Source organism: Schistosoma mansoni, chromosome 5, assembly GCF_000237925.1.
Source record: "Schistosoma mansoni strain Puerto Rico chromosome 5, complete genome".
Taxonomy (NCBI): Eukaryota; Metazoa; Platyhelminthes; class Trematoda; order Strigeidida; family Schistosomatidae; genus Schistosoma; species Schistosoma mansoni.
In genome coordinates this window covers 4,542,008-4,614,096 of record NC_031499.1, presented here as the reverse complement: position 1 = coordinate 4,614,096, position 72,089 = coordinate 4,542,008, and the positions used below count along the sequence as shown (strand labels likewise).

The 72,089-nt window shown below is 34.7% G+C and overlaps 1 protein-coding gene across 1 annotated transcript; it reads right to left on the bottom strand.

Annotated features, from left to right (window-relative positions):
* Positions 1 to 14,881: 14,881 nt before the first annotated feature.
* Smp_145680 (hypothetical protein) lies at positions 14,882 to 63,317 on the bottom strand (the record flags this gene model as incomplete). The annotated part of the gene is made up of 15 exons (XM_018797695.1): positions 14,882 to 15,178; positions 17,953 to 18,088; positions 19,557 to 19,858; positions 20,950 to 21,419; positions 22,267 to 22,630; positions 24,791 to 25,206; positions 25,318 to 25,683; positions 27,326 to 27,700; positions 29,235 to 30,171; positions 31,153 to 31,368; positions 32,126 to 32,462; positions 46,141 to 46,288; positions 48,925 to 49,427; positions 59,648 to 59,990; positions 63,302 to 63,317. 15 exons carry the CDS (start codon positions 63,315 to 63,317, stop codon positions 14,882 to 14,884), a joined length of 5,226 nt encoding a protein of 1,741 aa, XP_018652712.1.
* Between the last annotated feature and the right edge of the window lie 8,772 nt (positions 63,318 to 72,089).

Sequence of the window (72,089 nt, the reverse complement as noted above, 5' to 3'; positions counted from 1 at the left end):
CATAACAAGACTATAAAACATTTTCATTGATAACTGGACCGTTTATATTTGTTTTATTCGATAGAAATTGTTTTGTTTTTCTTGTTTTTTTTTAAACAAGACTATATACTGTGACATATATGATTCATATCTATTATTAAAAATTGTATTTTTTTTATATATACTTGAAATCATGAGTCAGTTGAAGCTAGGCCACCATGGAAAACCTGGAAGCACTGGACGGCCGTTTCGTCCTAGTATGGGACTCCTCAGAAGTGCGCATCCACGATCCCGCCTCGCGAGATTCGAACCCAGGATCTATCAGCCTCGCGCGCGAGCACTTAACCGATAGACCACTGAGCCGGCATCCGACGGTGTTAATGTCTGACTTTAACCAATCCACGAAATCGAGCAACCATTCATCAATGTCTTCAGTGAGTGGATATCTCCCAACAGACCTGGTTGAACTCTATTAGTCACTGCTTCTCACTAGAACTGCAGGAAATACCTCATGGAGCCAGTCACTAGTGAACATATGATCATTATCAGAAGGGGATTTTCGTGAAGATTTCAGTAATTTTATATAGTTGAGATAATGAGTCAATTGAAGCTAGACCACCATAGAAAATCTGAAAGCACTGGATGGCGTCTAAATACTGTGAAACTATTCGCTTAAATTTAGACGAAAGTTTTTATACAAGACTAAATCATTTTATAGTTTAGAATAAATTTCTCTTGTTTATCCCATTCATTTAACCACACACACTATTAATACTTTGTTAGAATATAAAGTATTATTTGTATTGCCTAAGGTTATTTATTCGTCTAATAAGCCAGTTAACAACAAAATTATATATTCATATATAGATATTCAATTATAAAACAGATTTAGTAATGTATATTATTATTATTATTACTATTATTATTATTATTATTATTCAATTTCATTTATCACCTCCACCTTTCTGTTACCATCCATTTCGTTACCAAGTATATGATTACCGTAAAAGTCGATGAATTCCTGAACATTCCTTTTTTCTCAATTTAATATACTATAATGTAATTGAATAATTTTTTATTTTGTTATTATTATATAATATTTCTTTTCTTTTCTTTTTTTTCCTACATTTTATTTTTCAATCAAAAAATGAACTATTATTTATAAGCAAAGACGTATAGTGACTAGCAGTGGAATCCAGGATGCGCTTTTCGTCCCATTTGGGACTCGTCTGCTGGAATTACCTAAATCTCAGAGTTGATGTTCACTCTGGGACTCGAACCCAGTAACTTCCGCTTCAAACGCCATCGCGTTATCCACTCAGCTACTGAGTCCTCACAGCCACTTGCTTGTGCAATGGGGTGAGGTTTAAGTTCACTTAGTATTGTTTGTTTGAATCTTCCTATTGATGTTTGTGATGCTTGTGAATTTAGGCTATATCGAGGCAGCAATACGCACAGTATGCACATATGCCAATTAGAGACTGACCAATTGCAGCCCTAAACATCAATGGGAAGATTCAAACAAACAATACTAAGTGAATTTAAACTATTATTTATATTTAATGATAGTGAGATCAATTGAATGACTGTAAAAATGTATCTACCTGATAATTATTCTATATAGTTGAGACCATTAATCAATTGAAGCTAAACCATCATGGAAAACCTGCAAGCACTGGATGTCCCTGTCGTCCTATTGTGGGACTCCTCAGCAGTGCGTATCCACGATCTCGCCTCACGAGATTCGAACCCAGGACCTATCAGTCTCCACAAAACCCCCTTCTGATAATGATAATTATTCCTTAAAAAACTTTGACAAATAACGTGTGGAGAGGGAAGGGAATATATTCAAATATTTCCTATATTACGTGTATCAATCTCTCTGATAACTATTATTGTGGTAATGCCCAACAGTGCATAATTTTCAGAAGGTAATATAAAGTAGAGATAAATATTTATTTCACCATAGTCTAAAGCAAACGATCACCAAGATTACGATTTGGCCGATAAGCTTATAGTTGGCGTCGAGTAGCTATTGACTAGGATCATCACTACAGGAAGATTACGTGCCAGATATTGGGTTCGATCCCTTCGTAAGCCAAAAACCAGAAGGCAGTTGACGGATGCGATAAGATATATTTGTTAGTAATCTCATAGTATTGAAAGAATAGTGAGATCGTACCAAAGTTTCCAAGCGGAAGTACCGAGCTTATGCTAGTTCACGTAAGGTCGAAGACAACGGAAGAATGTGTGTGTTTTGTACACTTCAACAAACAGGTACAGTAAAACAATCAGTAGTACAATTGGTTATAATAATATTTGTTTCCATTATACCAATCGTATTCTCGTCATAAAAGTACGTCACTACAAGATGACGAATTATTTAACTACCAAGAGAATGAGTTAACTGATTTTAACAAGCACGTATATACAGACACGTAAATAAGACATCAAGCGCTTTGAGCAACTAATATTCAAGTCAATAAGAAAGGTATATACATGTGCTTTAACATGTGACCGATAGAATATATTCTTACAAGCAAAGGATTCATAAGCGTAAAGTTATCGGCAAATAACTACTACTTGTTAAATAAACTAATTGAAGGCCTTAGTAAACTTAAACATATGCAAACTCAAGTAGAGATAAGAATGCTACAAACACTTTATGTATTACAAATCTACTCCAACTGAAACATTACTTGAAGGATGAGTTTACTTTACTTTACGAAAGACCTTGATTAAGTAATTTTACTTCTTAAACCATCAGGATAGATATGATATAAGAGGTTAGGGTTAGAATCAAGAGTTTGAGGTGAATATATACCGTAGGGATGACTTTGAGCAACTTACCAGATAATCAGGAAAAATATCAAGTTGGCATATTAAGAATTGGGTTAATATTATGAATCAAAGTTATAAACTTATAAGGTTTTCTTCACCAACTTTCATCAGCTATAACACAGAAACATTAGCGTTAGGTAATAGGAGTCAAACTACAGTCATGTGTTAAGATCACAAATTCAGTTTAGAGTACCCATCGAGAGCTGATATCAACTGTAATGCAATAATGCTTTGCCATCCTTCTGTTTACAAACTTAAAAGTGTTTAAAGCTTAGATTTAGAATGAGAGAATAATGTCCACCCACACCATTGACTATGCACTGAATCACATCCAATCAAAATATTAAATTTCATATGGTCATTTTAACATTTGCATCCGTTCATTCCTAATTTCTGTTCTCTCCATGTTTACCAAATTTTAAACGTATTACTTACGCCTGTTACCCTTCGTGGATCAGAGGATGTCGGTCAAGAATCTCCAACCAACTCTGTCCTGCACTTCTTTCCTGAAGTTCCCAAGTACTATTCATTATTTTGATGTCTGCCTCCGAATACCAGTCGATTGCACCTTTATTATTCTTGCACTTGTTGATTATGTATGCTTGAGCATTGCTTACTGCCTACGCATATATTCATTCTGCTAGCCTTACTATTAGTTGCTTTATTGATTCGATGATTAATTCATTTCCATATGTATACATGTACATTTTAATCCTGTTCACTTACTCGTTGACTCGCTGACTCGCACACTCGTTCATTGACTCGATCACTCGCTTGCTTTTCGGCACTACTCTTTCATGCTTGCTTAACGTGCCTGTGATTTTGGATATCAGTGCGTGGTTCAATAATAAACGCAATCAACACTTCATATTCACCTTCTGATTTATACACCGTTGAGGCGTTATCTAGTAATGGTTATCAGGACGAACAATATAAGAAGTTTAAGGATGATATCGAACGTTATAAAAGATAAATATCTTGTGAACTAGATGAGAAAGGGGATATTTCAACTGATTCTTCCCACTTTCTTCCATATTTTTTTCTCTACAGAGACAATTGCATAGTAGTTTTCAGCCTACGTTTTCCTGAGGAACCCAAGTACTACAGATCTTACGTATATAGTAACATAAAAAGTGAACTCAGCTATGAAAGTTGCTCAACTGATTATCTGAATAAGATCTTCACCAGCACTTATATAATCAAATATAATTTATGACTAAATACGTAGGTATTTACAATGTATTTACTATGGATTGATAACAAATGGAGTACCATTGAAAACCAAGGAAGATGAGACATTTTTATCAACCTAGTATCGAACTCCTCAGTAATGCAAACTTACGATACCTTCATGTATCAAAACCAGGATATTCATATCTCAAGGCAAACAGTGAAATATGGGAATCGGTGTGTCGGTGTTCACAAGGTATAATGCTTGAAACAATACAATCTATTCAGGATATAGCACGGGCAAACAATCACTTCCAGTAGTGTTAATTGTTAAACTTCTGAAATCTCTTCTTAATTCAACACGTAATCCCTGACATAGGAAGAGAACAAATTTTAGGAAGAAATTAATATTCAAGCTGAACAGCTTGAAATAGTACAATTCAATACATATAATACCGAAGATATAACCTTCAAGTATACAGAAAACTAGCGAATGGAAACTAATGATAACTAATCAGTAGAAAGGCAAAAGTTTCGAGAATAATTGAATATGAGAAAAGCAGTCGTGGTTGCCATCCTTAGTAAGATCTTAGTATTATTAACAAAAACTAAGTAATTCCCTGATTGCTTTAGTAACTATTCTGTAGTTCTTCAAATATGACGAGTACAACCTACAAATTAAACAAATTTCCACAAAACTCTGCCAACCAAACATAAGGCTGTATTCAATAATTAAGTTAGACTCAAGAATTCATTCCATCTGGTATATTTCAATTGGGTACATATAATAATTACCAATTCACACACTACTGACTATAGATTCAGTAGTAGGATGAATAGAGATTTGAACTATCTAGTAATAATTGGATACAAGTCTAGTTAAAATAACACTAAAAGTTCAGTTCTCATAAGATATATGAAATTGACAAATTTCATTATTATCTCCAACTTATCGGAAGAAAAAAACGTCAACTAAATCAATTTTAAATTCACTTGGTGTTATTTACTTGTATCTTCCCATTATAGTGACTATCGAGACTCAAACGCTGAGTGTATAACGTGATGACGTTTGAAATGAACTGTACTGGGTTCGAGTCTGGAAGTGAACATCAACACTGAGATGCAAGTACGTCCAGCTGACGAGTCCCAAAATAGGACGAAACGCGCATCCTGGATTTCACTGTTAGCCACTATCCATCTTTGCTTATTAACTAATTTTTCATTTGTTGTATGTTTTTTTTTTACTTCCAAATGGAAATTTTTTACAAACCGTAAACTCATCTTATCAGGTAGAAATCATTCATTCCTAACGATGATATTGATAGAAAAAAATTAGGTGAAATACACGCGCACGAACTTACACACACGCACATACAAGTACATTAACCCTCGTGCAGGTAATAAAATCATCGGCCTCAGGCGACAAGTTTTATTTCTAGTAAATGATAAGAGAGACATTTTTTTAAACTGGAATAAGTTCATTTCTTGCGTCAATCTTTGTTTTTCGTCTATTCTTAAATGTTTGTTTATCATGATCGCGATGTTTTGAATGAAGAATGATATTTTTGACCAGTTTGTTGAAAGGAGATATCAGTCTTTTTTCTTTTTACCGATATAATAATCTTCTATAACCTATAATGAAATAGTCTTATTAATAACAAAAATAAATTTTGATTAAATTTTATTTCATATGTAAATTATACTACTTATATTAAACATTAGAGTAGTTAGTCATTACTGACTTTATAACTGATTAATAATTGATTATTATTAGAAGGGGTTTTTGTGGAGATTTAGGTATTTTCATAGTTGAAATCATGAGTCAATTGAAGCTAGACCACCATGGAAAACCTGGAAGTACTGGATGACCTTTTCGTCCCACTGTGGGACTCCTCAGAAGTGCGCAACCATGATCCCGCTTCGCGGGATTCTAACCCAGGATCTACCAGTCCCGAGCCAGAGCACTTAACCGATAGACCACCAAGCCGGCATCCAACGGTGCTAATGCCTAACTTCAACCAATTGATTATTCATATTTACTAATATTTTTGTTCAATTCAAAAACGTTGTAAATTATGTAACATTCCCATAGAAACTAAAAATTCCGTATCTTCTTATGAAATATACAATTCGTTTACATGAGCAGTTTAACAGGCAGTTTGGTTCATTGTTTATGACTGATTATGGTCGCTTTTCTAAAAACAAATATAAACCTTCAAAATATATAATTAAGGTTTGTATAGTTCTATAGACAAAACACAGAATAACATATATAAACGAACAATATTGTTTTCGATTAGATACACATAGAAGTGGCATAACCAGGCAACTTATCCTTTAGTTGAGGAATCACCATAGATCGGGTCGAGTACGAAAGACAGAGGTCGTCTACATTAAACGTTCTCTTCACTGCTCTAGTCAGTCTATCCCGTAGTACATCATCAGCTAAATCGCCGTTGAATTGTACTTTCAGGAAGAGAGGTTTCTCAGCAACTGTTGATATCTTTATTTTCTTATTTGTTACATGTAAGTGTTTCTTCAGGAAACCTTGTGGATAACCCCTTTCAATCAACATATTATGTATGACCTCTAACTCATTGTTAATTAAAACGACTGAACATATCTTCCTAGCTCAATTTGCCAGACATTTGACTAAGTTTCTTTTATAGTGGAGAGAATCATTCGTATAGTAGTATTTTCTCATCAGTTACATTGTAAGTGTTTTGATTACGTAGTCATATGAAACGACAAATAAACTTACTAAATTTCAATAACATTTAGCCATTTAAATTATGTTTTAAGTTTCATCTCAGTGAGACATGAACAAAAATTGATTTTGATAGTCGAAACAAATAAAATAATCTTGCGTGCAGGATTATGGGTGCTCACTGTTGAGGAGTCCCATACCAAAACGAAACAGTCGTCAAATGAATTCAGGTTTTCAGTGGTTACCTAACATTGATCAATTCATAATCTCAATGAAAACTATACAATCTTTACAACCTTATATTGAAAAATAATAATACACATATTCTCTGAAGAAGCGGTTCACGCTAAATCACGAAACGTTGGAAAGGTAATTTTCTACTCATTAAGACCTTATAAATATATTACTTGTATGATTACCAATTTATCTAATCCTCAATTTATTCAAAATTAACCAGTCCAACTGTGGTGATGACACTTACAAACTATTTTGACCTTATAACACATAATTAATCATAACTCATGACCTCCTTATTGTATATGAGTAATTGAATAATAATTAGTTAACCATTCTAGCACATTAGAGTACCCCGAGACTAGATATACTTTCTAAAAAATTGCTCCATTCAATTAAGTCAGCGAAGTTCAACAATTTCACGGAGAGATTAACCTACCCTTTTACACTGTATTAACATCAATATTGTTTTATCTATAGCTTCACTATACACTTACTTACTTACGCCTGTTATCCCTGTTATCCCACCAGCACTCTGCATCCAACACTGTCCTGGACAATCCTTTCTAGTTCTTTCTAGTTGCTATTCATGCTTTTCATGTCTGTTTCCAATTCGCGACGTAATGTGTTCTTTGACCTTCCACTTTTCCGTTTCCCTTCAGGATTCCAAGTTAGAGCTTGCCTTGTGATGTAATGTGGCGATTGCCGTAATGTATGTCTAATCCTTACTATACACTATTTATGATCAAAAGACTAACATAATTAACCTTTAAATTTAGAGGTAATTTTTCAAAACTGCAAAACAAGACAAAATGATCTTCTATGCAGTATAGTTGGTTTCAGACATTAATACTAACTGGTAATAAACTACTGAATTCTAATTTTCTATTAAGTCTAAAGTTATTAAGTAGTTTCATATTTTGTATTTAACTTATAGGTAACGAAAATGGATTTGAAGAGATGAAATCCGAACGTTTTACCATCAATCATACTTTTAGAAGATTTTATAGCATTTAATAACTTTACTTAACCACTACTAATGAATTCAGGCAAGCCCTCACATGGAATCCTGAAGGCCAAAGGAGAAGAGGAAGACCAAAGAACACATTACGCCGAGAAATGGAGACAGACATGAGAGTGAACAAAAAATTGGATAGAATTAGAAAGGAAGGCCCAGGACAGAGTGGGTTGGAGAATACTGGTCGGCGGCCTATGCTCTATTAGGAGTAACAGGCGTAAGTAGTAAGTAAGCAAGTAAGTAACTTGATGAATTCAATAAAATAATTTTACTAATATGAGAAGTTTGTGCTGATTATTCCATTTGATAGTTTGTGTCACTAATTAATTTTATTAAGACAGCCACCAAAACAAGGAAACTTTAGATAGCTGTTTTGTTGCAGTATGACACTTTCCAATAGTACATATCTAGAACCTCACAAGAGGGGGGGGGGCGAGAATCAATGACCCACAGATCTCTCAGTTGTTGTTTCATCTAACTAGTGTCATTTCATTTTCAATGATTATTTAACTATAATCACTCGGTGATGTAAACTGTCTAATAATTTGAATATAGAATGACATACATAATATCCTAACTACCTTTTCGTTGTATCCCGTGGAGAATTATGAATGGTAACTCTTGAGAACTATTTATGGACTAATGTGATATGTATATTTCCTATTGTAGATAGTTGTTAAGTAACTTAACTATTCATTTTCACGTTCCTTTTATTATGAGCTTTATTTTGACCTATAGGCTATTATTATACGATTTACCATTCCTAAGTTATCCGCGGTCTAATAATTACAATCTCCCACATTCACAGCCACATTTGGCTAATTCTTATACACTTTCTATTTTATGGTACGATGTCGTCAGTTTGTTTGGTATATAAACTCAATATGTTTGAGAATAATGATTCATATTGTAGAGGCTGTTATTGGTGTCCTGGACTCAACTGGCTGGGCTAGGCAGATAGCAGGACTGATACACAATCAAGACTGCTCATACCGTTTTCGTGTATTATTGATCCGATCAATAGATCGCTGCTTCCCAATAGGTAGTCTTATCACGTTCACATATATAAAAGAGGGCACACACTCAATCGATATAACACTTTTAAATTTTCGATTTATTATCTCTTCATTTCATTGTTATTCATTTGATTAAAACTTTTTTAATTGTCTCACCATTTCAAAACATTATTCAATATGTTCAATAGATTGAATTGACCGCGCCAAAATAGAAAATTTAAATCAAAAATTGAAAAAAAAGAAAAAAATATTAAGTTTCATTATCCTTATTCATATTTCTTTCTTAAATATAAAACAGGAAGATTCATGAAAAGAACAATGGGATTAATGATAACCAATACAGTATTTATAAAAACTGTATAATGAATAAAGCTCTACTTGGTAAAACAGTTTGTTCAAACAAAAACAAAAAAAAGTTTTTTTTTGGATCAAAATAATCATGAAAAAAATCATATCAGAAAATCAATTAGGTTTTTCTTTTCTTCCTTTTTTGGAAACAGTAAGAAACAGTATGAAAATCTGTTATTTATTTAAATCAGAAGGGGGTTTCGTGGAGAATTTAGTATTTTCATAAGTTGAAAGCGTGAGTTAATTGAAGCTAGACTACAAGGGGAAACCTGGAAGCACTGGACGGCTCTGTCGTCCTATTGTGGGACTCCTCAGTAATGCTCATGCACGACCTCGCCTAGGTTCCGGGTTCAAATCCTGCCAGGTTTTCCCTGGTGGTCTAGCTCCAATTGACTCACGCTTTCAACTATTTATTTAAATGATTGGTGATTGTATCATGAATGTTAAGATAAAGAACCTTAGCAACAACAGAAAAAACAATAAATATAAACCAATATCCCAATATTTCACTTCTGTAATGAAAACTGAATATTTTCAATGAATTAAAGTATTCACATGAAAACTTTCTTATAGAATAAAAAAATAATAAAAAGTAGGGAAAGGAAGTGTGTTTTTTAGAATGAGACAGGTTTCAACTGATGGAATTAGATATTGATCATTTTATGATTGAGAAAGATTCAACATGACAATCATTATGATAACATTTAGAGATAGTAAGTGTAATATAAATCATGAATAGATCAAATTTAGACAACTATTGAAAATCTGGAAGTACTGGACGGCCATTTATCTTAGTATGAGATTCCTCAGCAGTGTAAGTTCTCAACGAACGAACCTAGGATCTTCTTTGGACGCGCTAAACAGTAGAATTCAATTGTATTGGGCGTGAGGAAGCTACCCACTGAAAACAGTGGAAGATAGTTTGCTAATATCGTGAATTGATTAAAGTACATCGTTGGACTCCAACTCAAAGGTGTAGGGGTTAAGAGATTACATGAGAGGCTGGTGGTTCTCGGTTTGATTCCTAGTTGCGGGACCATGGATTTACACTGCTGGATAGCCACTTACCAATATGAAATGACAGTCCAGTAATTCCCGGTTTATAATGATTCTCTAACTCAAATCAATTCATTATTTCAGTGAAGTTGAACTATTTTCACAACCTCAAACTGAAGATTATGGTCTGAACAGCTCAATGGTAACGTCACAAACTGTGAGGTTAGGTGAAATAGGATCGCATAGCAGATGGAATATCATTTCCTTCAAGATTACATACATACCTTCCTAATGAACGCGAACCAATACGAAACATACTCCCAGGATCCTCTTTGGACTAATTCCAACTGTCTAACATGTAAAATCAGGGAACGGATTCAGCCTATAATTACATGGAAAAAAGTTGTCTATCAAGTCAACAACAGAGTAAATAATTCATCTTCCAATAACAAATGACAGAAATCTATCCAAACGGAAGTTTTAGTGCCTATGTCATATACAGCGTATTTTATTACCAATTATGATCCACTTTTAACCTCTAATTAAAAAATAATTTAATTTTAAAAACCTAGTCCCCTACCTTAGAATGAAACAATTTACTATCGTTCCCTTAATTAATTCATCTAAACATGTAAACGTTCATCATAACGAAACATCCTATGCTTCAGTTTTTAAAACTAGTTGAAAAACTTCTGCCCATATTTTATGGGTCATTGAAATTATCATTAAATATATCACTTTAAAAGGAAATATATGTTGATGGTAAGATTGAAGATAACCGGACATGTACTATAACAATCAGGTATTAACAAATCGTGCATACTCCTTTTATGTAGTGCTTAATTAAAAGTTAATCACGGTAAACAGTTCTTAAAATCTACAAACCAATGAAGCATAATGATACAAAATTTTGGGTCACAGTACACATATTTACAATTCACAAAACGGAAGTTACTAAAATGAATATAAAACTTTTTAACTACTTAAACATTATTCAGTAGCTAAACATTTCACCTTAAAAGTTGTCGGCACAGAAAGTTATTTTTCAGAGAAAGTCATTGGCTTGATACAATGTGGTCTGTGAGAAGAATGTCAATAGTGATCACTGCAATTTGTATTGTCATTTATCACATGTATAAAATGCAGCCGGATTGTCTCGTCAGATTTGCATTATCAGAAATTCTACGTTTCTCCTACAATTGAACATCTCAGTTCACCTCCGTCCCATAAGAAAAACAAACAAAAGTCAGATATTTTATTAGCTACCGATATCAGTAATCCGTATCTAGTCGAAAACATGTTTTTTAACGAAACTCACAGACGTATGGTTAGACGACATGGTTGAAGTCATTGAAAAGTAGGTTGCTAATGTGTTTGTAGCCATTGAAATTACATTGAACTGATTTTCTATCACATCCAATACATAGTTGTATGAATTCCTTAATGTGTTGCATTCAGAAAGTTCTTAAGAACAATATATGATGTACAGTTTCTCACTGTGCATTTATTCACAACAAGTTTCATTAAATACATGGCTGCAATTATAAGAGTATCGTAATTCTAGCCAAAATAAACCAACGAATATAACTCATGTACAACAAACCAAATTCCAGAGATTAGTTTGAAGTGTGGGATATTATGAGTGTCAGATGAATCTATATCTTCCCAGCTTGCCAATGTTTACTTATTCCAAAAATATATCTGAAAGACTACCATTTTCATTTTCTAACAGTATATGTCCAACTATGTATAAATATATGTGTTCTGCCCTACGATGAATCCTTTTTTCAACCATACATACAATGTGGTATTATTTATTATCAGTCCTCGAAAATTGTCGAAAACGTTTCTCGAAGCCAATAAAATAGTGGAAGTGTTTCATCTAATTACTGATCAATCGAACTTACCAAAGAGTTCTACGGAAACGATGGACAATGTGTAATACGATGAGTAGATGATTACCGACCTATATTCATCATAAATAAGGTGAGATGTAAACTGAAATTTTATGGATAATTTACACTCATCTTCTATATAATATGAACACAGTAACTGCTGCAAAAATGTATTTATTTTGAAATAATGTATTACATTTGGTGGGTACATACAATTTTTATTTATTTATTTAAACACATAAATATTGGTACAAGGAAGCACCAGATATATATGCACCACACAATTCATTTATTTCTGTGAGAGCTATGATACTGCCCGGGTGCCAAATCCGAAGTAGGTGGTTTTCTTAGAGGGCTACACCCAGAGCCTTTGACCTAAAGATCTGATCCACAAGGCAGTGCAGCATCGTAAGGTGATGCAGTCCCATGGTAGCCGGTGACCAACAACAGGTTCATACGCCATTTGTTCCTTCAGGATACTGGAACCCATGTGCACCAATGGTTTGGAATCAGGGTTTTCCAACTCCCCTAGGTGAACTTTCCGTGTCCACTAACCCGGTTAAAGCTCCGGACATTCGCTTTTCGTCCTCTCAATTTCGTAAACAACAGTAGGGCCACGAGAAGGTAGTGAGTAGGACTTCTATGGTAGAGGTTATATACGCATGGCAATGTGAGAGCATTTCGAGAGGGAGAGCGGAATCTCCCCACTCTCGGACGTACCAGGGCATTTGGGGGCTGACGCATTCATTATATTGTGTTAAATCCATAAATTACCAGGATTATAATTAGTTATTCATTGGTAAGAAGTTATAAAGACGAAATCAATTAACTATGTCCGTATATTATTCCCTAGTTTATATCTATATAAATTTTGTTAGTCTCTTATCAAAGTGATTTATTATATACTAATAACTTTCACTCTATTGTTAAACATATGTAATTTTCAAATCGATTTGGAAAACTTTCATTAAAAATAAATTCAATTTAGTATTGTTTGTTTGAAACTCCACATTAATGTTTAGGACTGCAACTGGTCAGTCTTTAATTGGCATATGTGCATAATGTGTGTATTGCCTCGATATAGCCTAAATTCACAAGCATGATAAACACATATGCCAATAAGAGACTGGCCAGTTGCAGTCCTAAACATCAATGGGAAGATTTAAACAAACAATACTAAGTTGAATTTAATCTTCACCACATTACACTAGCGATTGGTTATCAGGACTCAGTGGCCGAGTGGATAACGCGATGGCATTTGAAGCGAACGGTACTGGGTTCAAGTCCCAGAGTGAATATCAACTCTGAGATGCAGGTACATCCAGCTGACGAGTCCCAAATAGGACGAAGTGATGCACGTCCTGGATTCCACTGCTAGCCACTATCCATCTTTGCTTACCATTTCATTAAAAATGTTTACTACTTTTATATATATAGTAGTTTATATTATTTCAAAGAAACATTCGGTGCATACAAGTAATACTTTTTTTATTAGTATGAGATTTCTTTACTCAAATTATGAACTTTCCATATTTTAAAAAACACGATATATCTCAGTTAAACTAAATAGATGTAAAACAAAAAACAACGAAGTTGAAATGTGTTCAGGATTACAAATACACCTTTCTGAATAGCACGAAACCAGAGTACAGAGTTTCTTTCCGAGTACCTCTAACCACCACCTCATCTCAACATGGTGCACGCAACGTAACAAGTCACCTAGACTAGTGGCTACATTTCCACTAGGTCGATAGAATTTGATCTGCACTAAGAACAATCTAACATACATGATATTGGTCAATACCCAGTGATCAATCAACAATCACAACTAAAAAAAAACCCGATTCTCTCAATCAAGATTGATATCTATATCAGAGAAATTGTCAGTGTAACAACGAACTGCCAAAGGATACCACTGGATTTGAATAATAAAAGCCAATGAAGAATTTATCAAATAGATCATAATCATAAATAACCAGCAGTAATAGTTGTAGTAGTAGTAAAATTACATAAATACACATATCATCAAATTGAAAGCTACAATGGGAAAAGGGGTGAAAAATAAAAACAAACAGGACACTTCTAAACAGAAAGGAATGTTTTACAATGTAGCTTTCAAACTATGTACAAAATGATACATAAATTGATTGTTTTAAAGAAACAAAAAGGTAACCGGAGTGATAATTCAGTATTATTAATCATAACAAAAAGGAATCAAATGCTGATTCAGGAAGACAAATGGTTGTTTCTATCAGAAGATATATATATATAAATACAAAATTAGAAGGGGTTAAAAAGAGAAGTGGAGAATCGAAGAGACATAGTTGTTGGGAGCGAATATGATACATGTAATTAAGTCGGGTAAAAAAAAAACGAAATGATCAAATTGTGAACAGAATTCTAGGGTCAGGATTATTAAAAACAAAAAAAAAAGCGAAATGAGAAATATGTATTGAAACACAATAGAAGTAAATGCTCTTTGAAATGTGAATATGTCTATTTTTATTCTATATATATATATATATATATATATATATATATATATATATCTTCTCACTTTAATAGCAACTAATATACGGAGAAATAGGAAAAAGGGAGATAAAGTTAATAAGACTTAAATCAATTATAAACTGGAATGTGAATGTACAAGAGGAAATGATTGTGTAACAATAGTAACCTAGGAAGATAATGATGATGATACAGCAGCTTTTGAACAATATTCGGTAGTTTGAGTTTCAATTATATTACAATTAGATGGTTTTGAATAGCTGGAACTAAGAACAGCAACACAATGATGATGACGTTGTCTCTGTCGTTGTCGTCGTCTTGTAGGACCAGAATGACTTCGACCACGATAACTTGACCGGGGAATATTATCAGTAATTTTTTGCTGAAACAATAAGTTTGATTTACAGCCTCGATGTTCACTTTTCCCATGTTTATTACGTGAAATATTATTGATTGTATCGTTGTTCTTACAACGAGAACAAACATCATCATTATCCTAAATAAATTTTTTAAAAAAACAGAATAGCAAACAAATGTTATTTTATTGAAGAATTTCGTGTAGGAATTGCCAATGGCATGTGTCATAAACAGTGTATCAATCTGGAGAGTTAAGTAAGAGAAATGTAAAATTACTGTTGTGCCTTGTTACAGATGTAGGAACGAAAAGGATCGAGGTTCTTTAATATGATCGGTTCTCTTAGGAACTGACAACAGTCAATCACACACAATGCATCAAACCTCGACGGCTAAGACAGGAAGAAGACGGAATTGCAGGTAACTTAATCTTTATAGTAGGACAAGCAACTTAAACGGAATCGGTACGAAAGTTGTTACTATAGCAGCAGAACATGACACCTTCGAGCATGTGGCAATTTAGCAAACTAAAAAATATGACAACCGAAGATCATGTGGAAAATCGATTTGGTAGAAAGTGTGCGAGTGATCATCGTTCAAGGAGAGATCTTAGTCTTTTTAATAAAATCTGACCACTCTTGTAACTGCCCTAGCAACTACCAAGTATGAATTTCAAATAAAGTGAAGTTGAATGATGAAACAAATGGGTTTTATTTGGTTAGACAATTGACACACCACCAAGATATCATGCTAATAATACACGATGATTTGAATTTCCAACTTTTTTTCGTGACAGTAACGTGATATGGGGGCAAATAACTGATGTATGATATTTTATATTGCCCTAATTGTAAGCTTGAGTTAAACTCACTTAGTATTGTTTGGTTGAATCTTCCCATTGATATTCAGGACTGCAATTGATCAGTCTCTTATTGGCATATGTGCATACTGTGCGTATTACTTCGATATAGCCTTAATTCGCAAGCATTATAAGCAAAGATGGATAGTAGCTAGCGGTGGAATTGAAGATGCACGTTTCGTCCTATTTCGGACTCGTCAGTTGGATGTACCTGCATCTCAGAGTTGATGCTCACTCTGGGACTCGAACATAGTACCGTTCGCTTCAAACGTCATCACGTTATCCACTTAGCTACTGAGTTTTGATAGCCACTTGCTTGTGCAATGGGGTGAAGTTCAAATTCATTAATCAATTGCAGTCCTAAACATCAATGGGAAAATTCAACCAAACAATATTAAGTTAATCAGAAAACAGATCATGGAAATGGATAGCTTATGGAAAAGAAAACAATACCAATGTAGTGGACGAAGATTTCTCGAACTCATTTTGAGGAAACTAGTTGGGGTTAAGTACTTAGGGTAGGGATTAGGGAGTTTAGGGTTAAAGTTTTCAATACAAGCAAGGTATCAACCATAATGTAAGAATACCCTGTAGTTAATATGGATGAACAAATTTCACGTAAAAATGTAGGAGGCACTATCGAATTAGTTAGTCCATAAATATATAGCACCACCAAGTTAAGATTTGTTTCAGGATTAAGAGCTTACTATTAAGATGTAAGGAGTGTCTATTTGTCTGTCATATAAAATTTACCGATACAGAATAGGATATATCATATGTTCAATAGTATCACTTCTACTCTACGATGATAAATAGTTTCTCATGTTAATTTTACACGTTACTGACAGTATACAATAATATTTCTATTGCTCGTTATATGTAAAAAAAAAACCGCGTTTCTGAACTCAATTGGCTCGTTTCCAAACTATACTTCTAATGACATATCTTTTACTGTTCACAAATAACGGTCAATTATTTGTGTACTTGTTGCTCATTTTTGTTTCAGCAATCCATCATCTCTTGGATCAACCATAAAGTTGTTTAGTGAAAACAATCATGAAATTAGATAATAGACATTGAGAATACTGTTCGAAAAGGAATAAAATGGTAATAACAATGAAGGACTACTACTAGAATATTTAAGATCAAGGAGAAAAGATAAAGAGTGAATAGATCTTCTGAATTATTATGATCAATTTCAAATTCATATTGTAGTGAATGAGAACACAGGTGAAGACAACCAAATATATGTTTAGCACAAACTACAACGTTATTTGATAAGATACAAAAACCATACTCTGATACTCTATTTGCGAATTGTTCTTTAATTGTCTCAGACTTCATTGTTCCTGGATTTCCACACCAATCGTTTTTTATTTCTGTTCTTATCTTCTTGGTTTTCTCAATCTTCTGATGTCAAATATTCCATTCCTTACTCACGATATATACTACTTATGTCGATATGAGCAGCCCACAGCACAATATTACTCAACGTCACCACCAAACCATTGATAGTAACTATGGAACAATCTCATACATCATTTACTAACAATAATAAAATGTCATATACTCATAGAAATAAACAGATAAACAAAGATACACAGGCAAACAATTAGGAATCATGTGCAAATAAATAAATAAATAATAGACAAACATTAATAATCAAAACTACTACAACTTACATTCATCAAAGATTTTTCATCAAATATTCGTTGCTCTTGTTTTTGTTTTAAATCTTTTATGATATTGACCGTAGACAACGACGATGGTGGTGGTGGTGGTGGTGGTGATGATGATGGCAATGATGGCTTCTTATCATTAATTATCAAGTGACTAAATTCTTTTTCTAATCGAGCTTCAGTAGATTCAGCATTTCTAAGCAATATTTCTATAGCAGTTAACCGGGCATATAAATTAGCTGTTGTCTCCTCGTCTTCTATTCTTACAACCTTTCTGTTACAGTCATTAAGCATATTATTATTATTACCATTATTATTACAAAGATTCTTATCAATTGAAGTATTAACTTGATCAGGATGAATTTCATTATTTGATGTGGAAGTGTTAACAACATCAGATTTCGGTAGGCTTTCAACATTTCTTACATATTGATTACAATCATCACGACCATAAAGATTCGACAATTGAAATGATAGATTTCTTCTAAAAGAAAATTTATAAAATTAATATGAACAAAACAAGAAGAAATCAGAGAAAGGTACGTTTCATTTAATATTTTAAACAAATTATTTTTTATATATAGTTGAAATCATGAGTCAATTGAAGCTAGACCACCATGGAAAACCTAGAAGCACTGGACGGCCGTTTCGTCTTATTGTGGGACTCCTCAGCAGTGCGCATTCATTTTTATTAAAGAAAAAGAATCATTCAACCGGTGTTAGTTAAGAATATGGTTATGTCAATCTTCTGATAAGATCTGACATAAACCATGTTATGAAATGAATGAAATTGTAAATAACTCTGTACTACCAACTATAACTAGAGATTAAAATTGTTTTAATACACCTGAAAAGGTTCAAGTGAGTTAAACTACTGTTAATGATGTGAATACTGAAATAAATGGATTGAAGTGTAATTTTTATTTAAATAAAACTGACTATCCAGAAGAATGCTGGTCTTTATTATTAACTTCTTTGCCAGATACAGATTTGTGTACTTGACATCAAGTTAAACACTAAGTGTATAGGTTATTGATACTGAATAGTGAAGGAAGAGTTGGTGGGGAAAGTCAGCACATATATGCATCGGTCCAAGTTGCCATACCTCGTTAGCACAACAAGATGAACACCGGATTCATAGAAGTAGTTAATTTAGTGGTGTTAATAAATAAAAGAACGGTTGTATATAAGGATATAGTACAGGAAGAAAGAAAGAAAGATATGAAGCAATTTTCATCTCAAGGTTTAAGGGAAGATAAGGAGTGTATACAACTGCGTGATCGATTCTGAGCCATATCACCTACAGTCTCCAAACATTGGTTACGATAGTCGCGCAGACCCCAACCAAGTAGTTGGGGTGGGGAAAGCCAATTTATTGTTTAATGCGAAATTACAGAATACTTTGGTAAAACATAAAAGTCATACATTAAAAACTTCATTTGCAAATTTCCCATAAGTTGTCTTTTAAATCCTTTATGATTCTTCCAATTCTTATTTCCTTTATGGTTTCCTTTCTGTTTTTTTTTTCAGTTCAATCTTCTCAACCTTTTTCTGGCAAGCATTCTACTCCCGGTCGATGTCACATACTACTTATTTCTGTCAACATAAGTAGCATACAACACGATATCACGTGGTTTCTTGAAATGTCATGGGTAGAGTGGATTTCGAATTTGTTACTTAGAAGCTGAAAGATGGTCACCTTTCCATTGAACTCTCCCCATCATCAAATTTCTGATAGAATCGCTGATGCCCATTGCCGAGGAGCACCATAGATATATCATACACAACAAAATAGCTGAGATGATAAACGGATTCAAACATGAAATGATCACCAAACAGTAATAAAGTTCACTTTCAAAGAACAATTTAAAACAATGTGCATACTAAGGAACTTATAGTTCCAAAGAATTTCTTAATTACAAATAACTTGTCATATAAATAATTAAACTTACATTCTTGATCGTAGACTATTTGTTTCCTGTTTAATCTCTTCCAGTTGTGACGTAATAAGAACTAAAGATGTAGGACGTTGAATAGAATCTTTTACAGTTATTGAATCACTAATGTTATTTTCGTTCATACTATTCACTATATTATGAGGATATTGGTGACAGTTTGGCATAGAAAGGTTAGAAGTAGGAATTTCCACTTGGCATCCATATTCAGACGATGAATGATACTTTCGAGTATCTTTTGATTGTCCTAAATTCAGAGGAAGATCATACCAATCGCTATGGACATGAATCGCACTATTCTGATAATTCAAACAGAAAGATAGAAATTTACGATAATCAGACAAATCTTAAATTTTATATATGATTATATAAGACATCTTGGACATTTTTAAATTTCTGATGGCTTCATAAAAGCTATTGAATTATTTAAAACAGTCTAGGTGTCCACATGAAGAGATCACATTTCAAGTGAATGGTCATCAATAACTGAAGCGTCAAGAAATATGAGTGAAACTTTCCAATGTTGTCTCCTACAACTTCCGTCTCTTTCATCACTGGAAGCTTAAATAATAATCTGTCCACAATTATGATTAGTCCTTAATCATTAGAATGCCATTAGTGTTGTTTATCATTGTGAACAACTGGTAACGTATGAAACGGATCAAATTAGTTTAGACCGTGATTAGCCCTACATCCACTGAAAAACTGCAATTTAGATCCGCGTCGTTACATATTTTTCCAGGATACAGCTGCAGTAAATCATTAAATTTCAATCCGTTAAGATGAAACTAAGGGAGACAATAGCTTTACCTAACATTTGATATTTGTCTACAAAATATCAGAGGCTCGTAAGATAAGATGAACTCAACAATAAATATTCTAAGACTTATTTGCTATTCTAACGAACAAGTTTGTCGTCAATCAGTCATAAGCAATGTAGAACTTCGCATATGCACATAATCGGTTCAAGTAGCCGTAGCACCATGTCAGCACAGAGATGTGAGATTATCAAAACAAATACCAAGTTAGTAGAAGAAGTAACAGTATCAGTATTAGTAATAGTAGAAGAAAGTAGGTGGTTATCACGTGGACCCTAATCAAGCTAAAAATGTGTACATCTACCTACACGACTCAGTTCAACAATCAATGATTTCATGAACTGATGGTAAGTCTTGATTTTACCATCCCTTAGCTTTGTTCCAACGTAATCATATATCAGTAAACATTCTGCATAGAGGAAGGCGGTAATTTGATGGGCAGGTTTCACACTATACAAACCTTGAAGGCTATGATCATCAAGTTTAAATAAAATACTTTGACTAACCTGACAAAAAGTACTATTGGTAAAATATATTACTATATTAAGATCAATTTTAAACGACTATCTTACCTCCATGTTAGATTGTTCCTCTTCAACAAGAGTTGCAGACGGATGATTGTTAGGCATTGCCACTGATGATGGTCGAGTAGTTCTACCAGAACCTGGTGATGAAAATTCAGCTGTCAGAGCTACACCTGATGAAGTGGCTGTACGAGAAGAATTCGACGAATATGAATTTCTATTCCAATAATGTATATTCAATTTTTGACATAAAACTGGATCACTAGTAATCGCTTCTGTATTCATTATTGTTGTTGCTGTATCATCGGATCCACAACGAACAGGAAGAGTTGATGAAGAAATTGGAATCCCATCTAGATTGGAATTTTTCTGTAGGATTGTTGGTTTATTACCAGTTAAACAAGAAACACATCGTCTAGCACTAATTAATTTAGATGATTTCATATACTCTACAAGAGCTGGATCTCTGGAACATAAAAAGTTTTCAGCTCTCACATTCCATAAACTGACTTCATCTCCTAAAATATAAAGAAAGATTTTTAAAAATTGTGATAAATTGTTGCTTAACATGACAGTTTTTCATCTCATAATAACTAAAAACGTGAAACTAATCGATCTGGTCATAAAAAATATTGATGACCAATCATATTACAGTAAATAGTTAGATCCTCATCGTAGCTGCTATCGTGGTGTAGTAGTCGAACTTGCATATTGTAATGAGACAAACGAACTATATTGGTTGGAAAATCTATTCCTTCAGATCTTACCACACCAAATAGATTGCTTGAAGTACGGTAAGATTAGAAGTAACGGACTAATAGTTCGAGGACGAAGTCGCAGTGCCGACGGTACTGAGATGTGAAGCAGTAGGGCTTCTCCCTCAGACTATATACATGGTTAAATATCTCGATTATAGTTGTGCTAAGACTCTGTGTGCGACAGTATACGGACTTACTGAAGAAACACATCTGTAGATAATTACTTCCTACAAAGGTTCATTACATACTTCGAACAGCTTATAAGTAAAAAGAGTATCTATAAACTTCTCTAATTGTTAGATAGACGACTTTGAAGTGATCGAATAGAAAGTGTAATTGGTTAAAAGTTAGTAAGCAAGATTAATAAAAGCGAGTAGAAGAATGATTACCAATAAAGCTTTAAAATCATTACCTGAATTTCTTCTACTGCTAATATCATTATCACCATCATTACTGATAACATTTGTACATGTACTAGTAGTAGTAGTCGTACAAGTAGTATTAGTAGTATCAGTAGTAACAAGATCCGAATCTGTTTTATGCAAAGTTGTATTATCTGACTCAGATATAAATGTAAATGCTGTGCACAAGGGTGATGAATAAATACCATCTGTCATAAATGTTGTACACACAGAATTACTATCACTATTATTCATTATGTCCAGTGTACAATTAGTATTATCTTCTGCTTTATTATCATTATTATGGATCCAAGAATGACATTGTTTATGCGAAAGGAATTGTTTTAAAATATTCGTATTTCTATTCTTCCTCTTCGGTTTCTTTTGTTCATTAGTACTACCATTATTATTACTATTGTTATCATAAATACTTGTCGACGATTCGTTGAATGGTACAGAATATTCTAAACTACTCATGCTGGCATATCGACGATTCAGCACGGATGAGGGCAAATTACAACTGTTTAACATTTTGTCTTTCCTCGACCAATACAACGGATAGTTATCAGTCTATTATAGCAGAAACAGTAAGTTGATCAAAGTTTTTAAAAGATTTTACGGGAAAATTAGAAAAACGTTATCAAAAATGAATAAAAAGTTAACTAATCACCTATCAACTTTTTTGAAGTATACCATATTGTGCTACTAAATGTTGTTCAATAGAATATATTATATTCAATCATTTTTAATGACCTGGATGCTTTGATGCATGATGATGACGACTTTCAGTCACTAAGTTCCCAAATCGCACCCTGATCCATTTCGGCTTCAGCAACCGGGTAATATCATGGACCATCACACCTGAATCGTGGATCCATAACTAAATAACTGGTGGATGAATTATTTTAAAATTTTACTTTATTTACTCAAACAGATGCTTTTTAACAGCCTGTCAATTTTCGAAAAATAAGCACCTATTTCAATTTCGCTGGTGATTGTAGTCCATTTGATACATAGCTGTTTCACATTCTGGTTCATAACAGGTGTTGTAAAATTATGCTCACCCCTTTTTCTATATAAAACATACTTGCACTCTGCGACTATGTAATCGATAGGGAAACTGAGGTTCATAAACACTTGTTTATTAATACTAATATCACTTCATTTTTCAGGTCAGTCAGTCAGCGACAACGTAGGACCATGCACATATATGCATCGGTCCAAGTTGCCATACCTCGTTAGCACAACAAGATCAACACCGGATTCATAAGAGTAGTTAATTTTTAGTGGTGGTAGTATATAAAAGAAAGGTTGTATATAAGGATATAGTATAGGAAGGAAAAAAGTTATGAAGCAATTTTAATCTCAAGGTTTAAGGGAAGATAAAGAGTGTATACACCTACGCCACTGTGATCGATTCTGAGCCATGTCACCCAGAGTCTCCAACCATTGGTAACGATAGTCACGTGGACCCCAACCAGGTAGTCTGCATCTACCAACATGGCTCAGACTAGAAGTTAGTGACTTCAAGCACTGATGCCATGTTTTGGTTTGGCCGCCCCTAACTCTCTTCCAACTATCCCCTACACTAGTCAGCATTGCGCGTCGTGGTAATCGGTGTTCAGGCATACGTAACACGTGGCCCAACCATCTCAGTCGATGAAGATTCAACATTTTTCAGGTGCACATCTTTGTACTTGAATTTGATCGACAATCCAAGTATGAGAGCTAGTGATACCACCCAGCCACCTAAACCGAACTAACAGCCCAATGGCTAGAGGTTAAACATTTTATTCATTGAGCCACGGGTCCACTATATGCCAAACAAAAGATGAGTTTGCCCGCCAGTGGCTCTCTTTGTCCTAATTTATAGGTGTGAAACATGGCAATTAATAATGGAGCATAATCGTGAGTTACTATTATTTGATCGTAGGTGTCTTCAAAGCATTGGAACCACTGAGTAAGCAGTGCCTGGGTTAGGAATAAGGTTACAGGTAAAGATGGCAAACCGATGGATGAAGTGGTAAATCTTCATCAGCTGAGATGGTTAGGATGTGTTATGTATGCCCAACCAACACCTACCTCAACGGGGATGTTGTCTGGTGCAGTGGGCTGGCAGAAAGCTCAGGGTAGCCAAACTGCAACAATGTACCAGTTTATGAAGTCATCGACTTAAGACTACCTGTTTGGGGTCCATATGATTCGTGTAGCCGATGGAGGCTTCGAATGATATGACTCAAAATCGGTTGCAACGGCGTAGGTGCATCCATTCTTTGTCTTCCCCTAAGTTCTAAGCTCCTGAACTCCTAATAACTATTTTTGTTTTTAAATCACCAACTTATATTTTCCTGAATCTTGTCTTCGATGTCTAATCGATACTATCACCACTCATACTGTTACTACCTCTAATATTCTAGGATTTGATTTGACAAGTTCATCAATCTGAGCTAATATAGTATTGCGACTTGAGCCGATGTACATGTGCACCAGGTTCTACGTTGCGAATGACTGACTGATTAACTATATGCAGTTTAATCTCAAGAGAAACCTCGTCGTTCGGGTCCTCGAATTCCACGTACGGTCAAGTATTTCAAATGATACTCTCTCATAAGACCCCTTATTTTTATTTATAACATTAAGTTATATAATGAACAAGATGAATTCACTTCCTGTTCTATTTATCTAACGAGCCAAATAGTCTTATTTAAACTGATACAATGAATTACTCACTTCTAAATTTATATTAGTAGATCTAATGAGTTTTACATGTTCATCTTCATTTTGATAACCATTATTATCATCATTAACATCGTCAACACAACCAACGAAATCATCTGGTGTTACATTCGATGAAGTACAACTACCATCACTTGTAATTGTACCAGCCATTGATTCACATGTACTCGGTCCAACTGACGGTAATGGAGGCAATGGTTGAGCTAATAATCTTCTACTTGGTGGTGGTATGTGCCAATGAGATGATTTATTATTATTGTTACTGTTATTATTGGTTAATAGGGCGCTATTTGATTCAATATTTGATAAATAAACTGATCCAGGAAATTTTGTACATGAATCAACAATTAACAAAGGCGAACTCCAACGTCTTTTAGAAAAACTTAAACTAGGCGGATTTCTAGTGGTTTCTGTTGAAGATATCAACGATGTAGCAGGAGTATTAGCAGTAGTAGTAGTAGTAGTAGTCGTAGTAGTAGTAGTAGTAGTAATAGTGATATTATTAGTTACCGTTATAAAACTTGGTTGTGGAGGACATACTTCATCATAAATCACTATATTGGATGAAGATAATGATGTTTCTTGTTTTTTAACATTTACAAAGAATGAATTATTATTATTGCTATTATCAACGTCGTCATCAACATCATTGTCATGTATATCAGAATAATACATTGATGTTTGAGATGTTTCCATAATTGAATTCGGTATACGGTGAATCAGCGATGTTGATGTTAGTGGATTCATAGTTGTTGTTAATGGTAAAACAGTATGATTTTTTATTAATGGAACAGAATGAATATGATTTTCTTGTACACTAACATAAGAAGGACGAAGGAGAACAGTATTTTTAGGTTCTATTGAAGACGTACTATGTAGAGAACAATCTGAATGTACAAAACAAAAAGAAATCGATGAATGAGAGATAGATTACTTAATGGATAGTTATTGTTAAAATTTAGGGAAATGATCACTTTTTCCTTCAAAAGAAAGAATAAACTAACAGTAGAGGAAGCCTAAAGTTAGAAAAACCTTTTTCAGTTTTGTAAAAGAAACGTTTATCCAATTTTAATAATTCTGTATTAAGTAAAAGTGAATGTTGAAAAACATTTCGCCCAATCTCTCACTCTCTCTACTCGATCAAGAAATAATCTTGAAAGACTAACATGTGATTGGTGGTCCACGTGATTACCATGATTAATAGTGAGGAATGATGATGAGTGAAATGGTTCAGAATCGATAAAATTGGGACGGATGCATTTGCTCTTTATCATCACTCCCACCCACCCCCTCTCGGATATTAAATTATAAAATTGTCATATGCTTTTTGTTATGTGAATTTATCCATACTCTTTACAGGCTACTATTTTCTTTACTACGACCGGCTATTACTACTTCTACCACTATGGAATTTATCTTGACAATTTCATCTCGTTGTGTTGATGCAGTGTCACGCCAACTTGAAATAGTCCATGTATATGCGCCATGAGATTTTACTCTGTTTATGATTGACTAACTGATTCATTCAAACTGCTAAATACTAACATCATTAACTTCTGCCCGTTAAGACCTCATTGTTATTGATACTACTATTATTTTGACCAGTTTGATATCTATCAATTTAATTCCAACTGACTGCTTGTTAAATTGGTATAAGCAAATTGGGAGGTTAATGCATATGTTTGGCCCAGGTTTTATATTACGTTAACAACTACTGACTATGTACTATTGCCGTTAAATATGATCCAGCAGTGGCATAATAAGTGAAATAAGAATAAAATTGTCCAACTTTGCTGAAAGGATACACAATATCGAATCTTAATTTTTTAAACAACAAACTGGTCTTAGCTAGATCACCAACGCAAACTCAAAAGCACTGGAAGGCCATTTAGTTTTAGTGCGAGACTCCTCGGCAGTTTGCGCTGATGTCCCAGTTACATGTGATCGAATCCATGACCATCGGTCTCGTATGCGAACACTTAACTTCTCTACACCACTGACTAAGCATTCTATGGTATACATATCTAACTTCAATCGATTCACGATATTGTGCAAACCTCATACACTTCCTGAGGTGAATACTTGTAATATCCAACATGGCTTTGATCCCCCTATACTAATAATAATCATGTGCTCCTTAGTGATTAGCTTCAAGATGTAATTTTTGGGATTCTAATGAGAAGGATTGACCATTAGGGTTCAACCATGTTGGGTGGAAGACAGCTATCCACCTTAAGGAAGGGATGAGGTTTGCACAATATCGTGAATCGATTGAAGTTAGATATGTATACCATAGAATGCTTAGTCAGTGGTGTAGAGAAGTTAAGTGTTCGCATACGAGACCGATGGTCATGGATTCGATCACATGTAACTGGGACATCAGCGCAAACTGCCGAGGAGTCTCGCACTAAAACTAAATGGCCTTCCAGTGCTTTTGAGTTTGCGTTGGTGATCTAGCTAAGACTAGTCAGTAATTCATAACTATGACTATACAATATTGTTATGAGGTAATAAAAGAACCAAACTCACTCTTCTGATGTGCAACATCTGTTGGCCCAACAAGCCCTAATGCTTGGATAAATCCTCTTATCCATGAACCCATTTGCGATTTATCGATAGCATCAAATAATAATGGTGTTGTACACTCCGTTGGAACAGATAAACGGATAGCTGATGAATGTCTTTTATCACTACTACCAGCCAAACCTAATTCAACTTTATCACTATTCAATGGTAACGAAAATATAGGCCAATTATAATTTTCATCGATATATTGATTAGAATTTTGACTGATTTTACTATAACCTTTTCTACTATTTTGATGGATTTCAAGACACTTCAATCTTAAACAACACCATTTAATAGTCCAAGGCACTTGATCAGGTATAGAAATGAAAGCATCACCTAGAGATGGATGGTGGGGAAAAAAAGCAGAAGAGTTAAATATGGAATGATGAGAATAAGGATAGAGAGTATGAGGTCGACAAAAAGTCAATTAAAAATATACTTTAAACTATATAATATACTGATTTTTAGAAAAGATCGATTGCGGCTAAAAATGGAATCAAGAAAGCGTATTTTGTCTTGACTAAGACTTGTCAGCTGGAAGCACACTTGTATTCCAAAGTTAATTTTCACACTGAGACTCAAGACCACTATCATTCGCTTGAAACAATGCATTAGCCGTCGATCTATTGAGTTCACACAGCCGCTAGCTTGTGTTTGTCACCAGGATCTAGATACATACAAATGACGAGTCCTAAACAGGAATAAATATGCATCCTGAATTTCACTCTACAAATAATAATCCTTTTATTCTGAAAAACCTTGTGACAGAACGGTTAAAACAAAGAAATTCGTACAGGATGCACATACATCAACAAATACCGGTCGAAAAATTCAGTCATTAATGTCAACAACGGGATAATTTCAATCCTTACAATTAATAGTATACACAATATTATGAAACTAAACAGAGTCAAAAAAAATAGCTTTACTTTTTCCAGTTGTAGAGAAAACCTTACCAAAGTAATATCAAAACCACAAGATCACTATGTCGAACATTATTTGGGCTGACTAGAGTCTATTGCACCATCATTGTGGAATAGAAACGACGTATGAATGAATGCTTATTTCAAAAGGACACTCCTACTGATGCAAATTTTTTATAGAAGCGTAAATCTGTAGGAAAAGTCATTCCATTTATAGTTTACTCTTAAACAAATTCAGTAATTAATAATGCAATGGACAATTATAACTAATGTAGCAAAGATACGTTTAAATGGAATTAGAAATAATGTATAAGATCGCCTATACTATATAGTAATATCTACTGAACATACTGACAATCGTATATGTCTATAAACAACGTAATAGGATAAATGATCTTACGTGAAGAGATAGTTTGCAGACATAGATCCATTAAAAAATGGACCTACCTTAATTCATACTACGAGAAGTTATAAGAATTACAGAAAAGATTAGTCGATAAAATAAAAACAGCCAGTAAATACTACTTACTCAGCTATCTGATCACATAAACAAGTAGTAATGGAACAAAGTAGTTAAGGTATCCAACTTACAGCCACTAGATCGTACATTTGAGTCCCGACTCAAGTACTTCAGTCTATGTAGCCAGATTGTATCATTAGCCCTTACACATAAAGTATATTTAAAAGCCAAGTACACGGAAGCTGTACTTAATATATGAATTACATCTATCTTCCCATCTAGTCAAATAAATGATTAGGTAAAACAAAATAATGGTCATTTGAAAATATCTACGAAATGGCGAAATATTCCACAATTTGTCACCCTCATATATTTGCCGTATTTAATAGTAATACAACCAAAATTTCTAATTTATATGTTAGTAAAGTAAACGAAACATTAAATTCATCTCACTATAAAGGAAAATAATTACTTAATACAAGCTTACCTGCTATGACTATGTGATTATCATTGGATGCATCAGTAGTATATGAAGCAGTAGAATGTGACCTTATCGCGTTTAAATCCAACAATGGACCATAATTTGATGTCAGGTATATCTGTGAGGAGAAAAGATCCGACGTTGCCGCTGAAGAATCATAACGAACAGATCGAGGTCGATTATTATTTGTAGAAGAAGATGGGATAACTGTTGGAGTTGTGTGTTGATTTAAAAATCTCACACCAGCTGATACTAAGTGGGACCAACCAAATCCTTTGCCAGAATTCCCAGATGAGTTCCATACACAAGCAGCGGGAGGAGGCGGTAGAGACAGCGATGAAATCATATGCTGTGATTGTTGTTGAAGACATTGAACTGATGAAAATTTTGAGCTAGACAAATTATTTTTCCACTGTCCATCACTTAACATTCGTCTATGTCCTTTTAACGCCGTTTCATCTTGAGATACATTCGAATAACTATTAGTTAATGGTTCTAAAGATTGTGGTAAAGATTTACGTATACGACGTTTAGAACTAAACGATTCTACTTTACGACGCATTGATGAAATTAAACTACTACGACGTGAATTCTGTTTTAGATTTATTGTACTTGTATCAAATACAGACGACAACGTCATTGATGATAAAGGTCTTGATGGTATTACAACACTAGAAGAGAGACAACGATGAATTGAATCTGTCATAATACTACCATTAAGGGAAGAGTCATTAGTATTGATAGCATCATCAATGGGAGAAGTTGTCATTCTATGGTTTGTTACAGATTTTTCTCCTTTACGATTAAGTTGAGAATTAGTTTCACAAGAACTTAATAAAACACCAGCATTACGGTTATCAAATGATAGACTTTTTGTAGGATTTACAGATCGAACTGACTCCGCGCATGTTGTTTTGTTTAAAGTTAAAAATTCACTGTCAACCTGAAAAACCAAAAAAAAAGACAAAATGTTTTATGTTCCAGAATATGATATAAAATATGTAACTAGCTAGCTGATAAGAAATCAGTGAAAGAAAGGAATTCAAAAGAGAAATTAGAGTGAGTGTTCTGTAAATACGGAACCGATCATATTGATTTAAGGAAATAAATTTATGTTATAAATTCATTATTATTATTATTATTATTATTATTAAGATGGGTTAGTGAGGCTGTAATTCATTATGGAGAGTGTAGACTAGAATAACCGCCCATCAATGATGCGTGATAATTGCCAGTATAGGAATAAGTTTCAAGAAAGCCAGAACCTTGTAAAATAGGACATGACACCAACCCATGAAGTTATTGACCATTTGACTGAACTATATAGGTAAATGCAGATTATCTGATGGGGTTCAGAACAATTATGATGACCAATAGTTAAAGACGTTACGTAACATAGAATAGAAGCGACCTCTCAATAAAACAGACACAGTTCTCTTTGTCCTCTCTTTAAATCCTGAGTTGAGAAAGTTATGTTATACCTTCTATTCAGTGAATATATTCTTTCTTTATGTAACATACTGTTTATGTTTAATTTCTTTTACGATCATCACTGCTACCAGTGTTATATTCACCCCTCTACAATTCGTTTTATCAATCTCATATCGGTCTTACTGATAATGACAATTTTTAGACCATTGTATATTTTATCCTATGTCCCACTCTAATCATAAACGATTGATTGAGTATTTGTATTTCAAAAATAAGACAGTAAAAAAAATCTTTTACAGAATACTCACAAAGCTTTAAAATCTAAGGCTAATTAATATAAAAGATTTACATTGTACTACTTATTAATTATTAAGTACGCAAAATGAATAAAGGAAATGTCTCGAATGACAAGCACAATGATGAAGTTTATTTAAAATAAACCATGTGAATGGCCAGCAAGTGATAACAATAGAATACATATTATACTCCTTACCTGTAGATCAGTTACATCCGTAGAAGAAGAACGATTATTGCAACTTGATAACTGTGGAGATGTGAAGTTTCGGTCAGTTGTATAACTAATATTCTTGTTAGCATTAATAGTAAAAGTGGTAGACGTTTGAGTATTAGCGGAATTTGGAACATTCAAATGTGGTAAAAATGAACAAACCTCCATTGGTATAGAACCTTGAGAGTACTGGTTAATTTGCTGAATTTTAAGAAATAAGATATTACAACAATATTTAAGTCAGTATATGAATGTTATGGTAGTCAGTTCAATTAAGATTCTAATGAGCTATATAACTGGTGTTCATTATGTAAAATAATAGAAATAAAGTATTCTGGGGCTTACTTGCGAAGATATTTTTACATCATTGGTGAACATCATAGAACAGCACTGAAGAAACTCAGAGACTATTGAAAAACTGAATCAACCAACTAACTATGATACTTGAATCTCAATGAGGTGTATGGTCGTGTGTGTGCATGTTTTAATCTACCCCTACGAATTTTATAGATAAAATCATTAGTGAGTTGCATATTCCCAATTTCAGTATATTCATTATACACTAAAATACATATATCTACTATACACAATACTACAACTGTTTCACTCTTCCATCAGCCACGAATTTGTATAACACCGATGACATCACATGATCATGTCACTATATATAAAAACAATTTATTTTGATATTGTACCACTGGACGCTGACTTAGCTGTTCTAATGGTGTTTGCTGCGAAAACTGAAAACCTTGGATATGATCACTGATGGGATTGTAAGTAAACAAAGCTGATGAATCCCATAATAGCACGATGAAGCAATTGTTTAGTACGCCTTAGTTTTCATTAGTATTCCAACTAAAGACCATTTGTGATGAATAATACAACCCTCATACGATCAATTCATTCAATTACAAAAAAAAGTAGAGAACAAGTGCATTTCCATAATAATTCAACTTACTTGAACCCAAATCAGCGCTTGTTCTTCTGTAGGTGCAGCTAAGACAATAATTTCACGACTAGAGTGTACTATTTTAATCACATGTTCCATACCACTGTCACGACCTGAATAAATACCAGTGGAACCGTACAAGAATAAAGCTAATGACGGTGTCATTGAGTGACCAGTTTTATAAGCAACTAATCTTGAATCATTTGTTAATAGACATAAATTCAATTGTATCCATTTATTTGATTTATAACGATGTGACAGTATACCAGCTAATGTCCATATTGGATCAGTTAAAGAACTGCTCGGTCGACGTGTTTGACAGCCATTCACATTCTTTTTTGGTAATCTAACAAGGTGAAATTTCAGATAATAAAAAAAGAATAAACAAATATATCAATATTACGTTGGATCTAACGAGAAAAGGAACAGATTTTCTGTATTATATTTCGGAGTCCGTGTGATTAAAAAGACCAATTGTAGGATCTCTAGTCCGAGTATTGATTGATCCACCTAGATTGGCGGTATAGAACTAATGACTTTTCTTTGACCAACAACCAAAAGACAGAAAGATAATCAGCTGAGATCTATACTTATTGATCCAGTATGCGGTCCCCATATATTCCTTTGCCCAATAGTCAGAAAAGAATAACAACACAGCAAGAAGATAACTTCTGTTGTACAGTTCAGTTCATAATTAAAACTAGTGTGATAATATGAGCTGATTTCCAGATCTCATATCAACATAAATAAGGAATTATAATATGGACGTAAGTCAAATAGGACAAAGCAATGGGTTCATAACTAATAAGCGATAATAAAGTAAAAGAGAAAAATTCTTTATGGGCCAAACAAAGGCTTACAACTAGAATAATGTAAGAATAGAATAATTCAAATATTTAGTAGTTATACAATAAAAGTATAAATAATAATTCTTTGAAAGATAGTCCCAAAAGTTACACTTTTACAGTATCTCTCCCCCCCATCATAGCAACTTTTTAGACATTAGTATACCAAAACAAAAGAAGTAAATAATTCGAGTAAATATATAAAGACCTACACAAACGAACAGTTTGCGAACACAGATCATTCGACCAAAATAGATTCAACGTTTAAGTTCATACAATAAAATAAACAGAAACCTGCAAAGCACAGTAAGCTTCCATCTTTTTAGCTTTGTTGAAGCATTTGGTATATATTTAGAAGAACTAGAACTCTGTATAGCAAATGATTCTATTTAACCTCATCTTCTACGATAACCTTAACCTTTATTTCTTCTCAAAACCACAAATGTTCTTCCTTTTCATATCCATTGAACTTTGGCTTCGAACCGGCTTATTCTTGTCTCCATACCCTCGTTGATGATGTCATTCCGAGCACAGGAGAAGAAAGTATGTATCTTATTAAAAACTGCTCCTGACCAATGCTGTATTTGAGCGACCTTAATGTGATTCAAGACATCGTCAAGGGTGTCTTTATCGATAAAATTCATTTGCCCAGCCTATCCACAAATACTGACCCTAACATACCTTATCTTAGCTTGCTCAACTCTAACACCTATAACTCAAACTCATAAGCCTAACTACACGACCAACTTTGAACGCCTAAACCTAAACTATTTTTGTCTACGATAGTAGTTCAACATGCAACCGTTCATTAGTCATTTTAAAATTAACTGTCCATTGTAATTTTATTATTTCTTACTGTAAACTGTTTTATGATTAAAAACATATTTCACATTGGCTCAACCAACATCAGTCACCATGATGTAAATTTTAAAAAAACAACAGAATTACACTTATAGAGTTATTAGAGAATGTTTGAATTATCCTATTGATGATATGCTTCACTGAATTCTAGGGTGAGAGGTACTAAGTTCAAGTCACGATGCGAACCTCGACACAGATGCACATACACTTGGCAGATGAGTCGTAAACAAAAAGAAAGCCACTTTCTAGATTCTACAGCTAGCTAAAATTCATACAATTTATGGAGAATCACACTTAATTTCAAAATATTTAAATTATAAAGACATTATCATAGTTAAGAGTATATACATATACTCTTTGTATAGAAATCTCCAATTGTGAAGTCAGACTAAGCAAAATACAATTAATGGATACCAACTCAATGGTTTAAAGGATAAATGCTTGCTATAAGATAAAGAAAGTCTTGGCTTCAATTCCGATTGGGATCCTGGATAAGCAGTGTTGACAACTCTTATACCAGAATGAAACAATTATCTCTAACACTTGTTGATTTTCATTAGTTATCTGAGGTTAATCTATGGTGCAAAACATAAACAAAAAGAAATTAGTATGCTAAACCCAACTTCTTTTTTTCTGTAGTGTATAGTACCAAAATACACTTTCTTCCATTCAATGATCATACACGAACACGCCCCCCATCCTTCCTATCTATAAGTTACAATCAGAATTCTTTCACTACTCACAGTTGAACATTTTCTTTCAATCATCTACCTATTTACAGTTTATAATCATCACAATAAAGTTTCCAGCGAATTTCTCACATGAATAGTTTCTACCTTTTCTGGAGGGGGGGTGAACTAAGTGTAATGGATTTTTTTATTTAATTGAACGAAAGATTAGTTAATTAGTAAACAAACTATATGAGTACATATGTATATTCATTAAAATAAATACACAGAAATTAAAAAAAAACAGAGCACGTGGGATTAATTGGTAAACAAATTAGTTCATATACGGTTTATTTATTTATCTACCAAATTCATAACACAGTATGTAAGTATACAAGAATACTAATTAATGAACTGACAACACTGACGACAACTAATATATGGTAAATATACCGGAAATAGAGGAAAGTATTAAATACTTATTGGAAATCACATTCACTACACATAATATGATGTACAGTACGTCAAATGAATTTTGATTGTCTGGCTTGATATATATCAAAGCGTCAAACCATGTGAACTGGACTATTTCATTCTAGTTTCTTGTGATGTGTCCTTGACCAATTAGTTAATCAAATATAAGTACTTATCACATGATTACTGTGGTCCGATGTGACATTTACGAACATATTATAACGTCCAGTATATTTTAAAACAGTTAAAGTACACATTAAACATGAAAACAAAAGTATTTATTGAATATCAGATATACGAAATCATGTACAATAGACATAATAGAAAAACAAAAATAATGTACATTCACTTTAGGAATAATAATAACATTAGGTTAAATTAAATGGAGATATCACCCCCAATACTAATAATAATAATCATGGATGTTCAACAGTGATTAGATTTTGAGAGATGAGATTCCCTGAAAAATAGTGACACGCCTGAACCGGTAGAAATCGACTATGCTAGATGTGAGGCAATTACCTTTTAACAGTATTAGAAAATGACTCCACAATATTGGGAATCGATTCAAGTTAGAACTGCAAAGTATTCGTTGCCGAAGTTTAAAGCACTCTCCATAAGACCTGAAGGTCCTGAGCTCGGTTGCTGGTGACGGTTGTGGACGTAAACTGTTGAGTAGTTCCATACTACAACGAAAAAGCTATCCACTGTTTCCTAGTCTCAATGGTTGTTTAACTAATGTCAGTTCATGATGTAAACTACGGAATTTCATCATCGCTACAATCACACTATGCCAATAACGAACAAACCAAAATCATAATAAAAAATAAGCAATCCGACACATAATTGAGCAGATTAATCACTATTGTTTGGTTACACGTCAGTTTTGTCATTAATTACCATTCAATCAACCTTGAAGTAAAACTGTTTGATAGACACATTTGTGTATAGTATTCATTCCTTTTCAATAACCTATAATATCTCAGGTTATAAATTGTATTAGTAAGATGTCTATCATGCACACAGATCAACCCTTTGATCAAATGGACAAGTTCATTTTGTGGTCACATGAGAATGTATACATATAATTAGTTATACAACAATATTTTTGTCAGTCTAATTACATAATAAAATGAATGAACAATTGAGAATATCGGAGTTTGTGTTATCGATTGACTATACATAGATTGTCTAGTCAGAGATATCAACACCGGTAACATAATTAATCAAATAACAATTAAAAAAATTATAAAATGAACAGAATATAATATAATTTCATTGCTTTATGAAACCTAAAAAACACAGATATATGATATCAATACTGCCATTTTAAGGGGGAGATAACAGTTACAATTGAATATGAATGTACGTAGACATAGTGGATGAGCATTTTTTAGACTGGTGAATAATATGTTTATTTCAAAATAACAACAGCATTCTAATATGGAACTCCATAATAGTATGCACCATTAAAAACCAAATCCAGGGTCTTTAAGTACTCGCGATAAAAGCTTAACGATTAAAACACCTGGGTCAGAGTCCAACTAAACAAGTTCTACTTAAACCAATTTCCAATATAGCACAATGAATATTTAATGCCACGGGTAACTATTTCACTCCCCACATATCTGAACACCAGTCACAACTTCTCACTAGAACTTTGAGATAAGTTGAAATAACTAGTTAGCTAGCTGATGAGAAATTCAATACTAGGACGAGATATTTGTTTAGTGCTTCCTGCTATTCACTTTTAACCCAACTGAAATCACTCTATGATGAACACAGTTGATAAATCGAAACAATCTCCGTAAAATTCATTCAAGTAACAACAACGATCCAATATTCTTCTTTATAAAAGAACTTAAATTCAAAACGTAACTAGAGAATAAAACAGAATGATACAAGTCTATTGTAAATTATTTAAGTTTACTCAATTTTTTAGAACCTATATTATCAAAGACCAATGTTTAAAGAAATTACAAGTGATGTAGTTCAAAAGTGATGAAAAAAAAATCACAGCTACATGCATTTGGTATAGTTTTCCCTTTGGTCAAATTTACAGATAACGTTGAATTACTCAAGTTCAAGAAAACGAACCCAATGCCATGGTAAACATACCAAACCATGATGCGCTGATTATAGACTGCACTATAATTAATTAAAGAGGAGAAATTTGATTTAAAGTATCATTTCCCTTTTGATGGTTATTGGAAAAATTATTGAGATGAATGCAATTTTAATAAGTAGAAATGATTTAAATGGGTAAACAGCTAGTTTATCCAATCGTAGTAGGTTTTCGGTATATCAGAGAGGAAATATATATAGAACATTTCGAGAAGATTCCTTTCCAAAAAATTATTACACCCGTTCCTCCAAATCGAAAGTACATACTGCCAAGAGATAAAATTTATAAAAATAACTGACAAGAGAACAAATGTCTTAGAAAGAACGGTCCTAATCGCCAATTGTATAGATACTTCATTTTATTGATCCCACTACTGAAGTACCAACGAATATCATCGAGGACATGTTGGGCCACGTAAAAGCTACTTATAACTACACAAAGACTCTCGAAGAAGGATATACTCTATGAATGAAGACCTTGACCAGATGTTTTTCAAGACCAAGACAAAGGAGTAGAAAGGTAATCTAGAAAAATTGACTGATGATATAAAAATAACACATTTTGTAATTCCTTTCATTCACATTTGTTGTTTCCTAATTGGTTGAAAGGGATCAAATATTTCTCTACGTGAGTTTGGAAGTAAGTCAAATTTAGTACCATACTGAAACGTAACTGAGACTAAAATGTTCAAAAGTTGACCTTGTGAAGGGTAAAGCATAAGCTTTGATAAATTTAAAACTAGGACATCATCGAATAGTGTTTCAGTGAGTCTTTAACTGATGTCACATGGTCAGTGATAAAAGACCATGTTAAATATCCTACTAAGTCTCTGAATACTACGACTTCACTACAAAAAAGATAGTACAGAGGTTTGAATGGCGCAAACAAATGATGGACTGAATAAGAGCACACGCAAAAAAAACAAATTGTACATTGTAATTTCTTGGACCAAGAAAGGTGGCCAAATTCTAAGCTGTTTATTAAGAAAGTTCTGTACAGACGTTAAACAGTGATCCATAATTAAAACAGACATTTATTCATTCAATCAATCATATACAGCACTTAACTGTCCGGAAAGAAAGGCGTAGACAAACCGGCATTTAGATAAAATGGTATTCATATGCATATACATATAGAGTAACTATATTTAATGGAACGATGAGTCATAACATGTAAACAAAACGATTTACACGTATGCAATAATCATCATCTACTAGTCTATAGACAGACACACACAATCCTCTTTTCTCCAACGTAATCCACAGAAAAAAAAACAAGTTTTACGCTGAACGGATTTATTCAACGTATGCACATACATACATACATACATATACACATACAAACTTACAATCAGTCCCCCTTAGCTGACGCATTTTTAAACGTATGTCTTACATAGAGACGGGATTTTTTAATAAGACAATTAACACTGTTTTTAATTGGTTAGTTTATTGTTTATCAAAACAAATAGTCATGTGAGCAGTAATAATTTTAATCGAATTAATTTTGTAAATCGATTGAAAAACATTTCATGTATAGAGCAATGGAAAATTCACTAATGAAAAGGAGTACAGGAAGCTGGTAACAGTTGATTCGTAGTTGATTTGATACTCCTTAAAGAGCACATTCACAATCAAGTACGAGAATGGTTCAACATGAAATAGATCGCTTTGGGTGTGACATGATCTAGGACACCCCGAAGTATAGTGAAAAGACTATCCAGTGTTCTGTACTATTGAAATCGTTCTCCAGCTGACGTCATTCTGTGGTGCAAACTATAGTCAAAATAACACTGTGTGACGAGGTAGTGAATCTTTACCAACTAAGACGGAAACTAAAATTGAATGAACACTAGCAGCCTTGTGTCATATCCTAGCGAAGACATAAGTACGGGTAATTTCCGGGACCTATCAATGGACGATTATCCTATGTATATTCTTATTGTTTAACTATTGAGTAATTAGATTGTGTATATCTATATTCATCTTATTATAAGCTTCATTTTGACCTATGAATTATTACTGTACGATTTACTGTTCCCAAATTATGTTCAGTTTAGTGATTACTGTATCCCATGTTCACAGCCATATTTGGCTTGATCTTGTACAAATATTATTTCCTACTTTATGGTGTGATGCGATCTATCTGTCTGGTATATAAACAGAGTATGCTTGAAATAAATGATTCACATAGCAGAAGCTGCAATTGGTGTTTTTGGACTCAATTGGAAGGGCTAGGTGGACAAGGGACCAATAAGGGTGCTAGACTACTCATACTGGTCGAACGTCATTGAGTGGCACAGTATTGAAATTAGAAAAGTCGTATTTCGATTGGTGAATAAATTACGTGATAATAGCCGGACATAAAATCAATAACGAATTAGCATACGTCCTATTTTTATAAAGTCAAAACACTTGAGTCAATCCTCAGTCTTTATTGGTTCTCTGTATAGCAACTTCTTGCCTAGCCCAACCCGTTCAGTCCAGAGCATCAACACCATCCTCCGCTGTGTGAACCGTATATTTCAGACGTACCTGATTTATATAAAAGCAGATCAGACTGTATCAAACCATTAAATGAAAAATAATAATCGTGCAAGATAAAACCAAAAGTGGCTGTGAGTATAGGATACTATAACTGATAAATTAGGAATAAATTAGTGATGGTAAATCATATAATAATAGCCAATAGATTAATTGAAAGCTTATGATTATATATATATATATATATATATATATATATATATATATATAATCTAGCTACTTAATTATTATCCAATGAGAACATATGTAATAATAGTCTATAAATAACTCCTAGTAGTTACCGTTCATTTATTCTTCATTCAGATATAACAATCTTTAATCCCAATCTCTAGCATTGACCTTTGAAGGGGTTGACACGTTTACCACTGATTCATTGCTAAAATTTAGCCTCACCACATGATTAATGCATGATAAAATCTTGATTCTAAAGAATGTTTAAGATGGAGAATAGCTAGCTGAAAACTTTTATAACTGTGACAAATGATGTTGTTTCAAACTCAATAAGAAGAAAAAAACTCTTTCGAGATTGTAGTTGTCTTCTTAGTAAACAATACCTAATACGAGATCTAGATTCATAATTCTCTTTCAATAGTTTGCAGACAATAAACACTATATTTTAAAAAAATGCATCCTGGAGTCTCTTAAACTGATGATATTTTAATTTGATCGAAAGAATTCGATCAGCAGATGGCATCAGTTACTGACAAGTGATTATAATCAGTATAAAATGAACACTAACTACAAAATATAGCTAGAAAGAATTAACGGTTAAAATAAATCAGTAATTCAGTAATAAAACACTTTTCAAAAATACATTGCTTATAGATAAACGATTTAAGTCACTAAAACTACTGAACAAATAATTAGGAAGATGTTCATTTCCCCCAAATGCCCTGGTACGACCGAGAGTGGGGAGAGTCCGCTCGCCCTCTCCAAATGCTCTCACATGGCCACACATATATAGCCTCTGTCAGGGAGGTCCTACTCACTGCCTTCTCGTGGCGGGGGTGTTGTCTACGAAATTGATAGGGCGAAAAGCGAATGTCCGGCGCTTTAACCGGGTTGGTGGACACGGAGGGTCCACCTAGGGGAGTTGGAAAACCCTGATTCCAAATCAATGGTGCACATGGGCTCCAGTATCCTGAGGGAACAAATGGCGTATGAATCAATCGTTGGTCACCGGCCGCCATGGGACTGCATCTACTTACGATGCTCCACTGCCTTGCGGATCAGACCTTTAGGTCAAAGGCTCCGGATGTGGCCCCCTAAGAAAACCACCTGCTTCGGTTTGGGCACTCGGGCAGTATCACAGCCCTCACACAAATCAAATGGGATTTGTGTGGAGCATATATATCTGGTGCCCCTTTGTACCAATATTTATGTGTTTAAATGTAATAATAATAGTTAAAAAAAGGAACTTTTAAGTGAATAATTCTGAAATTAAGCTTAAAATACTAAATAGAAATAGATTATTGATGGATAAGCTTTGTAAACACCTTTGAAATGTATTATACATGCCTAGCTACTACTTACCCTAACAAGGTTGAAAAGGTGAGAAGTGAGCAAATGAAAATATAGTATAAGACTGAAGTTATTGACTTCACATAAAGGTATATGTACTTTTTTGGTTAGAGTTTATACATTAGTTGTAATTTATGCTTAAAGATATTAACTGATATATTCAGTAATCGGGTGCAATTATCAGCATCCTATATCACCTTCTTGATTTACACTATTGACATACTTTTCAATTCTTCTTCTTGTACGAATATCCATAGCACATATAGCTTTCTATTATGTTCGATGTTATTTCTCCTTTTTTATACCTCTTACCTCTTTCAATTCTTTTCTCAGTATACTGATTTATGGTGTTAATGACATGAATCGAAACCGGTTTGTGTCATCTTTTACACTAAATATGACTCAGTAATTGACATATATTGTATATACATATGCCTAATGATATTTAACCTACAACTATTGTTAGTTACGAATCAAAGGAACAAAAAATCGAAAAATATTTGACAGAATTTGTTACTGTATTTCATCTCTCAGTTTAACACATAATTTGACCAACAACAAAAAAGAATAGATCTATATACAGATACATCTTTTAAGACTACCAATAAATGCTTATCTTACTAACTCTCTTTTTTTACCTACACCCACGCTTAGTTCATTTATCAACAACAAAATGCATTATACTGATCAAAGTAATATTCTTATATCGAACCATGTATTTAGCACCATTATAGGCTCTGTTGTCCTGAGACTATAAACAAGACAAAACAATTTCTATCTTTAGAAATAATCAAAGCATTATTCATCCTTACATCCTGACAATATAAAAACAGAAAATACGCAATATGTAGAGTAAATATTGCCAATAAAAAATCACCATTGTGGTTAACGTTAACGTTCTCTCTTTGCCAACCCTCTTTATATACATAAACATATATATGTATAGGTACATGTCCACCTCCCACCCTTAGTCGCATATCAAACAAAAAGATCGACGACGAAGTAGCTATAGTAACGCAAACAACAACAAACATAATGGAAGAGGAATAGAAATAAATTACCATCTATATATATCATATTTGTACCATTGTATCATAATTGTACCACTGAATACAACTGAACTAAATTGGAACAAATAGTTTAGATTTTGTAAAAAGGAAATTGATATTGGTAATGTACATACCTTTTGAGAAGATACTTGACTATATTGTAAACACAATATACACAAAACCATAATCAAAGCGATACATAATAAATGAAGACAATATAACTTAGTAAAAATAACAAGTGAATCAATGTACACTGTAAGTAGTTTGTTTTTAAAAAAGTGGTTCTTATATGTAAAATAAGACAACAGAATGTTGAGTACAGAGTGTATGTGAAAATATTTAGGCAGCGACACTAGTAAATGTCAATAGGACGAAAACAATCAATTCTGAATATAAAGACACCTGATGACAATAAAACATACAAGAATAATCATTTACAATTGAGGACATCAGGACAAACTGATTTGACTGGTAGAAAAACGAAAAAAATGCTCACTTTTTTATAAGGTAAACACTGATGGTGTTGCACAAAACGACAATGAAAGCTTTCCAATTAAACTATCTAGATTAGAGAGATGAATAACACTAAAATAATTCAATTGAGCTATAAATTTTATCCATCATGTCAAGATGTTTTAAAAGTTTTTCAATTAAAGAACTAGATTAGTTTAACATAGAATAAATAAAACTAACAAGTAAACTATGGAATACGTAGATGAATATCACCTAGAGATATGAAAAATCTTTTATGCTGCAAACAACTGATTTAACTGACTTACTAAACATTGGTTAATACATAGACAATAAAAAATGTTACCATTTAATTTACGGTAGACAGTGAAAGTGTTCAATTTGCTAGGAAGATTGTTTAAGACTAAAGGAGTCATTACTTTGAAATAATCACCCATGAAGTAAAAGAATAAAATTATTACTAATTAATAGTTACAGCGAAACACTAACTTCAGTCAGTCTTAGGCAACATTAAACTTGTTATAAATATGTGCATAGGTTCACGTTACCAAACGATATCGCCATAATGAAATGAAATAAATGTTATAGTAGAAGTGTGGCGTATGCTATGTCGACGAAAATCAGTAGCATGCAACACTAATCAGAATGTCTATCAAAAGAAAGTTTAGAAGATTGAACTGAAAAAAAAAGAGAAACATAAAAGAATTGAGAATTGGAAGAGTCATGAAGGATGTAAAGGACAACTGATGGGAGATATGAGAATAAAGTATTTAGTGGTAGTAAAGAGCATCAACCACGGATAATATGATGATTCGAGAAAAATGGATTTGTAGGAAAAAAAATGAGTAAAATAATTTTAAAACTCAAGATTTAAAGGGAAGCAAAGAGTGAATGAATATGCGCCTCTATGATTGATTCGGCGTTATGTCAATCAGGATCTAAAACTATTGATCGCAGTAATCGTGTGGATCCCAACTAAACAATATGTACCTACCTGCATGACACAGTTCAACAGTCAATAACTTTGTGGGTGATGCCACATCATGGCATGACCATCGTCAAAATCACAATCACACTTCTCTAAACTGATTAGAGCATCAAGGTCTAATTGCTCATTAGAAATACTATCATATCTTGTTATCGATAATTACATTCCTATTAATCAGATATTTGAAATAAGGTAGTGACTCGAGACTGAAAGTCTTTTTGTAGGAATACAACTACTTGTAGACATTATTATTAACATTTGAATCTTGGTCATTTGTATTTAATGTACAAAATAATCACTTCCATCATCAAGAAGTCTGGAAATTTAGTTTACTATTAAGAACGAAAAGTTAATTTTTGATCCCTAAACTGGATTCTTAGATAAAGAGGGTTCACTTGTCAGAGCTGGAAAGACCTGATCTAATATTACTGATGTCCAGGCATGAGATATGCGTATTTAATAAAAGAAATAAGAATACTGTGAATACATCAAAGATACATCTGGTGTAATGTAAAGTAGAAAATATTCTAATCAGAAAAACAAAAAAACACGAAGAAAGGATCTGTTAAAATTTAATGCGATTTTGTCATGAACAGGGCATGAGAACCATGAAGGAAGTAAATACAACTATCAACAGGGGCACTCATAAACATATAAAGTAAGAGGAGGGATAATAAAAACGTGTAAAGAGCGAGAAAACAACATCTAAACATAATACTTGAATTTACTGACAAATGAGACTATATAAAATAATAAAATGTTCAATAATCATTAAATAATAGTAATTATAATTACTATTATTATCATTAGTGTAGGCATTCATATTACTATCATTCCTATCAGTAGTAATTAATAAACAGTAAGTATATGTTAAATGTTATAACTTGTGGCCGAGTGGATGCCCTGTTAACGTATGACGTGTTAAGACCGTCAATCAGAGAGCAGCGAATTATCGATCGAACCAATGACACACGGCAACTGTACGAGCAGTCTAGAATACTTGTCGGTCCTGCTTCTGATTAGCCCAGCCAGTTAAGCCCAAAACACTAATTTCAGCCTCTGCAGTATGAATCATTTATTTCAAGCATACTGGGTTTATATGACAATTAAACGGACCACATCGCACCATCAAATAGAAAATAACACTTGTACAAGATTTAGCCAAATGTGGTTGTGAATGTGGGAGGCAGTAATTCATAGACTAAGGATGACTCAAGAATGATGAATCGCATAATAATAGTCTATGAGTCAAAATAAAGCTTATAATAAGAGGGACGCGAATATGAATAGTTTAGTTAGTTAACAATTATACAATAAAAATATACACATAATATTGGTCCATAAACGGGTCCCAAAGTTATCATTCACTATTGTTATCGGGACATAACATTAAACAATATAATTAACGTATATAATTTGCTTAAATTTTCAAATGACGTCAATAATGGACAGTAAACACTTTATAATAAAACAAAATGGAAATACTATAATCATGAAAAACTATTTATCATTGATAATTGAACATTGAATAACTTCAAAAATGTCAATCAATATATATATATACTTATAAGTAATATATTCATCATAAACCCTAATAAAAGACTAACAATAGCTTAGATGTGAATATATATTTGAAGGTAATAAAAATTATGCGAAGGTATAAGTTTGTTTATTGTTCACTTACCAACAGGTATATACATATATATGTTACACTGAAAATTATCGCATTCTCTCTGAATCTCGCTTTATCTCTGTTTCTGTCACACATACACACATATACATATATGAACATACAAGATTTGAAACAGAAAAACAGATTGAACTAAACTAATACATCATTAAAATTGTAAAATTAGGGTTCATATTATTTAAATTGAGTAAAGCGAATAAAACACTTGAAGATGTTTAACGATTAAGCTAATAAATCCATTTCTAACAGTCTGTCATACGATTAACGTCCATTAAAGTTCCAGACAAATACAATGATCTCTGTTTATTAGTTACTCGAATTTTTCGAAGAATAGCAAACATTTTATAGTTTATATCATTGACTGACCATAGTTAGATTATCAGTGAAAATCAGGAAGTATTGAAAAGCTGTTTCATTTCAGTAAGGGACTATACAAACGATTGTGCTATATTGCGAATCAATTGGAGTTAGAAATGTAAACCATCAAATGACGAGTTAGTAATTTTTTAAAGGTTAAGGTGCAAGCAGCGAGACCTAAAAATTTTGCGTCACACCATCCCCAATGTAGCCGTGAACGTAAATTACGAAAAAACAACTATCTAGTACTTCTTGGTTTTCAATGTTTCCCAACTAAGGTTAGTTAGTGATATACACGGTAAAACCCAACAATTTACACAAAACCCTCCAAACTAATATGATAAACTTCTTTCAATCATGATACCAGTATATACTATCAAGTGAGAATCTGTGTTATTCACACAAAACACTAAATAAATGTGTATAAACGCTTACATTAATGTTCTATCCTGTTTGATAGTATCAATTGTATCGGATAATCCCATTGAATCGACTAGAGTTCTCGTCGCTTCACTAACTGCAGCATTATTGTCAAGCCAATCATGTGGAACAGTTGAGTTAGTTTTTTTATCTTGAATAATTTCTAGGGTGGAAAGTTGAATTTAACAAAATAAAAAATAAGTAAAGAGATATAACAGTCGATAATAAAAATAATAATAGACATATTCTCATTTTAAAAACAGTTTTGTGTTAACCAAAACATAGTACGAGTGGCAAGACTATAAGTTATGAAGGATCTCTCAGCGATACACTACAATGACTTTGAGAAACATCAACCGCTTTCTGGTAAAAAAAAATAGGGTGGTAAATAAGTGTGAGAAATTGGGAACAACGTCAGCCATAGTGCTAAATTGCTGTTTAGTCGTATGGATGGATGAATTTCGGACCAAAATACAAATGTCTTTATTATAAAACTGATTGGTTCATCCAGAAATTATACGCCCACTACGCATACTAATTATATACAAAGTGACAAGTTGATAATTTCTTTTGTTTGCTGAATCTATATGCAAAGTATTAAATGATAAGACTATAATATACTTGAATAGGATGTAAGAATAATGTCTTATGACACTTATTCATATGAAAACGACATATATATGTACAAAACCTCTTATATAAACTTTGAAAAAAAAACATGATTCGAGAAATAAAGTAGAAAATAATTTGGCACTCAAGATCTAAGGGAAGATAAAGAGTGGATATGCCTGAGCTAGAGAAACCGATTCTAAACCATGTAACTCAACGTCTCCAACCACTGGTTATGATTACCACATGGACTCCGTCTGAATTTAACAACACAGCCCAGACAAATAGTCAATGGTTTTATGGACTGATATTAGATTTTGATCTGCTTATATTTGCACAAAATAAGATTAATACATATTAATATAGGATTTCGTTGACGGATTGAAGACCTCGGCCAACTTACGACTTTTTAAAAAAAAAAGTTGATAGTAATGGAAAGAAATCAATCAGGTTGAGCCCGCCCTTAAATGCCCTGGTACGGCCGAGAGTGGGAAAAGTCAGCTCTTCTTCTAGAAATGCTCTTACATGGTCACGTGCATACAACCACTGCCAGGGAAGTCCTACTCACTGCCTTCTCGTGGCGGGGGTGTTGTTTACGAAATCGAGAGGATGAAAAGAGAATGTCCGTTGCTCTAACCGGATTGGTGGACACGGAAAGTCCACCTAGGGAAGTTGGAAACCCTGATTCCAAACCAATGGTGCACATGGGCTCCAGTATCCTGAGGGAACAAATGGCGTATGAACCAATCGTTGGTCACCGGTTACCATGAGACTGCATCTCCTTACGAAGCTCCACTGCCTTATAGATCAGACATTTAGGTCAAAGGCTCCAGGTGTGGTCCCCTAAGGAAACTACCTGGTATGGTTTGGGCACACAGACAGTATCTCAGCCCTCACATAAATCGAATGATTTATGTGGTGCATATCTATTTAGTGCCTCCTTGTACCAATATTTATGTGTTTAAACAATAATAAATAATAAATAATCAGTTCGAGTTATTGAAAACAAAAACATCAATCTTCTAAAATGTATACTGAAAATGGAATAGTAAGCATACTTACATATGAAGCAAGGTCAATAATCACTACTAAACAAATTGACTACGAAATTCTGCTAATGAACAACTGACAATAAATGTCAACAGTTTTATTAAACGATAACACTAATTTCCGAAAAGACTACATGATTGAAATAATGGAATTTGTAAAACGCCAAAAACAACTGAACAATATCAGTCGCCTAATCATATGATAAACTTTTCATAATCAATCAACGATATAAATGTATTTCACTGTTTTTGTTAAATTTAGATCAAATAATATGGGTGTGAAAACAAAGCTGAATTGATGGGAAAGAACACAAGCTTGGAATCTAACGAAAACAAATTTGTTCTATTTTGCTGTCAATGTTCACAAGAATCAAAATAATGATTGAAACATGAAAAGTTTTGTAATTTTTCAGTATAGCCTATGCTAACTCCTAATTACAAACGATTGAGATATACTTCTAATAACAAATTCAATCTACACGATCACTGGTACATAACACTTCAGCTATAAAATACGCAAAGTGATCGGAGACAGAAAGAGTAATAAATAGTTCAGAATAAGCTTGGTATTGAAGAGATCAAAGTTGAAATCGCACCACAATGTACACATCGTAACAAACAATGACCTAGGAGGAATACAGGAAAATGAGCTAAACTAAAAGTGAGAACAACCAATCAAATAACAAGGAAAAGGTCAATGCAGAAACATGAATTAGAAAAATATTCATCACATAGGAACTAATAAAAGGAATTTGATAATATGAAGTCGTACAAGCAGGTTGATAACTAAAGAGTTATAAACCTTAGGAATTTAGTAGAAAGCACAAGAACAAAATATACTTATTTTAAGTAATGAATATCAAAGTGGAACGGTGGCTCAGTGGTTAAATGGTACGAAATTCACCAAATAAGCTGCAGATTCAAATGACACTCCAACTACATCAGTTTGGTCAACCTGATAGTATCGTTGGTTCGCAAACCAGCAGTTTGAATAAAAGTCAAGTACGTAAATATCCGAATGGGGAAAAAGTCAGTCAAAAGAATATCAAATAGTAAAAGGCAACATCTTCTAGTGATGCATAAACATGCGCACACATGAACGTACATGCATACATACATACATAAATACGATAAGACATACCTAATTGAGGTGATAGTGACAATCGATTGAATTGTTTCTTTCTGTACAACATTTCGTTAGTGGATGTAATTGATGATTTCGAACGAATAGGTGTGATTGTTGATGACGCTGATAATGACGATGTTAAACAGGTTACTGATTCTGCGGCAGTAGTGGTGCTGGTGTTAGTTAATAATACTGTTGTGGCATGTTTTGGTACTTCATACGGATCGTCTAATTTACAAAATAACTTATGTAGTTGAGATTTTTTTGGTGGTAAAGGAGGCGGGAGAGTAGATGAAACTGAAGATGATATAAGTGAATTTCGTGTTCTATCAAAACTATACACAGATTTATTGTCTGATGGTGATTCGTATGAAATTCCATGGATTGAATGACCAGATGATGACAGTGATGATTGAAATACATCGGAAACTTGTGAATTTCTCTTATCAACTGATGTACCAGAAGTTGTTGTAACAGGTATTTTGAACGAATCTATGCGAACAGATGGTGGTGATGGACTATAGAGAGAAAAACAAAAAAACCATTAAATCACACAGGAATCTTTATACATAAGAGTATTCATTACTGAGTAGTAATTTAGTTCATAACATAATGGAAAAGACAAAAATCTAGGAACTCATGGGAGATAATCGACAACAGATGTATTATGTTATTCAACTCATTTACCACGTGGTATGGATTGATGTACTTGGCTTTGAGTCAGATTCGGCGTGTGACGGTTAATAATAATACCTAGTTGACCTAGACGAAGTAGATGGAGTGGAGTTTGGACCTGTAACTTGGAAACTGAAAATCTAAGATCATAACCATTGGATCGCCACTCCACTCAGAGTATTTCTCAAGTGAAAGGAGGAAATACTTATCACAGATATATATATATATATATATATATAATAGACTTAGAGCTGCATTCATGAGAGGGATAAAGATACTACTCGAAACGAAATAATCGAATTAGTATTTAAATAAGTCATACAACGTTATTTAGAATAGATGGGTTGAGGCAGTTAGTGAAGCGCTGAATAAGCATTCCATCCTACTTGGGACTTATCAACTGGATGCACCTGCATCCCAGTATTATTGCTCATTATTCGGATTCAAACCCATTAACTTTCGCTTCAACTTATTATCCATTGAGCCACCTACCTTTACAAACAAAAACTCATACTCATAAGCTATTAGTTATCTCAGCTTAGTGGCTCAGTGAATAACCAGTCTCAAATACTATGCAATATACGTTCTGGCTAGCCACTAATAAAAACTAGCTACTCAAAGATAATATAGTGGGAATCCGCTTAGGACGTACATATGTTAATAGAGACTGACTAATTACAGAACTTAACATCAACAAAAGTAAAATACAAAACCTTACGAATAAATGATCCTATGCTTTAAATTTATATGCTTAAGTCATACACATTTATTGTGTTTAAAAGTTTACAACTCCATAAATATGAAGAGTACAGTTATTATAGCTTTGTAGTCATCATGTACTCATTCGGCAAAAATAGCAACATCAGAAAGGTAGTTAACGATATTCTTAACCGGTAAGCTAAATCAACATGAAACCTTTATACTGTTTAATAAAAATCGAGAGAAAAAAAAGCACATAAATATTTACAAGATGAGAATAAACAATCTTTAAGTGAAATATTTCCCTTTGCCCCATATAGACATTCATTTCTTTTTAATAGCAATGAAACTGTGTTTATAATAATTTATTGTTGGAACTACCGAAAAAGTAATCGCATTTACACAATTACTTTATTGAAGAAAAAAATTGAACGCCGTAAAGAAAAAGTGAGAGAGACAGTAATGTGTATTTCATAAAAGTGAACAGTCACCGTCGTCTTCAATATTATTATTACTATTATCGCTGTTTATTTATTTATTTAAACACATAAATATTGGTACAAGGAGGCACTAAATAGATATGCACCACATAAATCATTCGATTTATGTGAGGGCTGAGATACTGTCTGTGTGCCCAAACCATACCAGGTAGTTTCCTTAGGGGACCACACCTGGAGCCTTTGACCTAAATGTCTGATCTATAAGGCAGTGGAGCTTCGTAAGGAGATGCAGTCTCATGGTAACCGGTGACCAACGATTGGTTCATACGCCATTTGTTCCCTCAGGATACTGGAGCCCATGTGCACCATTGGTTTGGAATCAGGGTTTCCAACTTCCCTAGGTGGACTTTCCGTGTATACCAATCCGGTTAAAGCGCCGAACATTCGCTTTTCATCCTCTCGATTTCGTAAACAACACCCCCGCCACGAGAAGGCACTGTACTTCAGCTATTATTTAACATAATATAAATAAAATATTTTCGAGTTTATGAATCTATGTAATAATTCACTAATTAATCCCTTATAGTAAAAACAAGTAAGCAGACAACAATATAAACAAAACAGAATGTCCACAGTTTATCGGTTGACATAAACTGGATGAGTCATATGGTTTGTGCTTTTTATTTAGTACAAAACGGTAGATTAAACCAACGACAACAGCGAAAAAAAGTGCACTGAATAGGTAACTAATACATAAGATTTTTCTCAAAATATAAACAAACATGTTGAAACACATATCATGTTATTTTAGGTATTTACACCTATCAAATGCACATGTTTTCGCAATTCATTCAGAGAGTAGTAAACTACTAACAAAAAAAACTGAAAAGGAACAGCCTTTTACACAAATCAGTGTAATTTTTTTGTTTAATCTTTATTTTAATATTATGGAATAAGTTATAGTGAAAAGTAGTTTGTTACGATAATGATAAGACGTACTTTTTTTTGTACGCATAGTTCTGGTTTGAGCTCATGGATGGTAAGAGCTTCGGCTATTTTTAGGAGTTTAATACGAAGGGATCTCTTTCCAACGAATTTATTATCACGGAATTAGTACTTTAACAAAACATTTTCATATATATACGATTGTACAGCTTGATAATAAATTCGTCGAAAAGAGATCCCTTCGTATCAAACTCTTAAAAAAAGTAGTTTGTAGCAATAACCATAAGATGATGGTAGTAAAAGAAACAAAAACTAATGTATCATAGACATTATGTACAGTGAAAAATTATCATTCAGATATTTAGTGTGAAGACGAATAGAATGAGGAAAGATTTCATCCTACTTAGTTTTACATAATGGATCTGCATTAATAAATACTCAATAGTAATAATAATAATATACCAGCCAGATGGTGATCTGTTAGGTAATCTTATCAGTATTCTAAATTCAAGTGTTCATGAGATCGTTGCAATCCATATCCAGAAACCCCTGACCTATGGACACAAAATAAGTTTATACAACTTTCTCTCTCTCTCTCTGTATTGTCCATCTACATAGGTTCATCCAAAAGTGAACAAGTCTACATTCATAAATTTTATAAAATGTTCGGTTATTTGAGCGTTTTTGCACAGTTTTAATGTTCATCTATTTATTCTTACCTAGTTCTTTTATTATTAACTATTCAACTACATATATATATATATATATACTCTCCGTGAAGTAACTGTTATTCGTGTTGGACTTATTATCAAACCATCTTCTTAATCTTTAAACAACAATTCCAATTTTTCATCTATTAATTAATATCTCTAAGTATTTATCTCCTTATTCAACCCCCCACTACTACGTTTTCTAATTATTTTGCAGAGCACTGGTAATTATTTTCATAAACATTAGAATGTGTAGTGTTAGCATCTAGCAAACTACTAATTGCTTGGTATATTTTGTTAATATTGTTAAACAATGTGCAGGATTATGGATGCGCACTGCTGAGGAGTCCCATACTAGGACGACACGGTAGTCCAGTGTTTCCAATGGTGGTGTCTAACACTGATCGGTTCCTGATCTCAATTAACACTCAAGTATCCCCCAAAACCCTATAACTAAACATCCGGGCAGTATTCCAGCCTTCACACAAATCGAATGATGGAGTGTAGCGCATATGTATTCGGTGCCTACCTGTATCAATGTTTATGTGTTTAAAAAAAATAAATACTAAACATATATATCAAGTAATATTTCTTCGTTTTGATGGTCTCATTATACATTACACAAAGATTGCAAATGCTTTATTAAGACAACTGTGAAACAATTTATTGAAAAACAAAAAACAACAGTGAAAATATACGCACAAATTTGTCAATGTTTAATTTGTATAAAATCAAAATGACTAGTAAAACAGAGAGATTCTGGATCAAAGAAATTTTAAGAATGTTAAAGAATTTCTAGAAGCATGATATTTAAAATTAATCGATGATCAGTAGACACATTGATATAGTTCCAATCTATCAACCGATACGCTAAAGGTTAGCCAATCACATGATCAGAGTTCAACAGGAATGCAAGGACGAATAAAGATAACGAAACCTAGCAAGTCATTAACATGAACTGAAAAGTTCAGTTCTAAACGAAGTATCAGCTGATGATGTCTAGAACGACAATAAAAGTTTCATAATTAAACCATTTAACTTAGAAAACATAGAACGTAAAAGTTTGTAACTTCCGATTATTGATAATATTCAAGAAATGAAACAATGAGTATCTAACAGGATAGTAGGAGAAGTGAAGTTAGTTAAAATCATCATTACAAGTATAAGGAAAGTACATTATGTTATAAGATTATGATCTCAAGGTGATTTCACTTACAAACTAAATTGTCAGGTTGAAGAACATCAGTATACGGATACCAATCAAATCAATTAGGGATTTATTAAACACATTGAAAAAACAAATTAAGATTAACATTTCAGTTTTCCTTTATTAGTGTTCCCAGGAAAGAACTTATAGAGTCTCTTGAACATCACTGCTATTTACCAACAAGTAAGAAGTACTAAGGCACCCCCCATAAATGATCGAGGAAACTTCTCAAATTTTAGAGATTACCTATAAAAACAATACTTGTGTCAATATGAGATCAACAGACATGTCAGCATAGACTTATTGTATTAACCGATAAGCCCAATATCGATCAGTCACATCAGATCAGAGATCGGCCTAACAATAAAAATCCAAAGAGTCATGAAGAACAAGAATCGAACGGCAAACAAAGTTATAAATAAGGAATACTTTTAGGATTTGTGAAGTAAGTTTTACACACTTCACCTAAATTTAAAGTGTGAATGACACTGTTTAGAAAAGTAATGAAAATTTTTCAACTCAAACATTTGACCCAAATCATTCAACATTAACAAAGGAACTTAAGGCCTATATATCAAAGAAGACAGTGGAATTCAGTACCCAAAATAATTATTATCATAACATTGTACTACAAACTGTAAATAATACATAACATTCCCGAACAAGAAGTGACTAACGTAACTTAAAAGTCTAGTGGACAACAATTTGATGTTAGAAGCAAAAAGTGTTGATCGTCTTTGTTCTCAGAACAAATAACACTAATTTCATATATTTCCAAACATGGAAATTTAAGTTTACAAAAAAGACGTTAGGACAAGTGTGAAAAGTTTTCACCCATAAGTTTCTCTTTATTTATGTCATATGAAAAAAGCGATAAATTACACGAATACCTACCACGAACAATAAAAATGGTGAAATTAATGGATACATTGAGTGCATAAGTTACACTTTGAATTTTGGTAAACACTGGGAAAATCTCATTAACTAGATAAATGTACATGGGAAATAATGAAATACTATAAGGACAATATATACAAGTGAACCAAAATTATTTTCCATTAGATTTACCTTATGCTTTGGTCTAATACATACTCATATATCTATAGATTTATACTGAATAATTTTATTACGTAATTTGAATGCTTGACCTACTTCCTATATTGAAATATTACTTTAAACTGTTATTCTTGTCACCAATTGTAGTAGTAGTGTGGCGTGGTCTACTTATATCTATATAAGTAGTATATGGTGATGGTTAGACATAGAATGTATTTTGGCAGAAGACCGATAAGGAAAGAACTGAAATGAAGCCCAATTGGTAGGAAAATACATGAACAATGGGATTAGGGAAGATGAACTGATATTTACAGAAGGAACAGTGAAGAGTGAGACAATTGGTTGTTAATTTGCAAATTAACTGTTTGCTGTATGGTTATCAAAATGTAGTGAGATAGTCTGTAATTTGTACTTAAATACATTCAATTGTCCCATCAGTGTTCTTGTTCACTGCAGTAGTAGTAGTAATAATAATACACCTGTCATCGTCCTACTATCAATTTATACTGTCTAATTATTATGTTTCCTTATGCAATCTATTTTATTGTTATCATTAACCCATAAACTGTCTTCATTAGTTTGTTATTTTTCATATTTGCATATAAATATTAATGTAGAATTAGAGTAAAGCTTGATGAAAAAGATCTAGGTGAAGACAATATTGTTCCCTTATATGCATTGAAGGATTATTACAAAACAGACTATCAGATAACATGTACATCTATAAAAAATAAATGAAATTTCTATGTATTCTAAATCTAAATTGATTATGTCTCGAATAAACAAACCTACATTTAATCTTAGTTAAATAAACAGATATGTTATCACTACAAATCTTTGCAAATGGATACACATGTATTGTCATTATTAATAATGTCTGTATGTATGTGATAATCAAAGCTATATTGAATAAGAAATAGTATTTCCTATACGCACGAAACAGAAGAATAATCTGTATTAATTAATAACATTATAGATTTGAATATATAATAGTAGGAATTTATGAACTTGTAAGTCAGTTTACTAAGGTTTAGTTGTTAGGTGGTTGGAGGCAGTCAGCGGCTCAAATCACTTAGTGGTAGTGTCTCAGACTTGTGAGATTGGGTAACACAGATTCGAATTTCGCATGGAGCGTCGCACCTTTCAGTGTTGCAGGTATGCCTTGATCACGAAAGTATAAAACCTACACCAACCACTTGACATCTGAAAATAGTGAATGTGATGTCACATCACCTAGACTAGTGGCTATACTGCAACCTCATCTATAGAATTCGATCCAGTACAAAAGGACTGGATAAACATGACTACACATAGATCAGTCGATCGTTAACTAAGATTTAGTCTATAGGTTTATCAGTGTCGCTAGACAACAAAGGTATCGAATCAATCAATGGACTAGGGATTTTAAGTTTGTGAATACTCTCAACTATTTGAACATGGTCCAACAAAATAAACAAGCAGAATTTGAAGAGTAGTTCATTTTTTCTATGGACATTTATCAGCTTCTTATCAGTGTGAAAGTAGGATGAGTCATTAAACACTCAGAAAACCAAGAAAAGGGTTACGTATTTGATCTTGATCTGAAAATCCCCAGGGCTGAAGATGGCATTTCAATGAATATCCAGATGATGTAGAGTGACCGGATTCAAACCTATAGTCCAATGACTGAGGAATCATGAAATGAATGTAGATGATAGTTATCGAACTTGGATGATGTGGCTTAATATCGGTTGCAATAGCGCTATTGTATTCATTCTTTAACCTCCCTTTAAACCTAAAACTAAGTTTTTTTTAGTACTTTCTATTTTTTGACCTCATTTGCTTCTTTTAACCGACGCTGTGCAGTTGGATTGAAGTTAGCAGTGGAATCCAGTATGAGCATCTCATATCACATAAGACTCGTCAGCTGAATATACCCGCCTCTTAGTGCTGGTTTTCACAACAAGAACCGAATCCATTACATATCATTTTAAACGTCATCCAATGAGGATCCACATTTCCCAACAAGGACTGGCCCCAATTCAGCTCTGGATACTTACAACTGTAAAGCATGAACAATTACAAATATATATTTCTTACGATTAGCTTTCCATCATAATTGTTAAGTTACCGCTTTTTTGCCTCACATCTTTTTAGTTTCCTCGTTCTAGACAGATTGATATGACATGCAGCCACGTAAACTGATTGAATTATTTTAAACCAGTTTCGGTTCGGGCACCCGGGCAGTATCGTAGCCCTCACACAAATCAAATGAGATTTGTGTGGAGCAGATGTATCTGGTGCTCCTTTGTAACTCTTTCAACAGGTACGCAAGCTAACGATACTACCCGGTGGCCAAAACCAAAATAGGTGGAGCTGTGTTAGAACCTGAGACAAAGTGATTGAAAGTCGAATGCCTTAACCATCGAAGCACAGAACCCAAACCCTGACTGATACATATTCATGACATATCGTGAGTTGTTTGCGCATAACTGGCTTTAAGTATGTGTGCTCTGTTATTGTTTGCATTTGAATTGCAATAATCACCTAATTTATGGTCATTTCTATAATGCATGTTGCAATTATCCTGTTTTATTCTATTGTCTACCACTTGTATTTTTTTCTCCACTGATATGTTTCTTTTGGACAAAATTACTTTTTGTATTTTTTTCTCTTGGTTAATATTAAATGTTACGATTCCTTTTATATACGCATCTAATTTTGGTAATATAATGATAACGATCAGAATCGTCAGTCTGACTATTTTTACCTGTCCTTCTTATTCATATTCATACAAAACTTGTGCATCAATATTAGTACTCTATTGTAATAGTGATAATGAGTCATCTACCATTATTAGATGCTTCCTTTCAATGTAAGCGCGTTACAAAACAGTGAAAATTTCACTTTTCAAGTAGTTTACATTTGACAGTGGTAATATATATTTATAAATAATACGAGTCATATAATCTCTTGAAGCATCTCTGATGATCGTAAAAGCTATAGAGTGATATGATGGCCAAAGTCATAGAGCCCAACCAATGCCCTGGTACGGCCAGTGGTGGGGAGAGTCCACTATCTCCCGAAATGATCTTAAGTGGCCACGCCTGTATAGCCGTTGCCGGGGTAGTCCTACTCACTGTCTTGTTGTGTAGGGGGTGTTGTTGAAAGTGAGAGGACACAAAGTGAGTGACCGTCTGCATAATCAGAAGATCCTTCTCTATGAAAGAGACAATCTGAGGCCTGGTAGGAACATGTATCGGTTCAAGTTGTTAAACCTTATATCAGCATATTAAAAGAGGACATGCCCAAGATGGAGATAAAAGAAAATAATAATATTCATGGCAGTGGGAAGCCAATTCCAAGGGATTTGCTTTAAAAGGAATGATGGTGCCCACAGAACGACACAAAACCGGAGATTCTAGGCCATGTTATACATGGCTTAATTACCTATTAGGATCATCTTATTGATTAAAATGTGAATACCTATATTAATCGACGTAGATTGATCCAAAACAGTTAACGACTATGCAGGCTACCATGATGCATCTTTTAAACTACTCTTAAGTCAACCAACACAGTGTCATAGTAGGCAATTGATTGAACAACATGGTATAACATATCCTAGCCACTTGAGTTAACGGAATTTCGCAGCCTCGTTAATGGGTTAATCATTTCACCACACAAAACTATGTTGAATTTCAGAAGTACACAACTCAGTGGTCTCATTATGTTCCAACGATGCTTCAGAAACACCTATGGTTGAATATTTCCAGACAGAAATATATATGTATATACGCACACACTGAACGAATGTGTATCTAGCAACTCGTAAGAAAATGAAAATTTACCTGGAAGAAACAACATTAAACAAGACAAATTATCTTCATACTTATTTTAAAGATAATTGACGGAAAAAAAACAACAGATAAATATTGCTGAGAAAAGTTAAAATAGAGAGTAAGACAGATTGTCAGATACTTGCCAGTACTCACTAGAAAATAAAATGAACGCTCATTGACAGGTAGTTCTACATTTAGCTACTGACTCATCACAAGGAAAACAGAAACATATGATTTTTAGCTATTCATTTTCATTGACTCCAATGAAATAGACTGAAAATTAGTGAATTTTATAGGACATAAACTCAGGCTTTCAATGAGTTTCATTCCGAAAATTTAAGTCAATTTATGTCCACAATACAAGAATAAAAAATAACGAATCGCACCTAGTAAGATGCTTTTTTTCTAATTGAATTCACTGTCCACAGATGTTTGATCACAGAAGAGTGGAGAGAGAGTGGGAATGTGAATGCATATGTGGTGATGAGAATATAAGACTGAAAACAGGTAGGTTCTTTCATGTTACGAAAATAAGAATGCCAAAAGAACATCTGTTTTAGCACATTGAGATTTGATGATGAGGGTAATGATAGTAGATCTCAAACGCTAGTTCATATAAGTAAGAGTCTAGTATCTTTGACAGGGGAGGAAGGTATGTTGGTGGATGAGATGTAAGTCTATCATTGTGGTAAATAATAAGCAACAAGAAAAAACAATATACACTAGCCTGTGTAGACAAAAACATTTTAGAGTAATTGTTATGATAAGAATTGATGTACAAAGAGAAAACTTTAGATATATACCCAAAATGGGCAACTCAATTTAAGCGATACGTAAATATGTCCCCTAACAAGATGTATCTCTGGTAAAAATGAACAATATTATTGTATGATGTTCTTTTACAGTAATTCTTCAGTGAATAGCAAGTTTCGGGAAATATGTATTGTAAGTGCTTATGTGCTATCTATTTCGCCATATGATACTGAGTCAAGAAAATCTTAAGGCTGAGGGAAAAGGGCAGCATACATCACAAACTTTATATGTGGGTTGTTATGAAACCATAATATCAGCAGAAAAAAGACACTACTTTAAAACCAAAATAACGAATTAATGGACAATATTCAATCTAGTTAAAAAGTGTCATTTCATCAACAGATAAAAAAGATAAGTATTTCAAAAACTTACCAACTTATCGTAGGAGGAAGAGAATGACGCTTATTTGAAAAGAAACGTGCAATGCTGCTACTTAATGGTCTCCTTTGTAACACTGACACATTACAATTATTATTAGTAGTGGTAACGGTATTAGTAGTATTAATATCACCACCACCATGACATCCAGCAAGAACAGTGTTGATTGTAACAGGATTTGTTGTAATATGACTATTTTTCGGTAATGGGGGTATAGGTCCTAAACTAAGAACTTCAATAAGTTCAAGGAATCTCTGACGTTTTTGCTCTACATGAGGAGGTAATTGTATAGTGCTTAGATCCACTGACAAAAATGACTGGATTCCAGGTAATAAAGCTGTAAAAACAATTTTAGAAAAAAATAAAGAATTACTGATTAATAGTAAAGTAAAACTTTTATTTGATTAACTTAGAAATTACTTTTATAAAGCTTGAGTATTTTCAGTAAGCGGAACAATGAGAGACGATCACAAACAACAGAACATGAAGAATTCTCAGACAAGCCGATTAGATAATTCAATTTGAAATATCGTAAAAGTTAAACTATGTTAGGCTAGAAGTATGTATCAAATCCATTTTGTGTCCTGATAGGAGTATTAGAGCGGTTTCTATTTCTCAGCTCCCCATGACGTGGGAGGGTACTTTTTCAGGTGCCTGATAAGGAAACTGGGTCAAGAAAGGGTCTTAACAACCTGAGAGCGTGACAACATACTCCAAAGAGCAACTCCCTGAAGCCAGTTACATGGCGTTCTTGTGAGTAGTTTTTCGTGTGTTAGCATTATACTGTAAAATCCTTACCGCCAGCGTCGATAATTTAAAGGGAAAGTTAAGGTGTGTTATTTTTAGGAATGATCTTCTGGAATATCTTTCGTTTAGGGAAGGCAGTTTTGCTGCAGATGCTGGTTGTCTGAGGTAAACACTTTACTGCCGTCACACCTCTATACAGTCATCAGTGCTATATCACCCTCAGATCAAGAATTTATTACTTTTGGTTCCAACATCCCCAACCCCCCCCTACTCTGATATGATAGGACCTGAAGGAATGAGTTTTCCAGCCAGTATGCTTCCTCCATACAGCCCTTTTATTTTGTCGTTTATCCTTTTTCGATATTTTGTTTTTCCGATTGTCGTTGCTACCACAGTACTCTGATTTCTTTAATATTCACATTGTTAGTTTTGTTTCGTCATGTTAATTTGGTATGAGAACGGGCTAACACATTTGGTAGACTACGTTGGTTATGACCAATATATGCATGTATCACTTCTGATTTGAACCATGTTGGCGAATGTGAAAACTCTGTTTTAAAATCAGTAAAATTATTAGTTGTACAAAGAATTAGAATACAATGACACTACCTGATTAGCTAACTCTAGTCAAGCAACTACTCTATACTCAGGATACTTTTTTAAGTAGAAATATCACTTCCAAAAAGCTGGTTATTTCATGGCGTTATATGGCTTAATGAATCTACCAAAACACTGGTTAACATAATTCAATGAAAAACTGTTCTTTAGTCATTTGTTCTCGAGCAAAGCAATTCGCTTTACGCAAATAAACTCAAGAACAGTTTTTACTTGACTTGAGTTAACACGAATGTAGTTTTAATAGTCAAAGGAGTGTATTACATATATCAAATAACCATTATGATTTATGCTCTGCAAAATGGTAGTATACGTAACAACAGGTTTGTTTATGCACAAATTTAGAAAAAAAGTCTCGCAATATTTATGGAACAATGTCTACTACTAAGGGCAAACTGTGTATAAATTAATAACGATAGTCCCAAAAACCGTCTAATATTACCACAAATGTTGGTAATAATAGTAACATGATGGTGACGTTACCGAAGTTGCTACCTATGTAGTCTGGGTTTGTTAGTTGCGGTCCATTCAAGATATGTTGACCGAAACACTCGTTCCTTCAAGTCTTACTATATCAGACAGATGGGTTGGCGAATGAGACTAAAATAAACAAAACTCTTGGTCTGAGGGTGATGTAGTACTGATGACTGTACAGAGATGTGACAGCAGTGAAGTGCTTACCTTATACGACCAGTATCGATTATAAGAACAGCACACCTCAAGTCTCTCCACGGGTTTCCCCCACAAGCAGCATGACCTTAAAAGTCAGTCAGTTAGTCATGCGCAACGTAGAACCGAGGACATACATGTACTGACTCAAGTTGCCACACAATAATAGCACAGCAATGTGCTACAGTGCAAAGCATACTCAGAAAAACTATTTGCAAAACGACCATGTGAGACCGGCCTTAAGCAATCACGAGCCCAGGTCATTAAAACTACTACCAATATAATTTGCTCTTCAAATACCTCAAAAACAAGTATTCTCCCATGGTGTGGGCGACTGGGAGGTAGAAATCGTTCAAACAACTCTAACAGCATATGAGATTTAGTATATTAGTGGAAAAAAACATGTGCAGTAACTCATGAGAACATCGGTACTTTTGTATCGGAATGTTATGGAAGACATGTTTTTGGTCAGAAAAGTGGTTTAGAAAACAAAAACACTTCACCTACGTCATACTACGAATAAAAACCACCGGTAGTACCTATAAGTACTTTAGTATATTGGAAGCTGAAGAGGCTGAGTGTTCATTTTAAAGATGTCCGACTTCGCCTTCATGTGGTGATGTTTGTACAAGAGTAAGAGTTAAATCAGACATTCGGTAAGTCTCAAACACCTACGGTATTTCGAGTACCCTGGATTCAAATCGGCAAACTACGAGGGAATAAGTTACTAACCTACTTTCAGTAGGAACGAACCTTAAAAAAATATCATTGTTGCTTGCATCGTTATTGGACAGTAATTGAGCAACACTAGAAACTCTAGATGTAGACGGTTTTCTAACAGAACTGAAGCACTGTGAGTTGACTGCCATCAGCTGGTTCAAAAAGTAAATCTCGTGCCCGTTTATCTGGAAATCCTGACATTCATGTCCAGAGAACGCAGTGTCGATCACAGTCAGAGCTAAGAGTCAAGCAGGAATAATTGGATTTCCACTAGCAAGCATTCCTGTTCTGATAGGACAGGAGATTCAACCATAACAAGTGATTGGCCAAATTGGAAAATTTTCGCTGTCCACGCATGCATTTAAATCTATACTTGTTATCCCACGACTCAACGAGTACAAAGTTGGAGTATCATACAAACTTATTATCTTTTTGAGCCTAGACAACTGCATATATATTCGAAGACATATAGAAAGTTATTTACTTGTAGCTGCAACCAACACTGGACGTCTCGGTTTTTGTATTTTATAAGGTGGACTATGGAAAGACTGATAATAGCAAATAAAATATCTCCAGCTTCAAAATGAATATGAAAATATGCCCAGATAAACGCAATATGTGATGTCTGCTATCACTAAAATAGCAGAAATTGTAATGTATCGAGACGCTTAGGCCATATTACTGTTTAACACTCCCCTTCATATGAGAGAAACTAGCAAACAGGAAAACAGGAGTACAGATTATCATGATTTGAAAGCAGAATTATTTCCACAGTAATCCAAAGAACCGTGGGGTACATTTCTGATGCAATTACCAGAATTCCAAAGTTATTTTACGAAAAAAGCAACTTAAAAACAAGATTATAACTCTGTTTGTGAAATCTACCAACTGACTTACTTTCTATTACAGCCATCATAAGACGACAAAACCTTCACCGGCTTCAAATCCGGCGGTACTTCCTTGCTGCTGAGATTGATACGGGATAAAGGCTACCATGAAGGTCCCACAGTGTTAGAGTACGTCGTCTTTCGAAACTAGCCATACATTTTGCCTGGTGACAGGATGTAGAAGGAACGAATTGAATCCTTTTAATCTCCATACAATTTGGTAATGCGTTTGGCATGCAGTTCATGAACATTCAATGTCCAATAAGCTAATAACATAAACTACAGTTACTTCTTTGTAATATGATCTCATATAGTCGACTGGATGACATCCTCAAAATATTTAACAGATTTACACGTGATACCACACAACTTGGTCGCCAATTCCCGATGAATATGGGTTAACTAATCATATTTCTTGAGAAGGCGGGTTAGGTAGAAATTCGTGCTACCAAAGTGTTTGAGACTCAGCAGACGATCACAACCTTATCAGGCTAGCGACATTGTGAGTCATTTTGTGAGATCTCGCTGATGAAAAATAACTGAAGAATACTTTCAACATTATTTGACCCTTTGTTTTTCAGGCACTTAACTGTTCGGTATTCTCCACCAAACAATTAACAAGTTATATATGTGTTTGTCTAAGACCATAGTGCTCCAACTGCTCTCCCTTATCCGTCATGACTGAATCCCATCTAGATAACCAGAGAAACAGATAGTATAGTTGAATAGGTTCTTCGAGTAATGTTAGCGGACAAGCAACCTAGTAGTACTCATATTAACAGAAACTCATTAGACACAATCTTCACTAACTTCGGATTAACTTCGGAAACTCTGTTATTTCACCCTGGTCTTGAAGAAGAGAAATTACATCGAAACTTCTCAAAGAAGCATGAAAAGCGATCGTAGGATGGAGATTTTATGGAGCCAGAACCATCAAAGAGTAAAGCGATTACAATGAATGTCATTCAATGCTGCTCACTCACGAGGAAAAGCAGCGATGACAGTGAAATATGTTTCGCGAAATTTTCCAGTACATCGTAGAAAATTGCTCAGAGAAAGACTTGAAAAACAATCGCGCGCTATTCATAAAGAATAGTGGTATTTTTCCTCTGAGTAAATTTTATAGTATTGATCGTTAAATCAAGCATGAAGACTACTTTTATGCTTTGATCAAATTTGTACAAGTAAAGCAATCCCCAAGAGTTCCACTTTTTCTCTAGAGAAGGTTATCGGAGAGTCTTGCATTTCCCTTTATGCATATTGAGACCTACTGCTGCTGCTACACTGGTCGTTTTCTCCTGCATTTGTTGTTGCGTTTGTGATAGAAGAGCTGGATCATCTGCGAAGTCTAAATCATCCAGCTGCATCCTGCCTATCCACTGTATCCCGTGATTTCCTCCAGATGTTGACGTCTTCGTGATCCAGTCGATCACCGGGAGAATGAGAAAGGGCGAGAGTAAGCAACCTTGCCTAACACCGGTCTTTACCTCGAATGAGCCTGTGAGTTGTCCTCCGTGGACGATTTGGCAGTTTAGTCCATCATAGGAGTTCCATATGATATTGACTGTCTTCTCAGGCACGCCGTAGTGTCGAAGAAGCCTCCGTAGTGTCGTCTTGTCCACGCTATCAAATACCTTCTCGTAGTCAATAAAGTTGATGTAGAGTGATGAATTCCATTCGATTGATTGTTCCACAATGATCCGTAGAGTTGCGATTTGGTCTGTACACGATCTATCCTTACGAAATCCAGCTTGTTGATCTCGAAGTTGGGCGTCTACGGAATCCTTCATCCTGTTTAACAATACTCTGTTGAAGAATTTTCCTGGTATTGAGTGAAGAGTGTTGCCCCTGTAGTTATCGCACATGCTGAGATCACCTTTCTTTGGTATCTTGATCAGAAGTCCTTTTTTCCAGTCTATTGGTACTTGTTCTTCATCCCAAATCTTACTGAAGAGGATGTGTAGTATCTTTGCAGTTGCTGCTACATTCGCTTTCAGTGCAAAATTGGTATCAATGCGAGAGCGAAGTTGACAAGCCTTGACTATTCTTGCGTGTGCGTAAAGCATTCATAGGCTCCTAAATTCAAAGCAATCAAAGAACACTTTTACAAGTTAGTCTTAACAGAAAATCACCATGATGATAAAAGCATCAATATACAGTGGATTTAAAATTAAACAATAGACACCCAGTGCTACTCTAACGTTTTGCACGTTGTCGAGACTCGCGGTGGGTACTTGTCTGAAGATGAACTTAAAGAGAAGGTAAGAGGTTTGTGATCGGTAAAAAGCGTGAATTCTCTTCCTTCGATGGAATGTTGGAAATGCTGTACGGCACAATACATGGCTAGGAGTTCCCTACCGAAAGTGCTGTACCTAGATTCCGTGTCTAGCAACCGTCTCGGGAAAAATCCTAAAGGTTGCCAAGAGTTGTTAACCCATTGTTGTAAGACTCCTCCGATTGCTGAGTCGGATGCGTCTACGGCGATACTAATGGGCGTTTGAGTGTCTTGATGAGCGAGCAGGGTTTTCTTAGCGATATGTTCCTTAACAAACAATGTCCAGATGCTGGAGATGTGATTATCTGTCCGGACTTGCTATGAGACAATCATCAACATACGCATGTACGAAGTTGAGACCTCGGAAGACGTCGTCTATGAATCTTTGGAAGGTTTAAGCGGCGTTTCTTAAGCCGAAAGGCTGTTTAAATAGGCCATCGTCGATCGTTCGTTGACCTATCACCTCTCTCATCATTAACAACATGTCCGTCGCGGAACCATATTGCAGGTCGATAATGTTGAGTAATTGATCAAACCGTTGTCAATCGGTTAGATCTCCGCGTTTTAGGATCGACCATTTTAGTGTTTCATAAGGTTCCGGAACACCACTTGTAAACATACTAGGTGTTACGTACCTGTTAAATTCGCGCGCTAATGACTTAACTACCGCGAGGGATTGCGTGCGCGAGTCCGTGATTCCGTGCCCGCAAAAGCCAGCTTCTGTGTAGCAGAACCAGGCGAAAAAGGCGTTAACTGAATCGAGGGTGGGGGGATAGTTTTTAACTTAAATACCTTAGGTGTCTGTTCCGTCATAGTATTATTAGAACGAAAAATATATAATTAAAATATATCCCAAAAACTCGGAAAAAAAGGTATATCAAATCATCACATCACATAACAACAATGAAACCATCGGTACTTTCGAAAGCGCGTCTGGCGTGCAGCTGGTGATTATCAGTGAACTCACAACTGAAGATACGAACAGTATTGTAGTTTTACAACTATAAACCAGTAACACCTTCTATATTCGAAGCGTCCCCTAATCGGTTAAAATCAGAAGTCAGATGCGAAGAGATCGGAAAGATATATTTGATACGTTATCAATATATCGAGAAGAGTTTACTCTAATCTGGCTAGTGAACGTAGGAGCAGTGTCCCACGCCGAGTTGCAACGTGATCTGGTGCGGATGCATGACCGAAAGCCTTCAGTTAAACAAGTCCACTTAAACAACATGGTCAGCATCCAATGTCGAACACTTAAAGAGCTATTGATTTTGGGGATTTATTTACAGCTACAGATCACTCCCCCCTAGTGAGGTAGTGATGCCCCTAAGACGTGACCAGCCAGAAGTTTAAACCCAACGAGTTTGTCGTTGGTAAACACTCTTCTGATAGCTCGCTTCGTTTAGCAGCGTCTGGTCGTCTTTCCTTAAACTATGGGACCAAAATGTACAACATAGCAATAAAGAAATATAGTACAATGAAAATTTCGGCTCCGTGCGAAACTTCGTCGTTCTTCTCCAGCCGTTCTGGAAAAGAGGAAAAATAAAACGTGTGAGTGCATGTCGAAAATACACTCGTACTTGCGTAAGGACACAAGATGAACGGAAAAAAAATAAAATAACTAAAACACTTGCAAACAGCGTGAGAGCGATCGGAAAAAAATGTTTCTTTTTATATATGGAAAAAATTATAAATACGCTCAAAAAAATAAAAAAGTTTTGTTTTTTTTTATAAATAAAAAAATGGGCATATTAAAAAATTTTTATAATAAACAATCAAAGGGGAATTCAAGATAAAGCTTGTGTCCTACGTGCAATATTCGTTAAGATGTTCTGGAAATCTTACTCTTCTTCCAGAACGCGTTGTTTTAGGTTTATCTGTCGACGTTGACGAAGTGTCAAGTTGTGTGTCGGCTGTTGTGTGAGGTACTACGAGTGTAGGAGCCGTGTCGTACGATTGTACCGAAGAAAATTCGACGTAGCTAGGGTTTCCTTCTAAGTACGCTGCTTTTAAGCGATCGATACTGATGCTATCGTTCGTGCCGTTCTTATCGACTACATAGTACTTGGGTTCGCGCTGAAGAACTTTGTAGGGTCCTTCGTATGCTGATTCGAGAGGTCGTCGATGTGAGTCTGGACGAACGAAGACGTGTGTACTATGTCGTAACTCGGGTTGAACGAAAACATCAGTTGATTGAAGTCGAGTGTGAGCAGGTTTAACTGAACGCATAGCGTTTGTAAGCCTACTCGTGTAAGAGTTTAGATCCATGTTCAATGAAGAAGCTGAAGGATCTACGAATTCTCCTGGGAGTCGGAGTGTCGTCCCGTAAACGAGTTGAGATGCCGTGTATCCAATGTCAGCTTTCACTGCATTGCGGATACCTAGCAAGACGAGTGGAAGAGCGTCTGTCCACTGTGAAACGTTTGAAGCTGATAATGAAGCTTTTAGTTGTCTATGAAAACGTTCTACCAACCCGTTTGCTTGTGGGTGGTAGGCGGTCGTTCGGAAGCGCGTGATTCCTAACAATGAGGTCAGACAACGGAAATGTCCAGATTCGAACTGGCGTCCGCGGTCTGTGGTGATCGTGGGAGGGCAGCCGAAATTTGCTACCCATCGTTCGACGAAAGAGCGAGCCACTGTTTCAGCAGTAATGTCCTGTTGAGTCGGCTTCCGGAGAACTCTATCAGAGCCTCCAGAGGCTCATAAAGAGCCCCAACCAATCGGCGATTAATTAGGAGCTATGTTACTAAAATAAAGAGATCCTGATTGGCTGATTAACACACTGTTACTATGTAAACTCAAGGTCTCTTAATTACTATAAAATCCCTGTATTTTCTGTACATAATGAACCCTGTAGTAAAGTGCTTCTCTCATACTCGTGTCTTTTCTCTGGTCTTCAAGTCGCTGGATAGTTCTAGCTCGGGGGTACGGAACTAGCTTGGGGAAGCAAATATAGCGTTCACAATCGGTCAGACGTAACATGTCCTTAATCGGTACTGCTTCTGGCCATCGAGTAAAACGGTCTACGCATGTTGGGAGATAAGAGTATCCGTTTGAGTCGGGTAAGGGTCCTACCAAATCAAGATGGACGTGGTCGAAACGAGCGTCAGGGGTTTTGAAAGAGCCTAAGAGACATTTGTTGTGTCTTATGACCTTAGATTTCTGACAGCTTACACAGGAGCGTGCCCACTCCCTCACGTCTTTATTCATGCCAGGCCAGCAAAACCGTTCGGCTATAATTTTGACTGTTGCACGAGCACCTGGGTGAGAAAGATTGTGCAACGTATTGAAGACGTTGCGTCGATAATGTTTTGGTGCGATTGGGCGACCCCTACCTGTAGATGTGTCGCAAAGTAAGGTTTCCTTACCTGTTCCCATCTGCTGAATACTTAGCTTAAGAGTTGTCGAGGATAACTCAGCTGAAGATCAATGTCTTCTTTTTGAAGCTGAGCGAGTTTAAGAAGGTCGATTCCTTGGAAACTTCAAGGAACTTATTCGAGACAAGGCGTCCGCGACTACATTGTTAGCTCCAGAAATGTGATGTATGTCTGAAGTAAACTGCGAAATGTAGTCGAGTTGTCGAGACTCTCGCGGTGAGTACTTGTCTGAAGATGAACTTAAAGAGAAGGTAAGAGGTTTGTGATCGGTAAAAAGCGTGAATTCTCTTCCTTCGATGGAATGTTGGAAATGCCGTACGGCACAATACATGGCTAGGAGTTCCCTACCGAAAGTGCTGTACCTAGATTCCGTGTCTAGCAACCGTCTCGGGAAAAATCCTAAAGGTTGCCAAGAGTTGTTAACCCATTGTTGTAAGACTCCTCCGATTGCTGAGTCGGATGCGTCTACGGCGATACTAATGGGCGTTTGAGTGTCTTGATGAGCGAGCAGGGTTTTCTTAGCGATATGTTCCTTAACAAACAATGTCCAGATGCTGGAGATGTGATTATCTGTCCGGACTTGCTATGAGACAATCATCAACATACGCATGTACGAAGTTGAGACCTCGGAAGACGTCGTCTATGAATCTTTGGAAGGTTTAAGCGGCGTTTCTTAAGCTGAAAGGCTGTTTAAATAGGCCATCGTCGATCGTTCGTTGACCTATCACCTCTCTCATCATTAACAACATGTCCGTCGCGGAACCATATTGCAGGTCGATAATGTTGAGTAATTGATCAAACCGTTGTCAATCGGTTAGATCTCCGCGTTTTAGGATCGACCATTTTAGTGTTTCATAAGGTTCCGGAACACCACTTGTAAACATACTAGGTGTTACGTACCTGTTAAATTAACCCATTGTTGTAAGACTCCTCCGATTGCTGAGTCAGATGCGTCTACGGCGATACTAATGGGCGTTTGAGTGTCTTGATGCCCAAGCAGGGTTGCCTTAGCGATGTGTTCCTTAACTGTGGAGAATGCTTTTCGGGCTGTCGTCTAAACTAATTGATTTTGCATTTCCACGAAGTTGGTCGGTTAACGGTTTCATAAGAGACCCGTCTGTAGAAACTTACAAGGTCGCTGAAAGTTCGCAACTACAGGATCGTGGTCGGTTCTGGGTAATCCAGAATGGCCGCCACTTTGCTCCTAAGGGGTCGGATGCCTTGAGCATCAATGGTGTGTCCTAAGAAGTCTAAGGAGTTAGTCCCGATTTGGCATTTCTGAATGTTGACAGTAATGCCATGCCTTTGGAGTCGATTGAAAACAATGTCCAGATGCTTGAGATGCGATTCTCTGTCCGGACTTGCTATTAGACAGTCGTCAACATACGCATGTACGAAGTTGAGACCTCGGAAGACGTCATCTATGAACCTTTGGAAGGTTTGAGCCGCATTTCTTAAACCAAAAGGCATTCGCAAGAATTCGTAAAGACCGAAAGGAGTGATGATGGCGGTTTTAGGAATGTCGTCGGTTGCCATCGGTATTTGATTATAAGCCTAAACTAAGTCGATTTTCGAAAAGACAGTTGTACCTTTCAAGGTAGCTGTCAAATCGTGAATATGAGGCAGCGGGTAACGATCGGGAATGGTTTTAGCATTCAGACGCCGATAATCACCAGTTGGCCGCCAATCATTGCTGTCCTTTTTAGGGACCATGTACAATGGGGATGACCATGGACTATTTGATGGTCGAATTATCCCTATGTCTATCATATGGTCGAATTCATTTTTGGCTAACCTAAGCTTCTCGGGAGCGAGTCTTCGAGCTTTCGAAAATACAGGTGGTCCTGTAGTCGAGATGTGATGTGTAACATTGCTAGTTACACAAGGCAATTTCGATTGCGGTTGGTATATCCCTGAGTATTTGTCCAGTAATGATTGGTACAATGGGTCTATGGTGTGCTTAATCGTGACTGGGGACAACCTGCAACCAGAACAAGGAGTTACGCAAACAGATAACTTATTGTTTCCGTCTATTAACCTTCGTGAGCGTGTGTCGATGAGTAGATTGTGGTATTGTAACAGGTCTATACCAATGATTGGCATGGAGACATCTGCAACAACGAAAATCCAGTGTATGGGTTTGCGTAAACCCACGTTAAGGTAGACGTACCTTTTACCGTAAGTAGCGATCGGTTTTCCGTTTGCCGCCTGTAAACTTAAAACAGACTCGCGAAGTCTGTCGTCGGGATTTGCTGGAAGAACGCTAACTTCTGCGCCAGTGTCGACGAGGTAGCGAACTTTCGTAGTCACATCCGTGACATATAAGAGGCGGCTGTGTTCGCCGACTACGGTTGTCGTTAACGCATGCCGGCTGGGAAGTTTCCCGAGCTGTTTTTCGTGTCACTCGATTTTGAGGTCGGATAATTGCAGGGTTTCCTGCAATTTCTGGAAGACTTACCGTACTGGTTATGATACCAGCACCAGTCGGGATTATCTGTCTCTCGTGGTCAAGGGACAGATCGCCTACGTGAGACACTTCTACGCGGGATTTTTGACCGACTATGGTCATTACGAACTCTAAGATATCGTGTAAGCGTGTGACATAGTTCGGCTATGTCAGTTGGGGTCGATTGAGGTTTTTCCTTGACGGAAAAAACCTCGGCCTTAGATGATTTTGTGATTTCTGAGATGCAGTCGGCAGATGCAGCCAGCTAGTCTATGGCGTTGTTTTGAAACGAGACGAGCACTGCCTGCACCTTTTGAGGGAGTTTAGACAAGAAAAGTTGTCTGAATATGCCATCATCGAAAGTTCGTTGGCCGATAACCTCTCTCATTCTTAGCAACATGTCTGTCGCAGAACCATGTTGCAGGTCGATATTGTTAAGGAGTTGATCTAACCGTTGTCGATCAGTCAGGTCTCCGCGTTTTAAAATCGACTGTTTGAGAGTTTCGTACGGTTCCGGAACATCACTAGTAAACATACTAGGTGTTACGTACCTGTTAAACTCGCGCAGTAATGCCTTAACTACCGCGAGGAATCGTGTGCGCGAGTCCGTGATTCCGTGCATGCAAAAATCAGCTTCTGCGTAGCAGAACCAGGACTCGATATTGTCGGGCCAAAATGGCGTTAACTGAATCGAAGT